A 72,089-nucleotide genomic window follows, 5' to 3' on the forward strand; every position below is an offset into this window, starting at 1 on the left:
ACATCCGAATCTGGTAAGGATTTTTCTTTGTTCTTTAATATAAGCGCATCGTGCGCAATTTTTTTAAAAAAAAATGTTATTATAATTGGATTTTAGCAATAACTTTTCAAGATAATTATAAACAAAAAAAATATTTCCTTTATTTCAAAATAATTGTTACGTTTGACCATATCATGCATGTTAAGAAAATAATTAATTTGTCTTAAATTTATGAAAAATAAAATAATATACCTTTTTATCTTTTTTATTAATAAGGATTAATTTCAAATAAATCACTGTAGTTTTATGATTTTGCAGATCTGTACATTTTTTTTTTGTTACAAACAAACTATGTGATTTATATCATTAGTCATTTTGGATTGAATGTGTTTTTTTTTGTTACAAAACAAACTATATAGTCTGTATAATTAGCCATTTTAGATTGATTTATCAAATTCGATTGATAACGATCTCAAAATGTAAATTTTTAAAAATTAAATAATATTTTAATCAACTTTAATTCTTCACTTTTTTAGGTTTGAGGTCATTTAGATATTATTTTTTAAGAGATATAAAGTGAATTTTTAGAGAAAGAAAACTACAAAAGTGATTTTGAAAAATAAAAAATGTGATTCCATAGTAAATATGATACTAATCAATTTTAATTCTTGAAAATTTTCATTTTGAGGTCGTTATCGGTCAAATTTATCAAAATCAACTCAAATTGGCTAACGCTACCAACCACATGGTTGTTTTGTAACAAAAAAAAGTTACAGATACCAATCTGCAAAAATGTGAAACCATATGGATTTTATTTGAAATTAACTCTAAAAAAATCACTTGGTATAATTTAATGAAAGACAGTATTGTAATTTCTCAGGATTTCAAAATCTTTTAGAGTACTACATTAATACTCTTAAATTACTCTTTTTGTTTCATTATAATTGTAACGGAGTAGAAAAAATTATTCATTCGTATTATTTATCCGTTTAAATTTTCAATTTATGTTTTTCCTAATTTATTCTTATTAAATAGTTGACTGGAATTCTTTCTCCTTTTGGTTGTCTAAAAAGCTGCTATTTATAGGCAATATAAAGAATTTAGGGTTAAAGCTGGAAAAAATAAAAAGGCAAGGGTTAAAAATGGTATTTCAGCAAAGAGTTTTTGGTAACCTAAATATTATGCGTGAAAAGCAACCGCCAGCCAACCAACACTAACAGGTATGTGCACACCAAGCGTGTGTAATGCACGTGCCAGCAACGTGCTGCCACATGTCAAGCGAGTGGCAACCGATAGTCCAGCGCGTGCTAAAGTATATGGGAATGCACATGCTAGCCTCGTGCAGACACGTCTTAGCGCGTGGCTTAATAGAAATGACAATAATATCCTTCATTAAATCATGACAAATGATTTTTTTTGTCCCCAACTTACATAGTTTAGCATTACTTTTTCTAAATTAATACTCTTAAATTGCTATTGTTTTTTTATTTATAATTATCCTAAAAACTTAACTTTTATTTTAAAAATCATTGATAAAATCTTATATTAACAACATAAATAATAAGTTTCGATTGGAAAAGATTTAATCAAAGAGTTTAAGTTGAAAATATATTTATTAGTCTCACAACGGTTAATTACATCAACCTTATTTTAAAAAATCCTTATTAAAGAGTTTATCAGAAATAAATAAAAAATAACAACTAGAGATAAAAGTTATTTTCTTTTTAAATAAGTTTTATGTAATTAACCGTCATGAAACTGATAAAAATATTTTCAACTTAAACTCTTATTAGTTAAAGGTTGAAAATCTTCTTCAGTAGAAACTTATTAATTATGTTGCTAATATTAGATTTCATTAATTATTTTTAAAATAAGCCTTTGGAAGGGTTTGAACATTTCCTTTTTCTATCTCTGTTGATGATGCTCGACTTTGTGATCTGACCTTAAAAAGGGAATGGATGCATCTTCCTGCATCTCAAAGGGAAAAGCAAGTACGAGTCGGTGCTATTAATGAAGAATATGTCCAATGTCTTTGAACCGGACAGAAGACTTTTGCCTGTTGGTAAGAATGAGCCTTTCGTTGACTAATGAACTAATGAAAAGTCTATCCCTTGGTACTGAAATTACCTCTTCTGTCTTTTTTAGTCCTTACTAAACGTTCTAACGAGAAGCTATTCGGTCATGACTTTCAGGTTCAATTGGTCCCGTAAAGCTGTTTCAACCATTCCTCTAAGGCGCTAGGGACTCTTGTTTGGCACGAAACTCTTATCTCTAAGCGAGACGATAATGTTATTGAATTATTATTAATTAATTAAAAATAATGTTTACTTGCTTCAAAAATAATAATTTACTTGCCTCCCTTCTCCCCAGTCAACTACCTTTTCGTTTCAGACCCTTCCAATCCGAGAACACTGTCTAAATTTGGACACCTTCCATATATATATACTTGTTATTTTCTTCACTTTAATCGTAAGATACATACTTTCATTTTTATTTATTTGCAGATCAACACCCCTTTAAAATCGCTAGAATTGTTCTTATGTAATTAACCTTTGTAAAATTAATAAATTTATTTTCAACTTAAACTCTTATTAATCAAACGTTGAAAATCTTTCTAATAGAAGGTTATCGATTATGTTGCTAATATTAGATTTTATTAATGATTTTTAAAATAAATGTTAATTTTTCAAAGATAATTATAAATAAAAAATAATAGTATTAATTTAGGAAAGAGTAGTGTTAGATGATGTAAGTTGGGAAAAAAAAAGTAATTTGTCATGATTTAATGAAGGGTAGTATTGTCATTTCCTAAGATTTCGAAATTTCTACTAAATTAATACTCTTAAATTACTATTTCTATTTCATAATAATTGTAATGAAGTAAAAAAAAATATTTCTTCGTATTATTTGTACGTTTAAATTTTCAATTTATGTTTTTCCTAATTTATCTTTATTAAAGAGTTTACCAAAAATGAAAAATATTAACAAATGCAGATAAATTATTTTTTGTTGGACACGTTTTATTTAATTAACCGTTAAGAGACTAATAAATATATTTTCAATGTAAACTCTTATTAGTCAAAGGTTGAAAATCTTTCCCAATAGAAACTGATTAATTATGTTGCTAATATTAGATTTAATTAATGATTTTTAAAATAAAAATTAATTCTTTAAAATAATTACAAATCAAAAATAAATTTAAGAGCATTAATTTAAAAACCAGTAGTGAGAAATGATAAGTTTGGGGACAAAAAAGAAGTCATTTGCCATGATTTAATGAAGGGTATTATTGTCATTTTGCATGATTTTGAGATTTCTTTGAATACTAAATTAATATTCTTAAAGTACTTTTTTATTTCATAATAATTATAGGGTGTTGCTACTTACCGCCACATTTTTCCTACTTACCGCCTCAATTTGGACAATTTTACCCTTTTAATAAAAAAAATTTTGAATTTTTAAAAAAAAAAAACGTCAATTTTAGCCTAGGCGGGTGTTTCACCCGCCCTGCCAATGGTGTGGGAGGGTGAAGCACCCGCCCATAAAATGGATTGGGCGGGTGAGACATCCGCCCGTCCAATGGCGTGGGCGGATATAGCATCCGCCCAAGCCATTGGCGGGGCGGGTGTTTGACCCGCCTAAGCCATTGGATGGGCGGGTGATTCACCCTCCCACACCATTGGCTGAGCGGGTCAGCCACCCGCCTAGGCTAAAATTGGGTCTTGACACAAATGTATTATTTTTAGTGACGGAAAATGTTAAATCGTTCAATTTTTTGTGACGAAAAATACAAAATCGTCACGGAAAATATGCATTATGTTCATGATTTTTTTTGAAAAAAAATGTAAATTTTAATGTTTCCGACTCATAGTTATCTATTTTCGGGGTTCGGGTTGTCACATATCAATTATTTTCATAATTTTAATTATTGTTGTTCGTGTTCGTGATTTTGGAGAGAGAATTTATAATTTTTAATCAAAATTGTGAAAAAGGGCAAAAAAAGTCCAAATGTAGGCGGTAAGTAGAAAAAATGGAGCGGTAAATAGCAACCCACTAATTATAATAGAGTAAAAAAAACCTTATGAATATTTGTCCATTTAAATCTTCAATTTAAATTTAATTTATTAGTCATATTTTTAATAATATTACAAGTTCTTTACTTTTTCAAAAATAAATTACACTTTCGATACTTAAACTTACAATATACACTATGATATATTATTTAGTTCCATATTTTCAATAATACATTACTAGATTTTTAACTTAAAACATTTCTTCTCAAACAAGTTTTATGTAATTAGCCGTTGTGGAATAATAAATATATTTTCAACTTAAAAACTTATTACTCAAAAGTTGAAAATATTTTTCCCAATAGAAATTTATTAATTATGTTACTACTATTAGCTTTCGGTAATAATTATTTTAAAATAAAAGTTACAGTAATTTTATAAGATAAAAAATAATAATTTAAGAGTATTAATTTAGTAAAGAGTAATGCTAAATGGTGTATTTTTTGGGACAAAAAAAAATCATTTGACATTATTTAATGAATGGTAATACTGTCATTTTGTAGGGTTTCGAATAGGTCTAGGTGTGAATTTTAAATATATTATATTAGATCGAATATTGGAGGAAAAGAATCCAAAATTAGACCAAACTGATGATATTTTTTTACCAAATTGGTCGAATTTGGTCAAAAATAGTCAAGATTTTATTCCAATTCTGAATTTTTTTCTCAGGTATATAGTCCAATCTAGTATCTCCAAGATCAGTGTCCAACCCTAGTTTTAAAATTCTATTGGAGTACTAAATTAATACTCTTAAATTACTCTATCTGTTTCATAATAATTATCACAAAGAAATTTTTTCTTATTTAATATTATTTATGAGTTTAAGTTTTGAATTTATGTTTTCGTTTGTTTTTTCTTATTAAAGAGTTTACCGGACAAAATGATCTAGTTTGGAAATTTTAATCCCAAATTACCATATCTACTCATGTAGTTACTCATTCTTCATTGATTAGTTAGAGGTTTCACTGTTCTGTTATCGAAGCTTGAACAACTCGCGCCAGCAAATGAATAGTACAAGTTTTTTTTTTTTGAAACAATGAATAGTACAAGTTAAAAACAACACATGGTGTGTTTCTCTTCAGCCAATCGAGAAATTTATGTGCTTCTTTCCATCACAAATGATAGACAACAAACTCTTTTCTTTTCTACCATTATTTTGGTGCATTTTGAACCAATGGTCCTGATTAAATTTGTGTTGATGAGATTTGATTATACGGCTGTAGACACCGAGTCGGAGGACCTGTGACGAAAACCTGAAAACCTGAAAACAAGACGGTTGAAGCGATTGATTCCGAAAGTTTCGAAAAAAATAAAATAAATAAGTTACGGTGGGTCGCTATTGTTGATCGGATGGCTCGCGAATGCTTAACGGCATGGTGCGAGTGCTTAGCGGCAGCCGGCGCGCATTCGACGACAGTCGGACGCCCGCTCAACGATGCAAAGCGCGCGCTCGACGTCCGTTGGACGCACGCATCCAACCACGAATAGCACGCGCTTGACGTCCGTTGGACGCACGCATCCAACCACGAATAGCACGCGCTCGACGTCCGAGCAATGCACGAGCTTGGCGGCACGAGGTGTGTGCTCGTCGGCCACGGGACGTGTGCGCCAGGCAATGCGGAACACATGTTCGGCGGTCACAACGCGTGGACGCCCGACAGCGCGGAGCGCGAGCTCGACGGCCGCGGGGCGTGCACGCCCGACGGTGCGAGACGTGCCCCGACGGCCGTTGGGCGGGCGCCCAACCGCGTCGGGCGGACGCCCAACGGCAGTTGGGCGGGCGCGCCCAACCTCGCGTTGGGCGCTCGCCCAACGCTGTTGGGCGACCGCCCAACAATCGTGGGCGATCGCCCAACAATCGTTGGGCGGCCGCCCAACATGCCTTGGGCGGCCGCCCAACCCCCTTGGGCGACGCCCAATTCTCTTCGGGCGTCGCCTATTCCGTCGGGGATCCGTTTGCCTATAAAAGGCACGGATCCCCATGCAAAAAAGGAGGAGGATTCTTTGGAGCTTTCTCACTCTAAATATTTTTAGAGAGAGAAAGTCAATTTTTTGGAGAAAATATTTTTTTTCCCAAAAAAATCCAAATTTTCCCAAAGTTAAATTTTTACTAAAAAAAAAACACAAAAAAAACCGGAAAATCACGACTCGTGGAATCAATCGGCTTCGACTGTCAGATACCGAACTTGAGGTATTATCCGAGGACTAGACTCGTTTTATTTTATTTAATTTATTTCTTTTCCTTTATTTATTTTTATGTTATAATTTTATTTATTTTGTCATTTATTTATTTATCACGTTTTATTTAATTTTTCGTATTTATTTAATTCTCGTCTCTTGTTAGATAAACGTTCGGTTTTGTTTTTGAAGTAAAAAACCTCGTTTTAATATCCCAATACGAACCGTGATCCGATTAAAAGGTAGTTCGGGTATTGAAAACGTTGTAATTATAAGTTTTAACTAAAGAAATTTCCAAATAATGTTTTAAAATAAAAACGTCGTTTTAGGAACTTCCGTTATTGACTATGATCCATTTTTGGTAGTTCGGAAATCCAAAACGATTGAATTAGACTTAATTTAAAGCTTTTGAATAAATCTGGAAACAATTGGAGTGCTGCTGTAATTTTCCGTTTCTGTCACTAATTGCTGTTTACCGATGGATTTTCCGTCGGTAAATCTGCTGGAATGTAAAAAATGCTGTTTTGGTCCCTGTTTCTTAACTTTTAAGCTTTTGGTCCTTTGTATATATATGTAAGGTATATTTTCAAACTATTTTTAGACATTTGGTCTATATAATTATTTGGGATGTTTATATATCTTTTTTTTTTATTTTATTTTAAATATAAGTATATGTTTATATATATATATATATGTATATATATCTTTTCTTTTCCTTTTCCTTTACTTAAATGGTAACGAATTCCATTTTAAAAGAATATTTACTTGGGTGTTTTGGGAGTGATTAATTAGTGGATGAATAGATATTATTTTGACATTTAAAATTACATTAGTTATGTATATATATATAGTTTTGGGATATTTGGGCTATATTAGTTAGTATTAAATAAAACTATTTTGGGAGATAAATGTTATTTTCTTATCTAGGAGCTTTATTTACTATTTTTACATATTTAAAGTAAAAATGTATTATACTTAGTATTTTCATTATTATTCTTTATATACGTATTATATAGTATCTTTTCACTTATTTTTATTTTCATATTCTCTTTTTGATTTGAATGTATATATATATATGCTTAAATTATTTTCTTTATTCTTTTGGACCATTTATGGGTCCATGTTTCAAATGGGTTTTATTTGAGAGTGAATCTTGGTTTAAATGGGTTTATTATTGTAATTATAATAGGTAAAGAGTCCATTAAATAAAAGGAGAAAATAAATCACAAAAAGAGAGTTTTCAATTTAATTATTTAAACTAATGAATTTTTAGAGGTTCCTAATGTAAATAAATATAGTTGTTTTGTTAATATTTCAAATCGTTTCTTAAAACACCACGTTTTAAAACCTTAGTCCGTTCCAACGAGGGATTAAGTGAACCTTGTAATTAAAATCATTTTCATTGTGAATAATCGAATATTTTGAACCATTTTCTCAAAAGAATTTGTACAAAATAAATTGACTTGTATGCTTAACCACGTTTTCTTATTAAAGGTTTTTACCTTAACGTTTTCAAACACTTGAGTCGTTCCAACGACGATTCGAGTAAACTTCACCAATCGGGGTTTTAAAACGCACCTAAATCATTCCAATGGCGATTAAGGTGCGAACCATGTAAATAAACTCGTTTTGGGGAAATAAGTTAGTGTAGAATAAACACACGACATGACATTTAAATAAAGTTGTAAATAAATCACTTCTTTCTTCCCCCTTCTCTGTGTATGTATAATATAAATGGGTGATTCTTTACTAATATGGCTTTCCAATAATATATGCTCAAAACGGTTTCTGAAAAAAGAAAGAAAAGGTTTCAAATGAATTTTAAACTTAAAGAAGTATACGATTAGTCCGTTATCGCCTAACATGCTGAGTAGGAGGCCGGTGGTTCATAACCGGGCGATGTCGGGGTGCCTAGTAGCCTTTCTCCGGAAAGGAGCTAGCCTTCTCGGCTCGTACCTAAGTTTCCCGAACCCACACCGGTCTCCCGCAAGGGATCGGTGTTCATTTTCCCATTCGTGGGTGGCGACTCTTCCATATCTCCGAGCTCCGGTCCTGCCGAGCAGCTTGATTCCACGATTGATTGCTTTCGGCGCCAATCACCGCTTACGTCGCCATGAGGTGTCCACCCCCCAGTCCGCCCGGGAGATTAGGCCGCGACACCTCGTCTAACAAGTGGCGACTCTGCTGGGGAAGCGAGAAATTTGATTCCGGAAGGCGTGTATTAAGCCCTTAACGGGGACGGATCGTTTTACTTCTTTTCGTATGCATTCATGTGCATTATTGCAAACCCTTTGGGTAATTTCCGTGAAACCTCTAGCGAGAGTCCATTCGTCGCTCGAAAGAGGCTAGTGTAAGTTCCCCCTTATAGTAAGGCGCCAAAGGGTCCCCATCCATTCGTTAGGGGCGAATTTGTGCGGTCCTGTGAGGTCCCGCGGTCAGCCGTGTCAGCATATAGTAGCCTTAGAAGTTTCCATAGGATCACCCGTTACTATTTTTGATGTGATAAATGAATCAGTTCGTGTTTTCAAACCGCCATGATACGTGTCTAATCCTAAAGTATGTAAAGAAAATGAGACGATGCGTTAATATATACTCATGAATCGACATACTAATTACCCTAAAACATCGAAATGATTTGAACTAAAGGCGACTTAGTTATCTCGTATGAATGAACATGTGCGACCCGCCTTGTCCCTTTCGGTGTCCCGACGAAGGCACGTGTTCAGGAAATGCGTTATGACGTAAGCACGTATTAGTATGAATCGGTTCGGTGTTAAGGATAGTTATATTTTGATACAAAAGACTATATTAACAGTAGCCGTTATTCACATTCTTTAGATAAATTGGGATAAAACGAGATCACGACGAAACGAAAACGAAGAACATTTCTGTCTTGAACGACCCTGTCGTAACGTGAAAAGTTTTGCACAAGTAGCCCGTCCCTTCCGAATAAAAGACGAGCTTTTACGTTATGCCCCGTGTCGTTTTTAAGAGAAATGGACGTGTCCGCGGAAGTGACTAAGAAAAGAAAAGCGAAAAATGAACTAAACGACCAAAATCATTCCGAATTTACAATATATGTCAATCCCGAGCGTAGTTAAAGAAAATAAACCAATGCCGTTGAATACGTGCCTCGAACGAGTGTATACCCCATTTAAAATCTCGAAGCCGAATCAAGCCAACCCATGTAATCGCGCCATATAGACGAGACTGCGGGTTTTGACTAACGACTCGATCATTTCGGCCGTTACCAAAACTGCAAGAAATATGGCCCGATGTACGTGTTTGCTTAAGTCGTGCCTAAAGGAAAGAGAACGGTGATATCCTCGCTTTGAATAAGCATGCAATTCAACGAAACGTTGATTTTCTATAACCACACTAAGATGATATATCCCGTGGATTGGGAAGAACAATGAACTGTTGCTAGCCGAAAGGTTACCGTGCGCTCAAAATAAGACTCGCCGTCTTTTCGTGTAGCAAAATGAGCAAACGAATCCTCGACACTAAGAACAAACACGTTACGCGATGAGTCCGTTCCCTAAAATAAAATCCAAAAGTGATTCCATCACTAAATAAGCACGTGGTTACGTCTCTCGATAGATCCAAAAGATCCCGTTGTAATCCAAAATCGAGACACGAACCCACGCGAACAAAAGGGAACGAGTCATTGTCAATAACGAACGATTGGACTGAAAGGATAACTCGTACCACGTCTGAAAAACCGAGATGCACTCAAAGGGAGTCAAAACCCAAACTAATGCGTCTCGCAAAATGACAAAAGATGAGTTATCCCGAAAGGACAATCCAACTTGGTCGATTTCTTAGTCACTGAACGTGGATACGTCAAAAACGAATTGTATTGTCTGATGGGTGATTTACTTTTCCGCAATAATCGACGGCATCACGCGTCCCCTGGACCGCAATGTGAGCCAAAAACCAAAATCCTAGGAAAGAGACCTGGACCGACGAGTGTGTGGAGGAATAAGGGTGGAAGAGAGATGTTGTGATACGTGTAAAAAGAACTAACGTTTGTTCTTCTTATCTTATAATCGTAAATAAATAAACGCACACACCACGAATCATGCATATAAAATCATGCATACATACTAATGGATACCGTTCGCGCAGACGTCATCATTAAGCGGTTGTGGTTTCACGAGAGTAATCGGCTTGTCAGACAGTTTGATCAGCTACGAGTAGACAGTTCCGAATCAGTAGTTGTGGCTTCTGAATCATCTTCATCCGGGTATACTCAGTCTTCCGTCAATATATCTGCGACCGACGAGAAAGTGGCTGAATTGGAAAATTCTGTGAACAATATCAATGATCAGCTGGCCGCAATCTTGGCCCAGCTAGCTGAGTTAGCACTGAAGGACAATAAGAGTGGTAGCAAGCGTGCTGAGAATGAGGTGAACGATGGCCCTCGCTTTAGGAATGAGGAGGATTATCAGGATTATATCCGAAAACAGTTAGAGAAAGAGAAAGCTAAGGAAGAGGAGTGGAAGCAACACATCACACAAGAAGTGCAGGACTTGCGCGGAGGAAGCTCCGGAAGTCAGGATTTCTATAACTTGAAGAATTTTTTGTCGGCAACAGCTTTGCCTTTGAAATTTCGGCTCCCTGACATGAAAAAGTTCGATGGAACGGGAGATCCCACCGCTCACATAAATCAGTATGTTGCGGTGATGAAGCACACGATCCTGACGGAGGATCAGGTCCTAGGGCTGTTTAACACCTACCTAGAGGGGGCTGCCCTCACATGGTTTCATGCGTTACCAATGGTGACAAAGAAGGATTGGAAGGAATTAGCGAAGTCATTCATCGCTCAGTATAGCTTTAACACCATGCTGGAGGTCACTTTGAAAGAGTTAGAGAGCACTAAGCAACAGGCTGGGGAATCCTTTTCCGATTTTGTGAAAAGATAGAGGGCTAAGGCCATAGTGATGAAACAAAAGCCGCTCGAGCAGGATCAGATTTGAATGGTGGTTGGCAACACGTTGTCGTATATCAAAAATGAGTTACGGTATATGCCATTTACGGATTTCAATCAGATGTATAGTTGTGCCTTGACTGTTGAAGGGGATGGAGAGCCGAAGAAAGCTTATACCAAGTGGACGAAGTCTGGATATAGTGCCGGAGGGCCTAGCGCGAGTACGGAATCCGCAGCAGTGAAAGTGGTTGATCTTAATGCTATTGAAAAGAGGCGGTTCGCCAAGTTCGATCAGACCTACGCGAAAGTTTTCGAGCGTCTGTAGAAAAAGGGATTGTTGAAAGCCCTTACCCCGTATAACAAAGCTCAACCTACTCCGCAGATACAGGCTAGAGGGTATTGTGAATTCCATAGCAGTTATGGGCATACAATTGAGAATTGTGAGAGGCTGAAACATGAAATCCAAGATTTAATTGAGGAGAAGAAGATAGCTGATCCTTCGTCAGCGAACCCTTCCACTAGGCGTAATCCATTGCCTAATCATAGGGTAAGCATGATCGGAATTGGTCTGACAGAACGTGTAGTGATGAAATCCTTCGAAGAGAATGTAGAGGAGTTGTTGGACTCCGATGAGAAGAATAATGTGGGAAATGGTTTGCATGTGTCGGCTTTGGAAGAGGAGCCAACGGAAGGAGTGATGGATGATAGAACTGAAACTGAGGAGACCGAGGAAGTCTCATCTCGGAAGATCATGCCTGTGTTGAAATTGTTTAGTGGGGTAGAAGACCCCGAAGCTCATTTGTATGGATACGTGTGTGCTATGTTTGGAGAGCCATACAAAGTGGAAGAAGTCACTCCATGGTTCCATCTTTCGCTGGTGGGCGAACCTTTGAAGTGGTTTCAATCGCTACCTGACGTGACTAAGCATGATTGGTCACTGATGTCAAGCTTGTTTTTGATGAAGTATCGAAGAGACAAAATACGGGCAGGGGAATATAGCGCGATGCAAATTGGGCCTATCAAACGTCCGTTTCCAACTGTCAACAAGTATAATGAAGGGAAGGACCCCATGGAGCACTTGCATTTTTATCTGTCGGCTATGGGTCCTCTAGGTTTCAAAGAGGAGGAGATCACGGGCTTGTTTTGCAACTCATTGGCAGGAGATTCACTAGTGTGGTACATGTCTCTTCCAATGCACGTTAAAGCAGATTGGGCAAAAATGACTAAGAGATTCATCAAGAAATACGCCGCACGGGAATGTCCAGAGGAAATGCCTGCATTACCCGAAGAGGAGACACCTGAAGCAGTAACAGCCATGTCTAAGTATAAGGGAGATGAGAACCCCATTGATCACATAAACCGTTTCCGTGCCTACATGTTTGACGCGGGACTCTACCGAAGTGAGTTAGTCCAGCATTTTCCAAAGACACTCGTAGGAGAAGCTTTGATGTGGCACCAAATGCTCGCGGCAAAGACAAAGGGGACTGGGGATCCCTCATGGAGGCCTTTGTGCAGAAGTATGAGAGGTACATTCCGTGGACAGGGTCGTTGGAAGATTTAAAAAGGATCAGGCAATTCCCCGAGGAACCATTTGTGGATTATGCTAGAAGATGGAGGTTCAAGTATGCCTCGTGTCGGGTCACCTTGAGTGATCAGGAGCAACTCATGTGCATCCGGAAGGGTGCTATTCCACTCGTGGCTAGAAGAATGAATGGAGTGTTCCTCAAGGACTATGAAGAACTGATAGGCTGGGCTCGGTATGGATCGTCGGACCCTTCCTACATAAATCCGAATGTCCCTCACATAATGGATCTGATGGTCGTGGACGTTTGGGGAAGTTCCTCCGACGAGGAAGGTATCAATCAGAGGGTTCCGATCAACATCTGGGATGAGTCTGATGATGAGTCGGAAGTGGCTGTTAGCGCCGAAGGAAAGATTCTGCCAGGATTTGAGATCTTTGATGATGTTGCCGACTGGGGCAGTGGAAAAGCGAGCTGCTTTGTCGAGGAGATTATGATGTTAGACTTGAATGCCGAGGAGCAGGTCGTTACTATTGAAGCAACTGCGGGAGCGGTGGACGAGCCTAGTACCTCCAAAGTTCATGAGAAACCCGAGGACCTCGATGATGAAAATTGTATTACTGCTTTATTTGAATCAGATGATGTACTCGCCAATGCTATCAATGAAATGAATTCTGATTTTGCTTACTTGCTTGATGTCGATCATGATCATTCCATGCATTCTCATTCATATAACATGCCTACATTTGAAATCAATACAATAGAAATGTCAACTTTCAATCTTGGCACGGATGAAAATCCTAAACTTATACAAATTGCTCAAGAATTAACTATTGAAGAGAGGAAAGAATTCGAGAGAATAATTAAAAAATACGAAATGGTGTTTGCTTGGACATACGAAGACATGCCAGGAATTGATCAATCAATCGTAACTCACCGCATTCCAACATATCCCGAGGCGAGGCCCGTAAAACAGAAGCTCCGACGCATGAGACCGGAATGGGCAGATAAGATCAGAGAAGAAGCAGTTAGAAGCAGGGTTCATCGAAGTAATCGACTATCCCCCTTGGGTCGCAAATGTGGTGCCCATCACAAAGAAGGATGGCAAAGTAAGAATGTGCGTCGATTATTGAGACCTTAACAAGGCATGCCCGAAAAATGAGTTCGCATTGCCCCATATTGACGTATTGATCGATAGTGCAGCATCGAGCGTCTTACACACGAATGTGGACGGTTTCATGGGCTACATGCAAGTTCAGATGGCCGAAAAACACAAAGCAAAAACCTCGTTCACAACTGAGTGGGGAACATACTGCTACAGGGTAATGCCGTTTGGTTTGAAGAATGCCGGGCAACTTACCAGTGAATGGCTACAGCACTGTTCCATGATATGATACACAAGGAGGTGGAAGTTTATGTGGATGACATGATGGTCAAATCAGAGACGAGAGAGGGGCACTTTGCTGCACTCGAGAAGTTTTTGGCCCGAATTGCAGAATTCAAACTAAGGTTAAACCCGAAGAAGTGCTTCTTCGGCGTTTCATTGGGGAAAATCTTAGGCTATATAATCGGAAACGAGGGAATTAAGGTAGATCCCGACAAAGTGAAGGCCATACGAGAAATGCCGGCACCAAAGAATGAGAAAGAAGTGAGAGGGTTTTTAGGGCAGGTTCAATATATCAGTCGATTCATAGCAAGACTCACCGCAATCTGCGAGCCCATCTTTAAGTTGCTACGGAAAGATCAACCCACGATTTGGAATGATAAGTGTCAGCAAGCCTTAGGGAAGATCCGGGACTACTTGTCTAAACCACCAGTGCTGAAACCGCCTAAATTGGGAAAACCTCTTCTCCTCTACGTAGCGATTGAAGAGCGATCCATTGGGGCAATGCTGGCCCAAGAGGGAGACACCGGTGTTGAGCACGCGGTGTATTATCTGAGTAAGAAGTTCCTGGAGTACGAGCTCAGGTACAACATGATCGAAAAGACGTGTGTGGCAGTAGTATGGCTAACAAAGAAACTACGGCACTATTTTCAATCATATAAAGTGATTATTATTTCTCGGATGGACCCCGTAAAGTATCTGTACCGAACTCCATCTTTGACAGGGAAACTAGCCCGATGGTTACTACTTTTATCCGAGTTTGACATTGAATATGTAATGAAGAAGGTTATCAAAGGGAGGGACGTGGCAGAGTTTCTGGCCAACCAACCTCTGAATGCAGAAGAAGAAGAGATAAATTATGATTTCCCCGATGAGCACTTAAACGCAATTGAAGTTATACCATGGAAAATGTTCTTCGACGGAGCAGTTAATTCGAATGGAGCCGGAGTAGGGGTATTACTTATCTCACCAGAGGGAGAAAGGATCCCGATGGCCAAGAAGTTGTCATTCCCTCTTACCAATAATATGGCCGAATATGAAGCGTGCATTTATGGCTTAGAGTCATTAGCAGCACTAGGAGCATCGTACGTCGAAATTTGGGGTGACTCCAAGTTGATCATCGAACAGGCACAAGGAAACTGGGAGGTAAGAGAAGAAAGACTACGTCCGTACCTCGATCAGCTAGAAGGGTTGGCACAAATATTCAAAGAATGCCGTTTCTATCATATTCCTCTAGCACAGAACCAGGCGGCGGATGCCTTGGCCACTTTGGTGTCAGTTTGGGACAACCCCCGGAACCTTGCCTCGAAACCGTTGGTATTGAGGAGATCTCACAAACCATGCTACGAGGACATAATGCTGTTAGAGGCAGATGAAAAACCGTGGTATTTCGATATCGTGAACTTCATGAAAAATGGAACATATCCGGCAGAGTCAGAACCTAGGGATCAAGCTGTGATTAGAAGGCTAGCTCGTCAGTTCGTCATCCATAACGACTTGCTTTACAAAAGGCACATTGATGGGTTACAACTAAGATGCTTGGATGCGGGAGAAGCCCGCGAGGCAATTGAATCAGTACATTCAGGAATTTGTGGAGCCCATATGGGAGGAGCAGTACTAGCTAAGAAAATTATTAGGCAAGGCTTCTATTGGCTCACCATGGAAAGAGATTGTAATGAGTATGCGAAGAAATGTCACGATTGTCAAATCCACGGCGATTGTAATCATCTTCCGGCCATGGAATTACATGTGTTAGCACCTATTTGGCCATTCGCTGCTTGGGGCATTGACATCATCGGCGAAGTAAGGCCTAACGCTTCAAATGGACATAAGTTTATTGCTGTCGCCATCGATTATTTCACCAAGTGGGTAGAAGCAGAGTCGTTTAGCAAACTGGGATCCAAGCAGATGAGAAAGTTCATTGAAAAACACTTGATCACCAGGTTTGGAGTGCCTCATCACATGATTACGGATAACGGGGTCCAGTTTCAGGGGGAAGTAAGAAATCTTTTCCGAGAATATGGCATTGAACATCACAGGTCTTCTCCGTACCGTCCACAGGCTAATGGAGCAGTAGAAGCAGTTAATAAGAACCTTAAGAGGATTGTCGTAAAAACGGTGGAATCACATCGGAACTGGCATGGGCACCTCCCACTCGCGTTATGGGCTTATCGCACGACAATCAGAACCTCGACTGGGGCAACGCCATTCTCCTTGGTATACGGAACAGAAGCAGTCCTGCCAATTGAGATCGAAAAGCGATCGTTGAGAATCGCAGTGGAAGCAGAAATCCCCGAGACGGAATGGGTGAAGAGGCGATATGAGCAGCTGGCTTTAGTTGACGAGAAAAGGATGGAAGCCCTTTACCATGTACAGTTATATCAAAGAAGGATGGCTCGGGCTTTCAATAAAAAGGTCAAGACAAGTCCTATCAAAGAAGGAGATTTGGTGCTGAAACAGATTTGTGTGACGCACACCGACCCTAGGGGCAAGTTTAAACCTAACTGGGAAGGGCCATTCATCGTGAAGAAGATACTAAGCAAAGGAGCGGTGAAGTTAACTACAATGGACGGCATGGAATTCTCCGAACCTACCAACCTAGATAGGCTTAAGAAATACTTTTCGTAAAAAAAAAAAAAAAAAAAGAAAAATTCCCGATAGGTTGAAAACCCGCAAAGGGCGACCTATGCAACAATAAGGGAAATCCCAATGGGTGAAAACCCGAAAGGGCACTCATTTAAAAATTCCGGGATAGTAAAAGGAGAGGAGAAAAATCGTCGGGATCCGAAAACCGAAAGGCGGGTCCTGGTAACAATAGTTATGACTTGAGCAATTACAAAAACAATGTATAAGAGACTAAGTATTTCTGTTGTTTGTAAATAAATAAAGGCATGAATATATTTGACGAGAATGATTGGAATCATCATAATCTACTGAATGCATGGTAATATGAATCACGAGTTATACATTTCCTATCCTACTTTTTCACAAAAAGCCTACCTACTATCCACCCCACTCCCTATACATCAGCTATACAGCGGGGAAACTCCAATAAAAGCTACAAAGCAATAATGAAAGCTACAAAGCAATACATAACGGGCCTAATACGGAGGGAAATCCCAATAGTCCTCAAAATCTCTCAAGTGGGATGCCCGCTCCGCAGATAGTGCCTCCTCGGCAGCTCGCGCTCGCTCATCAGCAACTCGTGCTCTCTCATCGGCGACCCGTGCTCTCTCCTCGGCAGCGAGGCGTCCGATTGACTCATCGCGTGCCCTCTCCTCGACGGCAAGGCGACCCTCAGTCTCCCGTCGCATCATCCCTGACCAGTGGTCATTTCTCTCCTGATACACCTGACCTATCCGGGCGTCAGCCTCCCGCACCAACTCGCTCTGCCTCCGTTCGTGGGCATGCAGATCGCTCTAAAGCAAAAGAAAGGAAAAACAGATAAAAATAAGAAGCAGCATAAGCAAGAACATAAATCATACATACATGCATACATTCCACTACACTAAAGTAAAGTAATGATACATACCAGGTGATCGGTGCAGCGCAAGCTGAGGCGGTCTCGGAGATAACCAGACAGCCCCACGTAATCCATACAAGTCTCCCTCGTAGTCAGCGAAGCGTCTGAGGGATCAAATGGGACCCTCGAGGAGAAGATGGGAGGAGCCGCCTCGAATCCCGCATAAGCTGCCCTGAACTCGTCATAAAAAATCGTGGCGAAGTCTCTCCCATAGTCTGGTAGGGGCACACCTAGGGATGAGCTCTCTGGTCGGGCCGCGCTGGAGGACTCACCGACATAGTAAGGCTGCTCGCACACGGGTGTCTGAGCTCGAGTGCCGTCAAAGAAATCAGATAAATGGGCACTCCTCCAGGATCCTTCCTGCAAAAAAAAAAAAACACACAATAAATACCGCTAACCATCTCATGAATAAAGGGTAAAAAAGCGTAACCACTCACCGGGACCTCCTCCTGACCAAAGACTGCCGCAACAGCCTCCCTCGAAAATACATCTGCCACTGGATCCACCTCTATCGCTGCCGCCGGGGCATCCCTCGCGCTCAGCAGAGTAGACAAGTAAAGCTCACGGCCCCCGGCGTGAACCCACACCGCTCTACCAACGAACCAACGAGACCAGTCCCGACGAACGACCGATAGGGGCATGGTCCGCACCGCAAATATAGAGACGGGGATCTCACCCGGTGTCCAATGTGCGTCACTAACTCCGGTGATGCCTCGGTCCCCCAAATACCACGCCCGCACGCAGGGGCCGGTGAGCACACACTGCTGCTCCTGGATCATAGATACATACGTATAATCGGGACCGAAGTCTAGGTCGTCCCACCTGAACTTAATCTAAAAAATGCACAAAGAGAAAGTCAGAAAGACTCAAACAAAAATCTAGCACGACTAGGCGAAATCTACCTATCTGAGGGTCAGCGAGTCTATCCAATCTAGAAGTCGCGGCACCGTCCGTGTCCTCTCGGCACCCAAGTCGAAATCTCTCCACCGGGTCATGAGAGGCGGCCTCGGTACTCTCGGTCGAGGTCGAGACCGACTGGAAAGGATGTGCCTCTCATACGCCCACACCTGCGGTAAAAACAAGGACTAGGAGGGTGAAAGACGCAAAGAAGATAAGACGGGCAAGTCAAAAAGGCGTCGCGTACCAGCAAAGCGAAGGTGTAACCACCGAAATCCTTGCGCTTCCGGCAAGTCAGATCTAAAAACTTGTAGAGAAAGGCTAAGCCTGCCCCCGCCCAATCATAGGAAGCCGCCGTATCCAGATCGCTGAGTGCCTGAATGAGACCCGCGTGTACCTTCCCGCCCTTCGTGCGGAAAATCGTCTCACTCAGAGTATATACCAAGAAACTACGAACCGCCAAGTCGGTATCGTCAGTCTTGCAAAAATCTCGCCGACTCAAAAGGCTCGCGGTGGAAATAAACTTCACCGGAGTAGATTTGGCACATGGGCGAACTCCCGGTCCAATCAAAGCAGCGAGCCTAGCGAGGTCGACCCGCGGTCGCGTCATGTCGAAATAAAGAGGAACGGGAGTGCTGCTCCCTCGCAATCCTGTCAACAGTGAAAAATCTCTGGGCGAGATGGTCATCTCCCCGAAAGAAAGGTGAAAAGTGTGGGTCGAGTCAACCCACCGCTCACATAAGGCGCGTAGGCCAAAACGGTCACATACCCCGTTGGTACGGGGCAACACTGCAATGAAAGGCTCGAAGCCCAACTCGCGCACGCGGGCTCTCGCCGCGGCGCCCAGCCTAGCATGCCACGAGTGAATCTCGGCGGTGGTCCCAGAAATCTCAATAAACTAGAAAGAACAAGACAAGAAAATTTAAATACGGTTCCTAAATCATGCGATTAATGAGAACGCGTTAAGACTAGGTATTCTTTCATTATCTAACCTAGAGACATCCGGTCAGTTAGGACCAACTTGCTGTAAAAGTCCCTCCTTTAGGGTCGCTCATGTAAGGTTTAGTTAATTCTTTAATCCACTTTCGTCCGCATTGACAAGGAGCATAGGTTAAGTTTACTATTCATGTGCATTAGTTAAGTTTTCACTATTCACGTTTTTTTACTATTCACGTGCACTATTCACGTGCATTAGTTAAGTTTTCGCTATTCACGTTTTTTTTACTATTCACGTTTTTACTATTCACGTGCATTAGTTAAGTTTTTACTATTCACGTGCACTATTCACGTTTTCACTATTCACGTGCATTAGTTAAGTTTTACTATTCACATGCATTAGTTAAGTTTTCACTATTCACGTGCATTAGTCAAGTTTTTACTATTCACGTACACTATTCACGTTGTTTTTACTGTTAGCGTGCATAAATTCGTAGTGTCACTATTCACATGCATATAGCGCGCATTCTCACACAGAAATAAACAAGTGTTACTTGTAAGTGAAGAAATTCATGTTTTCTAGCTAAAGTCCTCTAAGGCAATCTAAAAGTTAGCATGCAAATCATGTTCGGATAGGAATGCTAAAGCCTAGAGTTTGAATCAAATAAAAGTGAGAAATTACTTACCTCGTTGCAGCGTGTCCGGCTCAGATGCGTTGTAGGGTCGTGGAAGGGATCCACTCTATCTAGGTTTACGTAAACCTCGTCCATGCCTCTAGTGCCATCCCATTCATCTAAATCCATCCCGAGAATAATCCAAAATCAAAGTCTAGAGAGAGAAAGAAGGGAGAGAAGGTGTGGGGTTGAAATGAAACCCCACCACCTTATATAGTAAGAGGGAATGGCATTCCCGTAAATAGTGAAAAAGGTACGATCATAAAGGTAAAAAGTAAATAATTAATTACTAGGCGCACAGACCTCCGATTCGCAGTCCGTTTCAGCCTGCGTTTCTCCCAGACAGCAGCCAATATTGTCAAGATATGAACTCCAGACGACAACCAATTTTTACAAAACAGTGACACCAGTCAAAATACAGACGACAGTCAACAGAAAAATAATCAACAATGTGAATCATTCCGAACCAAAAAGACATTCCTACCAAACCATTCGAACCTCCAGGACACTAGCTCCAGTGAGAAAATACAGACAACGGTGTGAATCGTTAGAAAGAACCCTTTGCCCTTGAGCCACCTTACCTATGGTTTACGACCGAGGTAGCTTTTTAGCCATCTTACCTACGGTTCACGACCGAGGTAGCTCTTTAGCCATCTTACCTACGGTTCACGACCGAGGTAGCTTTTTAGCCATCTTACCTACGGTTCACGATCGAGGTAGCTTTTTAGCCATCTTACCTACGGTTCACGACCGAGGTAGCTTTTTGGCCATCTTACCTACGGTCCACGACCGAGGTAGCTTTTTAGCCATCTTACCTACGGTTCACGACCGAGGTAGCTTTTTAGCCATCTTACCTACGGTCCACGACCGAGATTGTTTTCGAGCCATTCTTACCCATAACCAACGTACGCAAGATTCCGAGAAAAGAGCATTCATCGACGGCCACTCCAGAGGCGACGATGGAAGGAATCAGAGAACGACACCAGAGCGCGCAGCGCGAAGGTCAGGTATGCTCCTTCCTACTCTTTACGTGTCTCTTACTTTTATATATTTTATATTGCATGTGTTACGTTAGCAAAAAAACGTTTTAAAACACACACATCACTGTCAAAATAGAAAAGTAGGGGCAATTGTAGACACCGAGTCGGAGGACCTGTGACGAAAACCTCAAAACCTGAAAACAAGACGGTTGAAGCGATTGATTCCGAAAGTTTCGAAAAAAATAAAATAAATAAGTTACGGTGGGTCGCTATTATTGATCGGATGGCTCGCGAATGCTTAACGGCATGGTGCGAGTGCTTAGCGGCAGCCGGCGCGCATTCGATGACAGTCGGACGTCCGCTCAGCGACGCAAAGCGCGCGCTCGACGTCCGTTGGACGCACGCATCCAACCATGAATAGCACGCACTCGATGTCCGAGCAATGCACGAGCTTGGCGGCGCGAGGCGTGTGCTCGTCGGCCACGGGACGTGTGCGCCAGGTAATGCGGAACACACGTTCGGCGGTCATAACGCGTGGACGCCCGACAGCGCGGAGCGCGAGCTCGACGGCCGCGGGACGTGCACGCCCGACGGTGCGAGTCGCGCCCCGACGGCTGTTGGGCGGCGCCCAACCGCGTCGGGCGAACGCCTAACGGCAGTTGGGCGCGCGCGTCCAACCTCGCGTTGGGCGCTCGCCCAACGCTGTTGGGCGACCGCCCAACAATCGTTGGGCGATCGCCCAACAATTGTTGGGCGGCCGCCCAACGCAAGGTTGGGCGGCCGCCCAACATGCCTTGGGCGGCCGCCCAACCCCCTTGGGCGACGCCCAATTCTCTTCGGGAAACAATTGGAGTGCTACTGTAATTTTCCGTTTCTGTCACTAATTGCTGTTTACCGACGGATTTTCCGTCGGTAAATCTGCTGGAATGTAAAAAATGCTGTTTTGGTCCCTGTTTCTTAACTTTTAAGCTTTTGGTCCTTTGTATATATATGTATATTTATGTAAGGTATATTTTCAAACTATTTTTAGACATTTGGTCTATATAATTATTTGGGATGTTTATATATCATTTTTTATTATTTTATTTTAAATATAAGTATATGTATATATATCTTTTCTTTTCCTTTTCCTTTACTTAAATGGTAACGAATTCCATTTTAAAAGAATATTTACTTAAGTGTTTTGGGAGTGATTAATTAGTGGATGAATAGATATTATTTTGACATTTAAAATTACATTAGTTATGTATATATATAGTTTTGGGATATTTGGGCTATATTAGTTAGTATTAAATAAAACTATTTTGGGAGATAAATGTTATTTTCTTATCTAGGAGCTTTATTTACTATTTTTACATATTTGAAGTAAAAATGTATTATACTTAGTATTTTCATTATTATTCTTTATATACGTATTATATAGTATCTTTTCACTTATTTTTATTTTCATATTCTCTTTTTGATTTGAATGTATATATATATGCTGAAATTATTTTCTTTATTCTTTTGGACCATTTATGGGTCCATGTTTCAAATGGGTTTTATTTGGGAGTGAATCTTGGTTTAAATGGGTTTATTATTGTAATTATAATAGGTAAAGAGTCCATTAAATAAAAGGAGAAAATAAATCACAAAAAGAGAGTTTTCAATTTAATTATTTAAACTAATGAATTTTTAGAGGTTCCTAATGTAAATAAATATAGTTGTTTTGTTAATATTTCAAATCGTTTCTTAAAACACCACGTTTTAAAACCTTAGTCCGTTCCAACGATGGATTAAGTGAACCTTGTAATTAAAATCATTTTCATTGTGAATAATCGAATATTTTGAACCATTTTCTCAAAAGAATTTGTACAAAATAAATTGACTTGTATGCTTAACCACGTTTTCTTATTAAAGGTTTTTACCTTAACGTTTTCAAACACTTGAGTCGTTCCAACGGCGATTCGAGTAAACTTCACCAATCGGGGTTTTAAAACGCACCTAAATCGTTCCAACGGCGATTAAGGTGCGAACCATGTAAATAAACTCGTTTTGGGGAAATAAGTTAGTGTAGAATAAACACACGACATGACATTTAAATAAGGTTGTAAATAAATCACTTCTTTCTTCCCCCTTCTCTGTGTATGTATAATATAAATGGGTGATTCTTTACTAATATGGCTTTCCAATAATATATGCTCAAAACGGTTTCTGAAAAAAGAAAGAAAAGGTTTCAAATGAATTTTAAACTTAAAGAAGTATACGATTAGTCCGTTATCGCCTAACATGCTGAGTAGGAGGCCGATGGTTCATAACCGGGCGATGTCGGGGTGCCTAGTAGCCTTTCTCCGGAAAGGAGCTAGCCTTCTCGGCTCGTACCTAAGTTTCCCGAACCCACACCGGTCTCCCGCAAGGGATCGGTGTTCATTTTCCCATTCGTGGGTGACGACTCTTCCATATCTCCGAGCTCCGGTCCTGCCGAGCAGCTTGATTCCACGATTGGTTGCTTTCGGCGCCAATCACCGCTTACGTCGCCATGAGGTGTCCACCCCCCGATCCGCCCGGGAGATTAGGCCGCGGCACCTCGTCTAACAACGGCTTCTGAAGGAGAGATGTGGATTGAGCTTGTATGGTTCAGATTGCGCACATCATTTTATATTTATGTTTAAACTTAAAATATTATCCTTCTTCTTGGCAGGGGAGTAGGAGAAGGGTGTGCAAGGAGTTCTTCCGCACAGGTCCCAAATTTAAGAGGGCCTAGTTTTTTTTTTATTATACAAATCTAAATAAATTATTATTATTAATTATTATGTGAAAAATTAAGTGAATGTTAACGTATCTAGAAAATTAACGTTCTAAGAGTCTTAAGGGGCCCAGTTATTATTATTATTATTATTATACAATATCTAATTTATTAGTATGTTAAAAATCAAGTTAAAAGTATTTTGGTGTTTCATTTTGTAGAAACGTTATTATTATTATTATATGAAAGTATTAATTTTTTTAATAAATAAGGCCTAATTTTTTTTTCATTTAGCATAGGGCCCCAAAAATGTTTAAGACGGCCCTGCTTCTTGGACAAGTGTTTTGTAACGGAGTAAAAAAAATTCTTCCTTCATATTATTTCTCAATTTATGTTTTTCCTAGTTTATCCTTATTAAAGAGTTTATCGGAAATTAAAAATATCAATAACAAATAGAGATAAAAAGTTATTTTAGTCGATTTTCTATAAATTTAAGGATAAATAATTTATTAATCTCAATATTGTCACCGCACACATTTTTTAGTCCTTATATTAAAGGTAAATTGCATTTCTTCCACATTTCTCTTTTCTTACATCAAATTAATATTTTCCAGCTGTCTTTCTCAACTCTGCAATCTACCAATTTTCTGCAACATTATAGGCGTTCTAAATTCTACTAATCTATATTATTTCTACTTGTACATGACAATATAAAGACTAATAAACTATTTATGGATCTTGGAGCAGTCGTAAAGAAGTAGGGTATTGTCAATACATTTAGGGAATTTTTCAGCAGACATACCAGCTAAATGGAATTTGAGAACTGGAATACGAGTCTATTGATTATGAAAACTGTGCGATAAAATGTTTTAATCCGCTTGAGCAGAAATCCTCTTGACTCTTCTTTAATCCGCTATATGCTCTCTCAAACTTCTTACCATACAAGAAATGCAAGCTACGATTAATAAACAAAAGTTATTGAGAGTTGCTTTTGGATTACTGCCAGATAAAACAAAATTAACCTAATCGGAAATTGCAAAAGAAATTATCAGCGGTGTCGTTAGAAGTTTGCGTTTCTTTAAATTGAGAAATTAGAAAACAAAACAAGAAATTAGAAAAGGAAGAGAGATTGAATACCTGGATCTGAAGTAGGTTATGGATTTGGTTGAGTATATCGTAATGAACTGTGTTGAGTCGTTCTTGGGGGGAAGATGATGACTGCGTCATATGTGTTGAGTTTTTAGGCGGGAAAGATGACGACTCCTTTGTTTTACTAGGTTAATTGATTTAAAATGGGTGTGGGTTTGACCAAAAATTATTAGGGTCGGTTTTTTTTGAAAACCGACCATAATAATAATAGAATTTTCACCCAAAAATAATATTATTAGTATCGATTTTTATTAAAATCGATGTCAAAACTCGTTGGTATCGATTTGTTAAACAACCGATGCCAATAATTTTTTTAGGGTCGGTTTATATAAAAACCGATATAAACCGACCCAAAGATAATATTATTAGTATTGTTTTTTTTAAACCGATACCAACGCTCATTGTCATTGGTTTTTTAAACAACCGATGCCAATAATATTTTTTTGGATTGGTTTATTAAAAAAATCGACCCCAATAATAATATTATTCACAACGGTTCCTAATAAAACCGATGTCAAAAGTCTTTCGCATCGGTTTTTTAAATAAACTGTTGCCAATAAAGTATTTTTAGGGTCGATTTTAAAAAAAAACCGACCCTAAAGACTTTTGGTATCGGGTTTGTTTACAAACCGTTGTCAATGAGGCGTCACCAAAGGCCATTTCTGTACTAGTGAACACTAGTTCGAATATCTTCATTTGTTGATGGCAAAAAGTAGAGGATATGTTAAATGAGAGAGTCTTGGAAAACACTAATGTGATCTTCTTTCGACATTATTTTGGAGAAAAGAATAGCAGAGCAATTCACAAAAATATCAAAGAAAGAGCAGTCAAAACTAGGTATAGTTTTTTTTTATAATTTATAGTTAGATAATAGTGTGAATGAATTAGAATTATGGTATAACTTTTATAATACACGATCAGTAGTGTGCACATGGACCCTGATGACCACGTGAATTTGGTTATTCACTATTAGATCTAGACTTATTAAATCCAATCCTAAGGTGGAGATTTAAAGCATCCTAAGGATTAGATTTAATTAGTCTAGATTTGACGGTGAATGACCAAATTCACGTGGTCATCGGGGTCCATGTGAACACTACTGTTGCTTGTCTTGAGGTATCCTTCCATCTTTTTTCAATATTATAAGACTGAAAGACTACTTGGAGTTAGTCCTAAGCCCAAACCTCTTACCCGACCATTATGCTCTTTTCCCATTACTTCTTGAAACATGTGTTCGTTGATTTCTTTCATATTAGAATTAGAAACTTTACTTCTTTCACTTTGGAGAGAAAATGCTTTTTCCTACACATTTAAAGATGAAAAAGTTCAATATACTCATAATATTCACATATTACAATATTTATAATTTTACAATTCAAATAGCTGAAATTACCATCAACTCCTTAGTAGTTTCATCCATATAAGTGTCATCTTTTCTCTCATGTGTAGCATCATAAAATGAAAGTCTATCCGGAGAATAACCCAATTCTTTCTCCTACAAAACCAAATTTTAGAAATTAAGCACTAAATAAATTAAGAAATTAAGTACTCATTATAAAAATTACTACAATCTCTTTTCGAAGTCTTCCAAAACTCTTTCTTCCACATGTATGAGCGTTTTTGTTCTGTTTAGCATTAATTGCATTCATTTGGCTCATTTTCTAGAGAGACAGAATGACAATAATTAAGATGGTATGTACTAAACAAAAATGAAAGAAAAAAAAAATCTAACTGTATAAAACAAAAGATATATGTATGATAATACATAACCTGATTTTTCTCACTATACCAAGATTTGACTAGTGTAAGCCATTGGCTTAAAATAACATTTTCTGGTGCATTTGCCTCCATTTCTTCCATTTTTTTGGTTGTGTCATAGTACCGTGATTTCAATTCACTTTTATAGCTCCTCCACTTTCAGGAGGAAACATAAAACGCTTCTATTCGATGACATATAAATAAAAAATATATGTTAATTTTTACAATCGTAATAAGTGGAAAATAACATAAAAAGAAAGAAATTTCTAAAAATACCTGAAAAACATTTAACATTCTTCGATGAAATGACTCAAACTCTTTATCATTCCATTTAGGAATATTCAAAGGTGCAAGAGTTCCATTTGTTGCAATCTTCCCTAGAAAATGATGCTAATGTAGCCCCCTCTTTTGAACAAGGGACTCACCACTTATCTACTTTAACAAAAATCTTTCCACCACCACTTAGGTTCCAAACACATGCCATTGAAGTCCTTCCACGCTTTTTATATCGTCTCTCATTCGTATCTATAAAATTATATGTTAGTAAATTTGAGTAACATTAGCTCTAGTACAAATAAATCTTCAACATAACATTTTCAAATAAATTCGAGTATAGTCCTAAGACATCAAATAAAAGAAAAACTTACTTGTTTGTTGTGATTGCTGATTAAGTCCATTTTCTTCTTGTGGCTCAACTTCAACATCAGGTGACACAATTCTTAAACCCCTTAATGATTTGAAGCTACTAAACATCTTTTATGATGGAAAAATATCGTTAGTATACACAATATTGAAAGATATAAATGAAATTAATCGAGTATCTAATAAAATCAATTAAATATCTAGTAGAATTTAGCATACACAACTTTCATCAAGTAAAATCAATAAAATCAATCGAGTATCTAGTAAAATTAATTCAATTAATTTTCATCAAGTACATCAGTTCGCACCCAACCAGGATGTTCATCCTCACTCACACAATGACCGGTAATATCAAACATCCCAGTACAAGCATTTATCTCTCCCTCACTACCCATATCAAACACATCCCTTGAAGTAACTCTCCTAACTACATTCCAATTTACAAATGAGAGAATATGCTTGTTGTTCAGGATCAATGTACCTTTCATCTTTATATTGAAAAAATCAACAAAAGATCATAATAAGCTGAACAATCTCAATATGGAAGCAGAAATAAAAAAAAATGATATGAACTGAACAATTTTAAAGGAGGATCGATATGAACTGAACAATGATAATATGGAAGCATAAATAAAAAATTGAGCATACCTAGAGTTTACTCCTTAGAAATCCAGATTTGTGAGAATGTAGAAAAAGAAAGTAAACCTCAAGCCATCAACAAAGCTATTCATTATTCATAGTTAGGACTGAAAGTGAGAGGTGAACTCAAACTAGTGGATCTATCCAAAGGCACATCCTTCCCCTTTCTTGTCTGCTAACTCACCCCACGTTCCCCCTTCATGTCTACAGCTCGATCGCAAGATTAGATTTGGTTTCTAAGGTGGATTGATTGAGGCTATTTCATGGCACTGAAGTTTAGTGGATTCGATAGGTGGATTGAAAGAGGAAAACAACTATTTCATCGCATAGAAGAATGTTTAGTGTGATATCTAGGGTGGAAGGATATATTTGGGCTGTTAACATTCTTTATATTGACTTTTGGGTTTTTTTGTTATAGCCTATGAGACACTTTTAAAAAGTGTTATAAAAAAGTGTTGGCAAAGGCCCATTTTTTTTATAATGAAACCATAGGTACCGATATGCAAAAACATGAAACCACATGATTTTTTTAAATTAATCTTATTTTTAATAATATACTATAAGTGCTTTATTTATTAAAGGTAAATTGCATTTTTTATGTTTAAACTTTACCATTTTTACAATGTGATACATCGTTTAGTTCTCATATTTTCAATAATTAACTTAAAATATTTCTTCTTGAACAAGTTTTATATAGTTGAATAAATATATTTTCAACTTAAAATTTTATTAGTAAAAAATTAAAAAATATTTTCCCAATATAAACTTATTAACTATGTTGTTAATATTAGCTTTCAGTAATAAATATTTTAAAATACAAGTTAATTTTTAAGATAATTATATATGAAAAAAATAATAATTTAAATGTTATTTAGTAAAGAATAGTGCTAAATGATGCATTTTTAGGACCAAAAATTCATTTGCCATTATTTAATTAAAGGTAGTACTGTCATTTTATAGATTTCGAAATTCTATTAGAGTACTAAATTAATGCTCTTAAATTATTTTTTCCAATTTTATAATAATTACCGTAGAGAGAAAATATTTATTATTTTATATTATTTGTTAATTTAATTTTTTAATTTAATTTTTGCCTACTTTATCCTTATTAAAGAGTAGAGTTGTTAAGAGGCTAAATGATGCAAGTTGGGATAAAAAAAGTCATTTGACATGATTTAATGAAGGGTAGTATTGTCATTTTGTAAGGTTTTAAATAGGGTTAGGTGCGGATTTTAAAGATATTATATTAGATTGAATACCCGAGGAAAAGAATCCAAAATTGGATAAAACTATTGACATTTTTTGACCTAACTGGTCGAATTTGGTCAAAAATAATCAAAATTTCATTCCAATTCTGAATCCCTTTTCTCAGATATTCGGTCTAATATAGTATCTCCAAGATCCATGTACAACTCCAGTTTCAAAATTCTCTTAGACTACTAAATTAATGCTCTTGGATTACTCTTTTCGTTTCATAATAGTTGTCACAAAGAAATAAATTATTTTTGATATTATTTATAAGTTCAAGTTTTCAATTTATATTTTCCTACTTTATTCTTATTACAGAGTTTACCAGATAAAATGATATAGTTTGAAAATTTTAATCTGAAATTGCCATATCTACTCATGTGTTAACTCATTCTTCAATGATTAGTTGAGGTTTCATTGTCCTGTTATCGAAGCTTGGATGACTCGCGCCAACAAGTGGATAGTATAAGTTAAAAACAACACATGGTGTATTTCTCTTCAACCAATCAGAGAAATATGTGTGCTTCTTTCCATCACGTCCAAGTAACTGGATAAGGGCCCCGAGCAATAGTAGTTGGTGTTTATCGGATCGCGAAAAGAAAATGTGAGAATGTTCATTGGGCAATAATGTAAATTAATAGATCGGTCATGGAAAACTTTAATTGAAAGTTGTACGATTTTTATTGTGATATTATTTGTTTTTAAGGGGAGTGGCATGGGGTACAAATATGAAAATAAGGTTTGTTTTATCCTCTAACAAGTTTCGTTTGTTTTGTCGTTTGACAAGTTTCTTATTTTCTTTTAATTCTTGCGTCAATTTTTTTTCAATCCATAACATCATCATGTAATCTTGAATTGCGTATGTTGATCTTTCGTTAGAAGATGAGGGTAATGATAAAGTTATTATTTCCGATGAAGATCTCAGTGTTAATCATCTTAGTCTTTAATGGTCCTTTGTTGGAATGATTGTTCAGGTTGGATGGAAACCTTAGAGTAGAGGTGCTTGCTGGCTTATCAATGGTGCGGGTGTTAAAAGTGGTGGTGGTACTTTCCGATGGTGGTGGATGGCTCTGGTCCAACCGAGATAGTCCAAATAAGCGATAATTATACTGGTAGTAACTCCTCAATTAAAAGAGTACTAGATAATTATGATGACAATAATTGCTCAATTAAAAACGTAACTAGTAGTTATGATTAGGTGAAGTTTTGGGATGCAATTCGACAATAACCTCAAATAAGGTCATTTTTAGCCATAGACCGTAAACACACAAATAACTATCTCGTCAAAACGAGTCCAATAGATCAAGCACCGTTGAGATCGGAGGTCAGAAAAGACATTTTTTAACCTTAAAACTGCTGAAAAGACATCTAAGAAGAGAAGGGGACACATGTCATAGCATGTAATGCACACGCCTTATGATGTGCTGACACATGTCAACCCACACTGTTCAAAATCAAGTCGATCTGGACCGCCTAGGCCCCACCTAGGCTCTCAAAATCGAGAATCCATCCTGATTTTCTCCGATTACCCTCCAGTCGTTTTTTGGGTCCCTAGATGAATTTTAGCCACATGGGCTCCGCCTAGGCCGCATCCACACCGTCTAGACCTCCTAGACGCCGACTAAGCAACGATGAACAAAAATATTTTTTTTATTATGAATTTATTTTTTGCTTTATTATAATTTACTTTTGAGTTGTTTCAATGATATAGTTGTTGAAATATTGATGTTTGGACATTTTTAAAGATATATGTTACAAAATATATGTATTTTTCTATATTAAATAATTCTTATATCTTCGATTTTAGATAGTATAATATATATTTTAATTGAATTATATAACAATGTGTAGATTAACAAATAAAAAATACAAAAATACAAATCCGATTAATTCCTGATTAATCATCGATTAATCATCGAGAGCCCTATCCACCAGACTAGCGCCTAATGTTTTTTACAATCTGTGTTTTACACGCGCTGACATGTGCCGGACACACGCTAATACTACGGCCCCACTCACTGATACGTGGCCGCACGCTACTGATATCGATTATTAATCCTTTTTTCTATTTTAATTCTAGTTTTGATTTTTATTATCAAATATGTTATCAAATATATCATTGTATATAGCTAATCTCTAAATTGATTTAAATTAACCCTAAAGCATTGATTTACTATTTTTTTAAATAATGTCAAGTTTTATTAACTTAAATCAGATGAAAGAATATTGATAAGAAATGGTGGTGGACATGTCCACTCACCCCGAACAAACACAAAATTGACCGCTTTTGCTAGAGCATGGGCAGCCGAATTTGTTGGACGCTTAATAAAGGAGATAAAGCACAACTTTAAATCTCGTAATAAATGAATATAATCAGAAATAATGTCAACTAAATATGAAGGAACTTCTAAACTCATTTGAATTGGAGTTGATTATGATGAGACAATTCGACTGAATTTGAATTTTCTTATTGGGGCGATGCATCTTAATCCAATTTAAAGCTTCTTTGATAGCCATGGTCTTGGTTAGCTGAGGACTGAGATTTCTTTGTAAAGCTCCCTTCTTAGCTAGAATGCATTCTCCAGAGTGATACTTGATGATGCCATAGATGAAAAAAGAACTTTTGATGCAAGAATTGAAAAGAAAATAACTTGTCAAAGGACTAGACAAAACCAAACTTGTCAGATGACAATATCCATATCCGTTGAACAGCAACAGAGATGAAAGAACTCTAAATTTCCCTTTAATCAACATTGTTTAACTCATCTTCTTCTTTATTGAGTATTCCTCTGTTTTTCTCCCATCTTTATACTGCTTTTTAGAGCTCTCAAGTTTTTAGTTTGTGAGGATCACTTCGTTTTGAGTCTTTTTATTTATTCCAACTAATCCGTTTTTTTGTACTTTTATATTCGAATATAATATTAATAGTATTACAAGTTAATATTATTGACTTAATCGGTTCATTTTGTTTATAACGATAATTTTGGATAAACGAATCAATTCGAGATAAATTTTATGTCATGATTGTTTCGGTGTCGATAGTTATCAAAAACTTTATTTTGATTCATTTTAATCCTTAATCTAAAAACTTTATTTTTTATTCACTTTATTAAACTTTATTTTTATTCATTTTAATGCCTAATCCTAACTTTATTTTTGTTCAATTTAATCCGAAGTCTAATAACTTTATTTTTGTTCTTTTTAATCCTTAATTTAATAACTTTCTTGTTTTTTATCCACTTTAGTCCTTAATTTGAATTATTTCTCTTTCTTTCAATTTGTCCCGAATAAAATTTTCAATTTAGTCCTTAGTCAATTTTTACACCATAATTCTTTGTATAGTTATGTTATATGTTTCTATCCTTTTATTTTAGTTGGTAGAAAATATGAGAGAACATTGTTTTGGTGCCGATTGAAGTTCCGGAAACACCTGAATGTAATTGTATTTATAATTTATACTCATTTAATTGCTTTTGGGGTTGTAATGTTTTATTGTTTATTTATTTTTGTGTATTTTAATGTGCAGTATGACATAAAACATGATTTTTTCTAAACAAAGCAACCATTCAAAACGAATTTAGAGTGTATGTAGAAATGCAAACTAGGAGGCTAGTGGATTCGCCAAGCACTTTTAGGGGTGCTTAATATTTCTTTCCGATGGGATATTAACCTTCTTCAAGCGTACTTAACTTCTCGAACCCCTTGCTTCCCATAAGGAGCCTCAATAACATTATCGAACCTAAAATTCGGATGGCGACTCGTTCTCCGACATTGGCTCTACCGAGCTTGTCATTTTTTCAATTGGACTTTGAGTTCAAATAGTACTGTAACATCATGACGGACCTCCCGGGAGTGAAAGCCTATCGAGGTAAGTTTCGTCCACAAGGATAGTTCTTAAAGATCTTGGTACATCATAGTTAAATGCTTCAGTTTTCACAAATTGATAGGCATACTACTCTATTTATAGTTTACAAGACTTAACATCACATTTGTGACACAACAACTCAGTCAATATACGCAACAAACTTATGATCATCATTAGAAGGAAGCTTTACATGTGTTTCGCTATCTTAACCAAATAGGTTCTCATGGATTGTTTTATCCTAGTTCTACAAACATTTCATAGATTACAACTTACTATCATGCAGATTGGGGGAAATGTTTAACTACGAGAAGATCTCTCATAGATTATTGCATCTCCTTGAGGACTTCTCTCATCTTATGGAAAACAAAAATTAAGTTACTATTAGCAAATTTTCCACAAAAGTTGAGTATAATAGTATGTCTATTACAAGGAATTTTCACATGCACTTTAATGAGTAAGTGAATTTTCTCACTCACCGTTAGATATAGGCTTATTAAATCTAAGCCTCTAGATGCTTTGGATCTCCACCTTAGGATTCTAATAAGCCTAGATCTAACAGTGAATGAACAAATTCTACATGCTCATTAAGGTGCATGTGATCAAGACTGGTCTATTACATGTTGTGAACTTAGATGGATTACTCATCTTCTCACCGCTTTTGGGATTCAAATTAGTTTACCAATCACAACGATGCATATGTTAACATAGATTACCATATCATCCGAAAGCGAGTGGAGACATATTCTGTGCACACTCTATACATTTCCACTAAAGCTCAACTTGCAGATTTGTTTGTTCAATTTCTTAGCCTTGAAATCATGCTTCCTGCTTTGTCCAAGATATGCATGCTTGATACCTCTACTGCTCCATCTTAAAGGGAGAGGGGTGTTGGTCCCTTGTGAGATAGAATCTAGTTCCGGGGGATGAATGGAACTATAGAAAAATTTAAGGCTTTATAAATTTTCTCACAAAAACTTCTTTGACAGAGGCAGTCTGTTTGTCTAACTAAATTAGGCAAAGTTCCCAAGTTGACCAGGAGACACAACATCTGGAGCATCTGAAACTTTCCTTATTTAGTTGCACAATGTCAGTTGTACAAAGTCAAAGCCTGAGATTGTCTCTTGCGTCTTGTTTTTCTATCTTTCGAGTGATACTTATCTTGAGGCATGGCATGGTGCTTCTAGATCCTTCTTGCTATGAGGCTTAAAATGATTTATCGACCTTGATCCATATTTGAAGGGCCTTTTTCTTTTCAACAGGGGAGACCGTGAAGTTACTATTCTACCCTTACCGTTGGTACCAACGGTAGGCGGGAATTTAACAATTTCCTCAACTAACTCTACTCTCTCACTTAATCTTTCTCACTTTTTATCACTTGTACTATCTCTAGCTAGATTTTCATACTCTTATTTTCATCTCTAGTACATAAACAAGTACATGTAATCTTTGTTGCTAAATTTGATAAATAAAGGGTGTTGTTAAACATAGCCTCCATTTTCCACCCCTAGTCCTGTGAAAGGACGAAAATACCCTTAGAGCTTTTGGGGTGGGAAATAGAGGTTTTTTCCCTTTCCCGACACTCGGACGTGAGGTAATCACGCCTCACCGTGTGGCTATCACGCCTCACCACAACGTGAGGCGTGAGGCTATCACGCCTCACCATAGGTGCGGACGTGATAGCCTCACGCCCGCGTGGCTGGGTGGGGGGAATTTTTTTTTATGGAACTGATGGTTTATTGCGGATTACTCGGCTTTCTCAAAATTCCTCACAGATTCAAAAACGAAGCACAAATCGACAAAAAAACCGTAAATTGTACCATTATTGCTTTTCCTTTACCGCCCCTATCACGATCGATGCTTTGGTTCAGAAATTAGTCCGGATTTGATCGAATAGAGTTTAAGGTGTTTGAGAGGTTTTGGAATTTTTGAAAAATTAGCCAAAGGGTATTTCGGTCTATTCACGGGGCTATGGGTGGGAAAGTGTGGCTATGTATAGTAATTCACTAAATAAATCATTCTCAATTAGTTTCATAATTTGCATAAGCCATGAAGCAAAATTTGAATCATTGGCAACAATATAATGATAGTAATATATGATACACAATTTCATTTTTTTTGGCTTGTTTTTAGTGGGGAAGCCAGGACTTTGAATTAAGGAGGCAAAATTATACGCGATCTGATACGAAATTGACACGTAAATTTTTGGTTCAATGGAGTTGAAAGAGAAACTACCGTGTCATCGATATATTAAAAAATAAAAATCCAATAATATAATCTTGTAAACATTTTACATTTCTAAAAATTATGAAAGAAAAATCTAAAATATGTCCAAACACAAAAAAAGTGTTAATTACATATATTTATATATATATATATTTATATGGAAAATTAATCTAATTAAGATGATGTGTAATTAGAGAGAGTAACCAATAATTTGTCTACAGTTTCTGGGAAAAACTTTCTTGCAAATAAGAAGCATGGTCTCTTCAATCCATTCCATACACATGTTTTTGGAGGTGTTTGTCTCTGCAATTAAATTATTAAATAATAATTAATAATTAAACAAAATAAATCAATTTAAAAATTCAATAATATTATGGATTAATTTATATTTATAATTTTCTAATTATAAAAAAATGGAATGAAAGTATTATAAAATTTAGATTTTAAACGAGAAAGTTATCGCGGTTTGTATTTGGTTTCGGGTATTGTTCTTTTGTCTGGAAATCGGTAAATGCATTTTGGAGATTAGGGTTGTAATTGAACCAAGCCGAAACCGGGTTTTGGGTTGTTCATGCTCTCGGTAGAAAATTGATAAGCTCGAGCTCAAACTCGCATTTTGTTTATGAATTGCTTATGAGGAGCTCGTTAATCATGAACGTCAATCATGAACAATTTATTAATTATATTTATTTGTAATTTCTTTAATACAAAACTATAGAGTTTTGAAACTTATAAAACTAAATTTAACACAAAACGAGTTAAACCCCCCAAAAGGGGCATTTTAAGAGAATTATTCTTAATCTGGTAATTGTTGGAAAATAATTCTCTTAGAGGGGTTGCTTTTCACTCTATGATTAATAACAATCTCATTACGACGGTGGATCTGCCATAATGGTACAAAAATAAACAACTATGCTTTTGTTTATTGTGCCATTACAACAAATAAGACGATGTAATGGAGATGTTTTAATTACAAAGTTAAAAACAATTCCGCCATGGAAAGTATTTCAACCATTACCATGTTGGAAAAAATTCCCTTAAAAAGGCTCCTTTTTGGTGTCTAACTCAGACAAAACTACGGTTTTTTACATTCTCCCTTATAGAAATATTATTATTAAAAAAATAATCGAACCAAACTTGCTCACAAACTTGTTCATGAACATTATAATTGAGTCTATTCAAGAGTTTTTGAGCCAAGTTTCATCGTGTTCAAGCTCGGGTTGTTTATAAATCGACCCGAATATACTCGAACTTTTATCGAATAGAATGCCGAGCTGCTCATAAATGGCCCGGCGCATTTACAACCCTACCGGAGATTTCACGTGGCAAAATTTTGAAAAAGTATATAATTTTTTACTTTTCATGTGGCCAAATTTTGATGACATATCATTCACGTGACACCTCTTATAAATATATTTAACGGGTTTTAGGCATAAAGATGGAGCAAAATCAAAGTTAAATCACAATAATTTTAGGGTAAATAATTTATTAATTCCTATGTTTTTATCTAATACATTGTTTAGTCTCTAACTTTTGTTCTATTCAATATTTTAATCCTTTAAATATTTAAATTATTAAACAGTTTAGTCCCTTTATAAGGGATTAAACTGTTGAATAAAACAAAAGTTAAAAACTAAATAGTGTACTATTCAAATACGATGACTAAACAGTGTTATATAAAAATGTAGGGACTAATAAATCATTTTATAGTTTTTTTAAGAACATAATTTTATTGTTAAGAATTTAAAATTTATGATATGTTTGTTATATATTGTTTGTATAATGGAAGGATAATATTGCTAAAAAAGAAGTACAAACTTCATACCTTTTTATCACTTGTATAATGGATGACCACATTTTTTGACTGTAATTAATTAAGAAAATTCATTAGCATAAACAATGTGAAAATGGAAAAAGATTAATATAATGAGAAATTAAATTATAAACATACAGAAAATTAAATTTGAATTTTTTTTTGGTAACATAAATTTGAATTTTCTAATATTTACCTCAACATGAGAAATAATATTTTATAATTTAATTACTCAATTTTAAAATTAATATTTTATGTTAAAAAAATACTACTTATTTTATCATATTTTAATTATGACTAATTGTTATTTAATTAAATGATTGAAATTGTAAGTAAAAAAAAAAAAAACTCACACTTGTATCTCAATTTATGACACGAAAATATTATTTCTATGCTATTTAGATCACATGATACGATTATAGTGCGAAAATACTTTTTGACACATTTACATACCGTAACGTTTTTAACGAAGTTAGCAGTAATATCTTTGGCCCGATATGTTTTCGGGTGCCACTTTCTTTCGGACCAATCCACATATGTTATTGACCATTTCGAGATGCCGCCCGGATCAATCATCTAGTTAGAAAAATACGAATAACGTTAACAAAAATCATTAAAAAATGTTTTTTTTTTATCAATATTCAAAATTAAATTACATAATTATGAGTTAATTACAATTAGTATAATAGAGATTATTGAACTCACAGTGAAAAGGGTTGGTAAGTAATGCTCATCAGCATAGCAATTGCGTCCATTCATATTTGGCTGATGAGAAAACCAAAAATATAATTAGAGCATGAAAATTTAGGGTCAATCACAGGCTCGGGTGGGAATGTAAATGGAGCGGGGATTCTTCTTTCTTGTTAAGGATTTGCCCGATGGGAACGGGGAATTTCTGATTAGAATCATCATTGGGTGGGATAGTGATTGTTTTGTACATGGATATAAGTTGTTAGAGATTAATATAAGATCTATGATTGGGCATTAACTATCAGTTCGAGCTTTTAGTTAAATCGGTTCCATGACATGGTATCAGAACCTCTAGGACCAAACGGTCGAGGGTTCGAGTCCCGACAACCTCATTAATGTGTGGAATTAAAAACACATGGCGGAATGGGCCTGTGTTGTGCACGCTACAAGCCCAATGAACATTTGCGTGTGGGTGTGTGTCAGAGATTAATATAAGATCTATGATTGGAATTAACTATCAGTTCGAGCTTTTAGTTCAATTGGTTCCATGACATAGGTATCTCTACCTCGTGGAGATCCCCTGTATCCGTTCCTGATAATGCCCCCACGGGGACCCTTGCGAAACCCCTAATTAATTCCCTGAAACATGGAATAAGGATCCCCATGGAGCGGGGACTGGGCCCCGGCCCACAATATAGTGTGGATTTGGATCCTTTCGTTGAACATCGTTTCTTTTAGATAGAAAGGTGATCTGACTCTATTGGATAGTTATAACCTATACCTCCCTTTTTGATCCCCGATTAGATTTCAAGGACAGGGACGGGGAAATCCGTGATAGATCGGAGAGCAGGGATGGGGAATGTAATCCCCAACCATCTCCCTGTTTACATCCCTATGCTCAGCTCCGTGTCCAATGGATTGATCTTGGACAAGAAAAAGACAATTTTAGGCCCGAGAAGGCATAGTCCCGTTAAATGCTTTCTATATTTAGGTCGGGTTTTTTAGTGCTATAAAAATAGCACGGGCCACCTAGCTTGACCCACCTTATAATATTAATTATTAAATTTATTTATTTATATATATTTTTAGATAAACTTATTTGGACTGAGATTGATATTTAATTTTTAAGTTGAGCTCAACCCAGGTCAAGACCGTCTAAAATAGTAGCTAGTCTAGGTTTTTTGTTTTTGTGGCAAAAGCCTATTGGACCCATTCCGATCTACGAACATGTCTAGTGAAGTATTATAAATTTTGAGTTTATTCAGTGGCGGAGGAGGGGATGCATGGATATGTTGCATCTCCAGCCGTCGAAATTTATTTCGGTAAAAGTAATTTCAGACGACTTTCTATCTGAAAAAAGGTTTAGAGATACTGTAATGGCACCCGCAAACTCTTTTCTCTGACTCCGCCACTGTTTAAAATTTTCTCAATTTTTTTAATACAATTTTCATTTTATAAATTATTGAGAATAAGTTTAATTACCCTGCAGAATCGCCTAAATTTGGAGTAGTACAAGAAATCTGATAAAACGACAATGGCATGCTGCCGTTTCATCGAGAACCACTGAAATATATAAATAATTGAGTTAGGATAATCTTTTCTTAATGAATAATCATCACCTTATATTTATGCTAACCACAAAACTATTGGATGATAGAAATAAAAATATGACAAAAATAAAATATAAATAAATTAAAATGATCATAAAAAGCATATATAGTAAATTATACATTAATTATTTAATATTAATGTTATTTAGATATTGAATTTTTTTTTTTTTTTTTTTGTAGTTTGTCCGCTTTCTCGGGTTCAAGGTGCGTCAGATACTTTTAAATAGATCATTTTTCAATTAAAGTTCTATGCATAGATTTTTTTTAAAAATGAAAAAATATTGATTTAATTCATGCTAAAATATTATATATATAAATTATAAATTAATATTTAATATTAATCCCGACTCATGTAACAAAAAAAATATTAATTATATTTTTTTAAGAGAAATATTAATTATATATATAATTTGCAAATATTTAACGTTAAACAAGTCATTAAAATACATAGGATGAAGAATATATATATAGAATAAATAATTTATTAATTCTTATATTTTTACCTAACGTACTAGTCATCATATTTTAATAAAAATTGTTTAGTCCTAAATCTTTAATTCTATTCAACAATATTAAACAGTTTAGTGTCTCTATAAAGAACTGAACTGTTGAATAGAACAAAATTTAAGAACTACGATATATTATAACAAATACGAGACTAAAATGTGTATGAAATAAAAAATATATGGATTAATAAATTATTTACTCAAATACATAATTATCGGAACTGAATCGACCCAACCAAGTCAATGCAATTCAATCGAAACTAATTACTATTCTGATCACATTGAATCATGTCAAACTAACATATTTAATTATTTGCACATGTATCTCGTGTGAAGTCGTGTTTATATAGCATGTCGTGTAAACATTTGATTTTTGTATACGAGTAAGTTTTCTTATAATTTCCCATCAAAATTGATACGAGACAGTGAAATGAATTGTCACCTCTATTCAATGAATCAGGTCCTTAAAATTGACAAACATGGTTAGTTTAGTTCAAATCGAAGTTTAGATATCAACTAAGTTCCGATGTTGATAATATTTGACAAATTAACCTAAATTTGATAAATTTTTAAGTATTAAAATTGATTGTATTTGCAGCGAATTGTCAGAAATTGCCAATTTCGAGATTAAATTGATACTTGAACTTCGATTTGGACTAAATCGATTATGTCTACTAACTTCAGGTACTATTTTGAAATGATTGCATACCTGTGAACCTTTCCGAAAATCTTTCTTTTCAACTTCAGGCATCATATGGTCTGAATATCTACCAACACCATCTGGACCAAAGTCTTCGTAACTAAGAAAATTAGGAATTAAAAATTAAAAAAGAAAATTCAATTTTCCTAGATTTAATTTTATCAGTAAAAAAATAGATTTAATTTTACATAAATGAATTAAAATAAAATGAAAATTAAATAGGATAAATAATTTATTAGTTTTTATACTGTTCAATTTTCGTATTTTAATAATATAATATTTAATTTTTAATTTAATAATTTAGTCCCTTTAAAGAGACTAAATTATTAAATAAATTAAAAATGAAACAACATATTATTAAAATATAAAAACTAAACAATGTAAAAATATAAGGACTAATAAATTAATTTCTCGATTAAATATTATACCTGTCGATGTAGCTAACGTTGCTGTATATCAAATAACTATATACATAATCAAAGGGGCGCAATGGTACACAACTGAAAAGAAAAAATAGTTATACATAAATTAATAGATTTAATTTCAAATTTTAATAAAAAAATATTATATCAAATAACTTTTATTGTTATTTCTGATAAATATAATCAATCATGTTTAGATTTGTTCACAAGTTCGGGTATCTGCTTGGCTCGACCCACATCTACTAGGTCGAACTTGGATAAGGAGAAATGACTTTAAGTCCGAACTGACACAGACCTGCTAAAGCCTACCTATATCTAGGGGGATTGGGATTTCATAAAAATAGCACGGGTCAGCCCGGCTCAGCCTAGCCCGACCTATTAATATTAATTATTAAATTTATATATTTATTTTCAAGTATAACTTTTGATTTTATCATTAGAAACTATAGGTGGACTTATTTTGACCGGGCTTGAGATTTGATTTTTAAGTCCGAGACCAATTCGATTTGATCCTTCTAAAATACAGTGGGCTGCACTGAGTCTAGGTTATTATTTTTTTTTTTTTTTGTAAAAACCTGTTGAACCCAGTTCGAGCCCGACCTAGCCCAACCCGACCCGATCCATGAAGAAATTAAAAATATTTATATAAAATGAATTAATTTAAATAAATTGTACCTATCAGAAAGCAAAACAAAATGTTGATTATCAGTTTCCAATAGAGCATGAGCCAATAATCTCTTTTCAGCATCCACCATTGAAACTTTTCCCCACTCCACCTTCAAATTAATAATTTAAAATATAAATATAATAATTTTTATAATTATTAATTAAATTCAGTGGCGTAGGGACGGGATGCACGGGGTCCGTTACATCCCCCGATCACCGTAATTCACCCTTCGAAGCAACATTTTTTTGGAAAATAAGATCTAGAAGTGTTACGGGTGCATTTTCATATTCAGTATTATAGCTCCGCCATTGATTAAAATTATTATAAAATTTAACTATTGTAATATACATGTATATACCGTCTTGCTAGGAATGTCCCGGCCAACGAAATAACTACTGACATGAACTGGAGTTTCTCGAGATGAATGAACGTATACTGTGAATTTACCTTCGTGTCCCTGTCTCATAGCATGCATATATATTAGTTAGAAAGATAGATAAGTAGTGATGATTATGTCAGAAGCCAGTTTCTAGCCCTCCGCTTTCAATTAAAAAAGTAGTGATGATTAATTTTTTCTTTAAATACAGGCCTGAGATTTCATCTGTAGATTTTTTTCACTAAATAATGTAAACTTTACAAATGTCAGGCGTGTCAGTGAAAATGTTTATTTGAAATATATACCACGTATGTACATTGGACGATTTTAGTGAAAAAAATTATTCTTGCAAATGGAGGAAACCTCAAATATATAGACGTCTGAAATTTTTTAAATTACGTCCAAATCTTTACAAATGCGCAAAACAAAAAAAAAATATATTTTTGTAATTTACCCTATAAAATATATAAAATAACTGATAAAGTTGTAACAACTGTTTAATCAACTGATATCGGTGTTCAGTGTTTGGCATGTCAGATGGTGACATCTGATATCTATCATTTAACTCGGTAATACAATTACTGTATTCTGTGCTTTTGAAACTAGTACTCAACACTGATATCAAATTTCAAACGTGTCAGATGTTGACATCTGACACTGCATTCGATAATAGATTTATCAGATTCCCTGCTTTCAAAACCGGTGTTTTGAACACCGACTTTGAACATCATCTAACGACTCAAAGCACATTTATAACTCAAAAAAATAAAAAACAATTTACCAGGAAGAAAGCATGCCATAATCTCTCAAACGGCAAAGGTCCGGGAGTCAAGAACATGAAAGCAATCTTAGGATTATTCGAAGGCATAGATGGTCTATTAAGTATTTCATGAATAACAATTCGAGCTGAATGCTCTGCATCAGTTAATTCTCTCACCGGAATAATCTCTGTTTCATTCTTACCACCGCAAGCCGCACTATCCGGGAAAAAGTAGCACGCGGCCCCTCCTCCTCCCCCTCCGTCTCCGTCAGACCCCATACTCAAGAAAATAGTAACCATTAACATCACGAGCACAAATATCCATATTGCCCTCTTCTTCTGTTGTTGTCTGTCAGAGATTATAATAAAAATTACTATTATCGTACCTTAATTATCAATTTAATCTTTCAGTTAGTTTATTGACACGGTATCAGAACACTTCCAGTAGTGCTCACCTAGACCCTCATCGTTAGATCCAAGCTTATTAGATCTAAGCCTTAGGATAGTTTGAATCTCCACCACATGATTCTAATAAGCTTGGATCTAACGGTAAATGACCAAATTTTGGTCATTCAGGGATTGGTCATTCAGGGTCCAGGTGAGCACTACTGCAGAACTTCTTACCTGTGTCTGTATCCGGCCATTGCTACTACGTTTTCTTTCAAGCCTTTCTGCCATGCATTCCCCTTCTTCATGCTTCGTACATAATTCGGGTTTTTGTATCTATAGTCGATCTATCTATCTATCTGTCGATCTACCAATTCGTTGTGGTAGATCATCGACGAAGATAACGATATGGAAATTGATGATTTTAATATGAATGAATCAAAATATACAAAAATGAAACAAGGCAATGGAAAGAGATGATAAATATATATGATCAAAATGTACGGATCACCACAAATATTTATGTAAATATTAAATAATGATTAATGTGTTAATTACAATTAGTAAATTAAGTGTTTGATTAATTAATTAATTAATACGTGTTTGGTTCTCTCCTTTTTTTATGTTTAATTAATAAAATTTTATTTATTTTTTGCCTTAATTTGGTAGTGAATTTTTTCATCCTCAAATATTAATATATACATCTTTGACTCTTTTTATTAAGTTCTTTGAAGGGTTTCTATTTTAATACATGTGTTAGGTAGAACATGTTTTTAATTTATTGATTAGGTAGACATGTTAAATAGTTAAGTTAATGGTTAATTACACGTAGATGTATGTGGTTTCGCCCATTTGTAGATTGGTACCTATGGTATTTTTTTTACGTAACCCTGTGGTGTATAAAATTTTGCATTTGGGTTCACGATATTAGAATTTGGCCGATAACGACTTCAAAATGAAAATTTTCAAGAGTTAAATGATATTTTAAGCAACTTTAATTCTTCAACTTTTTAGGTTTGACGTCATTTAGGTTTTGTTTTTTTATGAGAGAGAAAGTTAATGTTTAAAGTGAGAAAACTCTAAAAATGATGATTTTGAAAAATTAAAAATATGGTTCCATAGTAAATATGATACTAAACAACTTTAATTCCTGAAAATTTGCATTTTGAAGTCGTTACCGACCAAATTTGGCAAAATAAAAAATGCAAGATTTTGTAACCACATGGTTGAGTTTGCAAAAAAAAAAAAAAACTACAAATGCAAATCGATGAAACCATAAAGCATCTACTTGTAATTAACCCTTAAGTTAATACTAAAATTAGAGAAATAAATTTGTGGTTTGACCAATTTGCAAAGATAGTCCATGTGGTTTTAAAATTTGCAAGCATGAGTTTTGTGCTTTGTGTAGTTCACAAATTCAGTCATTCAATCAAAAATTATTGTCATGACTATTTACCCCCAAAAGGGTGCGATTTAGATCAATTAAAAATACTAACTTTGTAAATTACTCAAAATATAAGATCTTACTTTGTAGATTAACTAAACCACAATTATTGTTTGATTGAAAAATTGAGTCACATATCATGTAACTGCAAATTTTACAAAACACATAATCCTTGTTTGCAAACTTTTAAACTATAAGATTTGTCTTTGCAAATCAATCAAACTATAAGGTTTATTTTTGATAACTTGCTGGATCCGATTTGATGATCCCCGTCGTAGTTACCTGCAAAACAGAACCGGAGACAGGATCTCCGGGAAAACTCTCTGACGATCAAGTCAGTTTTTGTAGGAGGGTTGGTAAATTGACAATAGTGTTGTGGGAAAAATGTGAATGTACCTTTCCCCCTTTGGCCTTAGGGCTTTTTATAAGTGTTCTTAACTAACCGCCGAGGGCGGTTACCCCTTCCAGGCCATGTTCCGAGGGCAGTTACTCCTTTTTAGGTCATGCCCCCTCTCGTGGCTTTCGTGGCAACAAACGTGGTATCGTTTGTCCTGAGTGGGAGTTTTAATGCTCCATTTAGGAATTCGGGGCGGTTACTCACTTCACCCGCTTCCTCTATTCGGGTCCCATCCCATCTTAGACCATGGATCTAAGTATGGGCTGGGCCCGTGTAATGAATTCGGCCCGGTTTGGCTTCGCGGGTCATCACATGCCTCCCCCTTAGTTTGGCAAGAGCCCTTTAGGGTCTTTTTTATAGGAGACTCTTCGTTTTTGTCTGGATTTTCAAAATTCAAAAATTGTGACTTTCCCTTTCCCGTCATTTCTTTTCCGGCATCCACCTTTTGCGTCGTTTCTCTTCCGGCGTCAACCTTTTTACATCCGTTCTTCTCTGTGTCGTCTTTCATATGTAAGTGTTCCTTTCTAGAATTTGTACCTCGCTCGATTCTTTACTTCTGTTCATTTTCCTTCCTCAATATGTCGAACCCTGACCTCGACTTTGCACCATTCGACGAAAATTACGTCCGCGAGGTCTCCCATGAGGTTAAGGAGATGGTTGATGAAGCTTCAACCAGCTCTCCTGGGTCTGATTCTCATCCCGCCGACTTCCTCTACCTGGCGAATACAACCGATGAGGGCCTAGGTTTTGACCCTAAAAAGTTGATTCCGCCACCTGTCCCAACCCCCCGTTTATTACCAAAGAAGGACAGGTCGGGAAGTCTAGTTTGTCAAGAGACAATTGACGATTTGCGGGAGCAGTATCCTTGGCTCCAAGGCCTCGAAACCCTTATTCCCGGGGAGGATAAAGGACCGGGCGACTACCCAAAGGGGTATTTCACCATTTTCGTCGCCCAGATCATCTGCGGCTTCACGTATCCGCTGGCGGATGAGGTTGCCTCCGTCCTTGGCGGTTACGGAATCGCACCCGGTCAGTTGCATCCCAATGGATGGGCCGATTTAACTCTGGACAAATTTCTGGCGGATTGTCTGGAGGTTCCCTTCTCGCTCAAAATTTTCTCCAAGCTTCATCATTTCAAAAGTTCGGCGGGGTATTTTACTTTCATCCGTGAGAGCGGTTACTATGGTTTTGACGAGAAGCTGAACAAAATCCGCGAGTGGGACCGATCTTATTTCTTCATCAAGTTTCACGAAGGGAATCCGAACTTCCTTCGCCGTTGGGGCCGACCAAATGTAAAGAGTTTGAACTTCGGTTACCCCAGCGAGGAAGAATCCGCTGTGATCAAGTTTTTGAAGGGTACTCCTCCCTTTGTATGGACATATGATCAGGCTTTCCACATGCTAAGGAGCCGAGTGGCGATTGCCTATCGCGAGGGGGATCACGTTGTTTATATCCCTTATCGCGTTTTTGTACAAAGTACTTTTTATTTCCAAGTTGATGATTTCTTTTAACCCTTTGCAGGGGTGATCCTTTATCTCAACTCGCTGCAGATCGGGAGGCTAAAGCCCTAGCGAGAAGGAAGAGGCAAATAGAGGGAAACACTTCAGTCGCAGGGGCGAATTCTCCTGGAGGGGCGATTACTTCTATCGAGGCGGCTTCTCCCGCAAGGGCCTCCGTTTCACAAGGTCCAGCTTCTGCTTCCGAGGACCTTCCCTTAACTAGGAAACGAAAGAATACTGCGGATACAGAGTCTTCTCGTCCCAGAAAGAAAAACGCTTCCGTGTCCCTCACTATTGGCGGTACACCTGTATCCGCCTCGTCCAAAGGAAAAAGCAGTACACCATTCCATGAGGTATATTGATCTATTCCCCTTTTTTATGTTGTTAATTTTTCCTTATGAGTTATCTGCTGTTCTCCTGATCTTTCTCCTTATGCATTCGCAGCCAATTCCCGATATCAGCGGGTGGTGGACTAGGACCTTTGGCATGGCTGTGAGCTTCTCGTGTAGGGACATTGTTTCTTCCATATGCAATGTCCTTGGGTGACTCCCCTCTCCTTCCCGCGTGCGAGAGCAAGTGCCGCTTCCTACTTCTATGGAGGGGATTGAGAAGCGGGCCATAGAGGTATATTGTTACTTGTGATATTCTCTTTCAAGGATCTTGCATTTGTAGTAACCGCACATTTCTATCCGCTCTTATTATCTGCGAATCATCTTTTATGCAGATTATTAACTTCGCGGAGGGTGCTCTCCTAAGGGACGCTGAACGCGCTAAAGAGTTGGAGAACCTTGGTACTGAATTGGCGACTCAGAAGCCGCTTTATGATGATGTCCAAGGGAAGGTAAAGGCTCTTGAAGGCGCTTGTCAGAAGGTTATGAGCGAGAAGGAGGAAGCTCTCAGATCCCTCCAGGCTAAGTCCGACGAGCTGCAAAAGGTCCTTGATGATCTAAATTCATCCAAGGAGGCTCTGGAGATGCAAAAGAAGAAAGCTGAGGAGATTCTAGCCGAAGATGGTGCTCGCATCTATTGGTATGGGGAGCGAATTCATGCTGCTTATGAGCATGGGCATCCAGATCGAGTACTTAGCCGCCCCAAGGTTCCCATCCCCGAAAAGGATCTAACTGAGAAGTGGGACAAGCTGGAAGCCGAGGATGCTGATATGGATGAGGTACTCTTCTTAGATTGGCAGAGTTTTCAGAACCCTCCAATTAGCTGCGAGATCCCTACTCAGAACGCGGAAAAAGAGGCACCACAAGACCTTTCTCAGCCTGAGCAAGAGGTACCATCCTCTGAAGCGGTTACTGATTCAAGGGTTGAGGATTCGCTTGAAGCAGATCCGCCCACTGGAGGAGATGAGGGAGCCGCTGAAGGCGAGGAGGGCCATAGGGGTGAAGGAGAGGAAGCTGTAGCATAGTTTGATTTATATCTGGACTGTTGTATGTAACAAACTGCCCGTATATGTATATTTTCTTTTGCTTGCCACTTTACTTATACGTGCGATTGTTGCTTTATTCCTTATTGCCCTTTGTTTTCATACGTGACCCTTGCCCTTTTGCCGACTCCATATTTGTATTTCCTCGTAGTTTAGTTTCGTTTCCGCTAGGGTGGCCAGACCCTTTTTGCAATTTTTTGAGTACTCGTTAATTCGCTTAATTTTATGCCTTATCTTATAATTTTTCTTTCGAAAATAATATAATCATAAGGTTAATCATAAGGTTTTGCGAGTGATGCGTAATCATGCATCCGCCTTTCTTTAATAGGCAACACATTTATGTGCTTTTAAGTTCAACCATAAGGTTTTTGCGAGTGATGCGTAATCATGCATCCGCCTTTCTTAATAGGCAACACATTTATGTGTTTTTAAGTTTAACCATAAGGTTTTTGCGAGTGATGCGTAATCATGCATCCGCCTTTCTTAATAGGCAACACATTTATGTGTTTTTAAGTTTAACCATAAGGTTTTTGTGCGATTTACCCGCCTTTTGTTTGTAGATAACACACTGAAGTGGTTGTCCTAAAAAGGATCCGCACTCAAACGCCGTATGCAACAATTGAATATCTTTATTGATAAAAGAAAAGACTTTTTGTTACATTGGTATATGAAATGTGCGGGATCAAAGCCTCATTAAAACCTTTTATCAGAAAACCCAGTGGGAAAAAACTCATAAAAGGAAAAAGAGTACTCGTCATTTCCCTGAACTACCCGGCCCGTTTATATAGGCGCAGATTTTCTAGATTCCAGGTGCGCGGGAGCTTTTTTCCGCTCATTTCTTCTATTTCAAAAGTTGATGGTCCCAGCTTCTTGGATACTCTATATGGTCCGATCCAGTTGACGCCTAATTTGCCTTTGCCATCTCTGGATTGTATTTTGTCCGCTTTTTTCAAGACCAAGTCGTTCTCGTTGATTATCACTTTTCGCACCCTTCTGTCATGATATTTCTTGATTCTATTGCGGTACACTGCCATTCGCATGTAAGCTTTTTCTCTTCGTTCTTCAACAGAATCCAATGCATCTCTAATGTTGATAGGATTTTGTGTGTCGCAATAATAAATTATTCGATCTGTAGGCGACTTGATTTCAACAGGTAGGACTGCTTCGGCTCCATAAACCAGCGAGAAAGGTGTTTCGCCAGTTGCTGCTTTTACAGAAGTTCTGTATGCCCATAACATATGGGGTATCTCATCCGCCCAACCTGTTTTTTTATCACCTAGCCGCTTCTTGATACCTTGAATCATGGCCCTGTTGGTAACCTCTGTCATACCATTCGATTGGGGATGGTTTACGGAAGAAAAATGATTCTTGATCCCCATGCTTTCGCACTATGCTTTGAACTTGACACAGTTGAACTGGGTGCCGTTGTCAGTTATAAGCTTTTGCGGGATTCCAAATCGCATGATAATGTTCTCTCGTAAGAACTCGATCATTCGTTCAGGTGTTTGAGCGGTTATTGCCTCCGCTTCTACCCATTTGCTGAAGTGGTCAACTGCGACTACCAAGTACTTCCTTTTCTTTGTCGTTTCTGGGAATGGACCCACTATATCGATTCCCCCATGTTGCGAATGGCCATGCCGTCATTATAGAGATTTGTTCGGCTCCGGGAACGTGCTTTTCATTCGCATGGATTTGACAGCTGTGACATTCCGCTACCATCTTCTGGGAATCCTCCATCACCTTTGGCCAATAGTATCCCATTAACTTGACCTTTCTTTCCAACGCCGCGGATGCTTCATGTGTGCCGCACATTCCTTCATGGAGTTCTCGCAGTACGTAGTCTCCTTCATTGCGGCTAACACATTTCAACCATGGACATGTATATGATTTTCGATACAAAGTTCCATCTCGAATTGAGTATCTCGCTGATTGTCCAATTAGCTTTCTGGCTAGGCTTTTGTCATCTGGCAAATCTCCCTGCTCCAGATATTGGCGGATAGGTATCCGCCAATCTTCATCATCTTCCAGCTCTTCAATGACCATAATCTGATCGACTTCAAATGCCGGTGCGGATCTTATCTCCAAATTGCATGCTTTTTGATTCCATGGTTCTCTACTCGCCGCTGCTTTTGCCAGTTCATCAGCCTTTGTGTTTTGGCCTCTTGGAACATGCACCATTTCCCAGACGACTCCCTTGTGTGTTAACTCCTGCGTCAATCTGCCGACTATCTGATGGTATTTGACCAGATCTTCTTGTTTCACCAGATAGTTTTTTGTGATCTGATTTATCATGAGTTTAGAATCGCTGTAGATCACCACTCTTTCTGGCGTAAGTTCATTAAGCAGCTTCAATCCGCATATCATTGCTTCATACTCTGTAGCATTATTGGTAGTTTTGAAAGTTAACTTTGCCGCATAGTACATGCGAATAACCTCCGGGCCTTTGATGATGACTCCCAGTCCAGCCCCATCTGTGGATAATGCCCCATCTGTGAACATGCTCCACTCTTCTTTTTGTGCCTTTGGACGTTCATCTTCATCCCACGTGAATTCATTCACGAAATCGGCAAGTACTTGGCCCTTTAGTGCTGGTCTTCCTTCGTAGCGAATATCGAATTCCCCCAGGCGAATTGACCATTCCATTAATCGGCCGGATGCGTCAGGTTTCTGCAGTACCTTCCGCATTGGAATTCCGGTTCTCACAATGATAGTATGCTCCTGAAAGTATGGTTTTAGCCTAGCCGCCGTGGTTATCACCGCGAGAGCCATTTTGTCCAACTTCGAATACCGAAGTTCTGCATCCTTCAAGACCTTGCTCACATAGTACACTGGATATTGTTGGCCCTCTTCTTCTCGCACCATTACAGTGCATATCGCCATACTGGTGACGGATACGTAAAGAAATAAATCTTCTCCGTCCTCCGGCCTGCTCATTAAGGGCGGATAGCATAGCAGTCGCTTTATACCCTCAAATGCCTCTTGACAATCCGGCGTCCATTCAAAGGACTTAGATTTTTTGATGGCATTGTAGAAAGGTAGACATCTTCTAGCCGAGCATGATATGAATCGCCCTAATGCCACCAACCGCCCATTTAGTCTTTGTACTTCTCTTACGTTCCTCGGAGTTTTCATCTCCATTACTGCTTTAACCTTCTCAGGATTTGCCTCAACTCCCTTGCCACTAACAATGAAACCCAGGAATTTTCCTGCCCTTGCTCCGAACGTGCATTTTTCTGGGTTCAACTTGAGGCCATATTTGATTAGCACTTCCAGGATTTCTTTGATATCATGCGGGTGGTCTCGCATCTTCTTGCTTTTGATGATCATGTCATCTACGTAGATTGAGAAGTTCTCGCCTGACTTGTCTGAAAATATCTTGTTCATCATCCTCTGGTATGTTGCTCCTGCGTTTTTCAATCCGAAGGGCATCACCTTGAAGCAATAAGTCGCCTGATGAGTTATGAATGATGTTTTGATTTCATCCGCTTTCTCCATGGGTATCTGGTGGTAACTGGATTTCACGTCGGTGAACGATAAAGCTTCAAATCTTGCAGTTCCATCTACCAATATATCAATGTTAGGTAGCGGATACATATCCTTCGGACAAGCTTTATTCAGATCCTTGAAGTCGACACACATTCTGTACGTTTCATTTGGCTTTTTGACTAGCACCACATTGGCTAGCCACTCCGGATAGGTGACTTCTCGAATTGCATCTGATTTTAGCAAATCCGCCACAGCTTTTTCAATCGCCTTCTGCCGCTCTGGAGCGTGTCCTCTCTTTTTCTGTCGCACTGGGGTTGCACCTTTGTCCACATTCAAACGATGGGTTGCTATATCTGGACTTATTCCTTTCAGCACTTCATTCGGAGCGGCGAATGCCGACTCGTATTGGATCAACACCTCGGTAATGGCTTTCTTCATTTCCTCGGGGAGTCCTGCCGCTATTCGTACATTCTTGTCATTTGAGATGGCGAATAGTTCTGTTTCTCCTAATGCTTCTGCCGGCAACTTCTCATCAACTTTATCCTCTTCACCTGGCTTTGGTTCAAGTGACAATGTATAGGCTTGTTGAGATACAAGTTGATCACCTTCAACTATGACTCGCCCTTGGTGTGTTGGCAAATGTAATGTCAAGTGCTTCATTGAGATGAGCGATTCCGTTTCCGATAGGAACGGACGCCCCAGAATTATGTTGTAGGCCAACGGGAGATCAACAATTGCGAATTCTAGATCACCTCGCCATTTTAGATTCTTATCGCCCATTTCTGCTTCCAACACCACTTGTCCACTTGTTTGAGACGATTGACCTCCAAAACCAGTTACATCCATGAATGTATGTTCCACTCGCTCGTCATTAATTCCCAACTTGTTGAATGCAGTCCGAGTAATAACATTACAAGAACTGCCAGTATCAATAAGGACCCGCTTGACGTCCCATCCTTCTACAGCCATCGTAATCACCAAAGCATCCGCATGCGGCTCCGTGATTCACGCGAATGAGTAATTGAGGGCATCCCCCCCGTGCGTGTTGCTTTTTCGCTGTTCACGGCGAGCCCTTTTTGTTGGCGGCTCATAGATCCCGCCAGCTATCATGTTTATCACCCCTTTCTTCTGTTTCTTTTCGGGCCTTGCTTCTCCCTCATGCGGGAGCGTTGTTTTCTCATCAATCGTTTCTTTTCTTACGAATTGGCTTAGCTTGCCCCTATCAATCAGCTTTTCTATTTCCTTCTTCAGTTCATAGCAATCGTTCGTGTCATGGCCGTTCAATCTGTGGAACCTGCAATATTTGTTAGGATATCGCCCTAAACTAGTTCGGCCTTTCGCCTCGGGGAACCGCACATCCTTCTTCAGGGGGTTCTTTTCGATCCAAAGTAACACCTCCTGGAGAGTCGTATTCAATGGTGTTTGATATCCTCCCTCTTGAAAGGAGTGGTCGCCTCTGCGAACAAAATTACCCTTGGACTGGGTCTGGCGTCGATTGTCCGAAGTGGATCTAGCAGCATCTCTCTCTCTCCGGGTTTGAGCTCTATGTTCTCTGTTGACATCGTCCACTTCCATGAATTCCTTTGCTATCTTCATGAGTTCGGCCACTGTGCGTGGCTTGTTGCGGATGATTTCCTCCCGCATGCTCCAATCCGTGGTTCCATCCGCCATGATGTTGCGGATGCTCACGATATCCGGGTTCTGCAACCGCACCAGAATATCGTTGAATGCGACAACAAATTCCCTTAGGGAATTATAGTTCCTCTGTTTGATCTCCTTCAGCTGCCTATCCATCACATCTGCCGCTTTACAGCCCACGAACTTGGCACAGAAATCACGACTGTATTGATTCCAGTTGTGAATAGATTCAGCAGGTAAAGACCGAAACCAATCAGATGCCGCTCCGCCCAAATGGTCGAGAATAATCTGCAAATTATACTTTCACTCGCTCCCGCAACATCCATTAATTCTCTGTAGTTCCTGACATGAGCCTCAGGATCAGAATTAGGATCCCCATAGTATTTAGGTATCGCCGGGGCCTTTATCCTGTGATCTGGTATAAATTCTCGCAACGACGGAGCAAAAGGCGAATCACTCTGCACCTTTGCTCTCGCCCTAGGCGTGTACCCCATTCGCTCCATCATGTTCCGTAGTTGATCTTCCAACTCAAGATTGGGTATTCGTCGAACCTCTTCCATCCGCTGCTGGTGAACTCTAGGTGGCATCCACCCGCCAATTGATGTTGAGATTTGTTCTCGCCGTGGTTCTAGCCATCGTCCGGTTATAGGATCAAAGTTCCAGGTGTGCTCCTGCCCAAACGTATTCGCCCCAGACGCCATTAATTCTGAATGCCCATCAACCAAGGGTTCCGTGTGTTGTAGTGGAAGGATTCCTGGTATTCCCGATGTCGGTTGGGATGTTTGCCAGGTCGGATGGATCATCATACTAGGATCGTGGTACGAGTAGTTGCTTGGATGGCTGCGTGGGTTCATGCGACTACTCTGACCTATCTGGGTTAGCTCTCGAGATGGCTGCGGAAGCGCAGATATGGCGGCAGTAGTCGATGGTTGTGTGGAGACAACAACAGGTTGTTGAGGAGCATCTGCCACGGCGGTATTATGATCGGCCATTGCGGTTAACAAACTAATCATTCGATCCCCCGCCGCTTGGCTCATATTTGAAGCCAAGACTTGTCCTGCCATTTGTACGAAATCGCTATTGGACATCTCCATTTCATTTTGCACTTGAACCTCCAATAAGGGACTCAATTGTCCCGAAGGGCTTGACGAGCTAGGCACGACAGGCTGCGTACTTGCAGGTTGCGAATTCGCAATCCGTGGACCCCTTGAGTTCATACTAGTGGATCTGGTTGTAACGCCGGTCGTTCGTGATGGTTCTGACATGTTCTTTGTGTACCTTTAACCAAATGTTGGTAAAAAAAAGGTCCACGCTCACCGCACCAATGATAACTTGCTGGATCCGATTTGATGATCCCCGCCGTAGTTACCTGCAAAACAGAACCGGAGACAGAATCTCCGGGAAAACTCTCCGACGATCAAGTCAGTTTTTGTAGGAGGGTTGGTAAATTGACAATAGTGTTGTGGGAAAAATGTGAATGTACCTTTCCCCCTTTGGCCTTAGGGCTTTTTATAAGTGTTCTTAACTAACCGCCGAGGGCGGTTACCCCTTCCAGGCCATGTTCCGAGGGCGGTTACTCCTTTTTAGGTCATGCCCCCTCTCGTGGCTTTCGTGGCAACAAACGTGGTATCGTTTGTCCTGAGTGGGAGTTTTAATGCTCCATTTAGGAATTCGGGGCGGTTACTCACTTCACCCGCTTCCTCTATTCGGGTCCCATCCCATCTTAGACCATGGATCTAAGTATGGGCTGGGCCCGTGTAATGAATTCGGCCCGGTTTGGCTTCGCGGGTCATCAATTTTGGTACTTTTCTCCAAAAATTAGGTCACTTCAATTTTTTTAAAATATATATATTTGATTGAAAAATTATAATTGTAATTGTGGGTTGTGAAATATGAATTTTAGGACAAGTGCATCTCATCACTACCAATTAATATAATGAAAATATGAGTCAATCCATAAAGACTTGATTATTTGTTTTTATGAAAATCGGGACTTGATATTAATTAAGCCTTGCGGCATCGTTAATTAAGCCTTGCGGCATTGTTACAAACAGCCTCTCAGATATAAGACGGACAATCTTTTATGAAGATTAACGAGGAGCTGATTATTCCTTACTTATTCAAGACAACTTATTCCTTACTTATCATCATAGGTCATGTTCAAATAAAAAGGAGTATGGTGATATATCTTATCATTTGCAAGCCATATCAGTACATGCAATTAGCCTAAATTTACCCTTTAATACATGCTTCATACATGCTCAATGACCCTTTTATAATGTTCCTCTAATACTTGATCCATGATTAATAAGCTACAAGCCATATCAAATGAACAATCATACACATACTCATACAGAATATCAAACATAAACATCAACAGAACATCAAACATAAACATGTTTCATACACATACACATACACATACTCAATCACTTCTAGCAGTATAACTCATAGGTGTAAGAGTATTGCCAATCACAATGAACATTCAAAGCTTTAGAGTATGCCTAATTAGTCACATGCTTAATGATCATTCATACATAAACTCTATGAGTCCTAGCTTTCTAAACAGTTATATCTAACCAATCAGTTCATACCAATCATTCCATCATCACCCACAACATCATACATATATGTAATCGTTCAGTTCAAACCCACATAACAATATATATACTAAATCAGGCTAGTTTCCTAAATCAATGAGTTCTAGGTTACTGAACAGTACATCAAACATACTCAATCACTTTTAAAGGTATGACCAATCAGTTCAAACCAACATAACATTAATATATATTCATTAAGTTAAAGAAATCTTCCCATATGCTAAGGCATGGACCGATTGACAATCTCTTCAGTCAGCCTTCCCATGTACTGAAGCGTTCTTATACTATCCCTGCAAATATTATGTTCAAATAAAAAGGAATCAGATGAGTTCATACCATCTACTGTATCAGGCACTGTATTGCCCTAGGTTAAAAAAGATAAAGACTCAAGATTTTCAGCAGTGAATCTAAATACTATAAAATCAGTGTAGCGAAGCGAGAGATCTAAACCTTTCAACGATAGGTCTGAAAATCACAAGATCCTTATTCCAGCTGCTGAAATCGACATACACAAAAGTAAATCAGATGAAGAAAAGATAAAGTAAAGAACAATGATACTCTAATAAATCTAGGAACGAAGAAAATATGGCTTACCAGTACCGTGTTTCGAGCTCACACAGTGATTGCATGTTCAAATCAACCATGGAGATAGAGAGGGATGAGAGGGATGCAGCTCTTGCGTAACCTAAACTGGGGTTTGGGATTAGAGAGGGTTTATATATCAGCTGAAATTTTAGTCAAACAATAGAGCGCCTAAAATTTGGTATGGCCGCGTAAGTGAAATTTCATTTGCCGCTTTTTATTTTCGGCATACAATGACATTCATTTATTAGAGGTGTCATCTGTTGAGCGCATCAAATTTAACAAAAACGTGCATTTTCTTTGGATGACAGGATTCTGTAATCGTAATGTCATCTGAGAATCGAGCGCTTTTTTATTTCGCCTTCAGATGACATACTGTTAAAATACTGTCACGAAAAATATTTAGACGACACAAAAACAAATGTATGTCATGTATCTTGTGTCATGTGAAAGGAAAATGGCATAGTGATGTCCCTAGCCCACGCAACTAGTTTATGGGTAGGTACAATTCCCTTCCTGTGAACAAAACTAAAATTACAATTTGCAAAACCTGAACTGAGTGTACCAACATCTTCATAAAGGAATTGTAATGCTGCTTGGGGTATCCGTTTGCCAGACAGAGTGTTGATAACAACTTGTGCATCAGATTCGATACAAATATGAGGAAAAAAAATGATCCCGCGTAAGTTGGAGGCCTGCCAAGATCGCTGATAGTTCCGCCGCTTCTGCTGTTTCGCACGGATTGAGTGGTATTCCTACCGACGCAAGCACCTTACCCTCCCCATCCCGATCTATCAGTCCAGCCCTAGCGACAAGGCCGTTTTCTCCTAAAGAGGCATCACATTTAATGTTTATGACGCCCCGCGGAGGTGGATGCTAAGTCTTTTTAGGGTATAGGATTAACAACTCAGAGGTTCAGGTTGTACTACCTGCAGTACTCACATGCCATTCGGAAATAAAATCCCGTGCTTTGGTTATTATAATCTCATCGTCCATCCATTCCTCACCATGTACAAATCTGTTATGTCTATACCATAGCCACCACATAACACATACTGCCCGGCCAACGTCTTCCGCCATTAGTCGATCTAAACACATCTGAACCCAGGAGAATATATCAGTTGTTTCAATTTTGTCTAAGCGTAGAGGGAAACCAAAGTTCTTCCAAACCTGCTTGTTTACTATGCAAGATTTAATCGCGTGGAGGCTGTCTTCTCACGGCGATAAGCATTTTGCACAAAAACTTGAGCATTTGATCCCTCGCTTCGATATGGCTTCATTCGTTGGAAATATGTTTATGCTTAATCTCCAAAGGAAATGTCGGATCTTCAATGGGACATTTTAGCCCCAAATCTTCTTCCATAACACATTCAGACCAGACGACGTTGATGCACGATTATCTTCTTCGGCTCGGACCTGTTCTGCTAAGTGGTATGCTGATTTAACTGAAAATTCACCGGTTCGAGTGAGCCTATAGTATCTTTTATCCCTAGGTCGGCGGATGCTCAACGGGATTTTCAGAATCTCCTCTTGATCGGAAAAAGGGAAGTGTTTTGATAGCATTTTCTGATTCCAAAACGATGTACCAGGAATGATTAGTTCACTTACCCATGTCGGCTTTGGATTTTGTAGATTAATTAGAGGTCTTCATGAGTTCAGCCCTGGCACCTAACCATCTTCCAATATGTTAATATCAGTACCAGTACCCACTCTCCATATTAATCCTTTCTGCATTAGCACACGTGCCTTGTTAATTCCACGCCAGAAAAAACTTGGTCTAGAGCAGCCAGGGGCTTCTAGTAGCAATGAGTTAGGGAAATATTTCTCTTTCAACACTCGTGCATATAGTGATTCTGGTGTCTGCAATAGGCACCAACATTGTTCGGTGACCAGTGCTTGGTTGAAAGATTTCAGCCAACGGAATCCCAGGCCGCCCTCTTTTTTTGACTGGCACATTGCTTCCCATGAGAGCCAATACATTGGTCATTTCTCTTCACTACCTCCCCACCAGAAACGACTAATAAGGCATTGGATATCCATACAGAAGGAATCAGGAAGAATAAAACAGGACATGACTGATAGGGGTATTTTACCCCTATCTTTTAGCGTGATTTACGGGTTATTTTAGAAGAAATAAATAAGTTTAATTACAAAAATAGAGTGTTTTGAATAAAATAACGAAATAATAATAAACCTCGTACTTTCGGTTAATTTCCTTATTTTTGATTAGTTTAAGAAATAAAAACGTCAAGCTAACTCGGCCCTCAAGAATTGTATTTCAGGTACAAGGAAGAAGCAAAATCCATACCTATACGCGGGGCGTATCATCCCATACACGGGGCGTGAAACATGGTGTCAGACATAATTGCCTTATCCGCGGACACCACATAGAATTGACTCAGCATACGCGAGGCGTATGCCATCTCACACAAGGCGTATGACACATGTCGGAAATGATTGGCCTAATCCTGAAAAGTCAAACTGCATGGTCTCCCTGCGTCAACGGTCTATACGCAGGGCGTACCACCTTACACGCAAGGCGTGTAAGGGAGTTCTTCAATGAAAAAAGTCCAGAGCCTCATTTACGCGGGGCGTACTTCAAGATACGCACGGCGTATAGAGACCAAATGAAGCAATAAAAGATCAGAGCCTCAAACACGCCACGTGCATCCCAGCCTACGCGGGACGTGTTTGAGACAACAAGACATGAAATTGGTCCACATGCAGAAGATTTCTGACGGAATGGGCATTTACGCGAGGCATACCACACCATACGCGGGGCGTATTATGGGATTTCTGCACAAATAATGTTGCTCTATGCTTGTACCTTGCAAAATTACAATTTTGCCCTAGCTTGATGTGTATAAATAGGCATCTCTTGATCCACAACACATATACCATATTGTAGAGAGAGCAAAAACTATACTTGTTTTGAGTATTGTAGTTTAGATTTGTGTTTAGGCTTTGTGTAACTAAACTCTTCCATCTTGAGAGCTTGTCCGTTGCTCCCGACATTTCATCAAAGTCCCGCTCCGTCTCCGCACACCAAGCTCGAGAGCTCCACCATTCAAGTCCTTAGAGACGGCTTTTGAGTCCGGTTAGCTAGTTCCGAGGGTGGATTCTTCCCTTTATACTTGCTAATTAGCTTGATCTCATCCTATGTACTAGGCTTGTTTGTAATCCATATTTACACTTTCCATATTTATAATTTATGATTCATAATCTTCTTTTCTATATATGTGTTGATGTTTGTTACTTGTTTTGATATTTATAATTGATTGTTGTGTAGGAGAACGCGACTACCGACGCCATTCGGGCTATTTTTAGGGATTCATATAGGTGTTGCCTTACCAGAAGTGACAAACCAGAAACCGTAGGAATTGACAAGCCACGGAACTTACGAGCCCTAATTTCTGGTCCCAAGCATTAGACACGCCTTGACTAGGAACCACGTAGTCTAAATACTTCACGGGTCGGTTACTCTACACGTAGTCGTCTTTGCAAGAGCAAACCATTAACCGTATAAACATTAGAAGTCATTATTTATCATAATTATAACTTATCGCATCCATCTCACTTCATAGAGTTTTGTTACATAAATTCGCCTCACACGTAGTTAGGAATAGTTTGTAGTTGGTTACCACATCAACCCCAAAGTATTCACCGCTTAAATAACTTATAAAACCGAGTCGTTTAATACTTGCAGTTATAAATCCCGTGGATTCGATACGCGGTCTTAACCGGATTATTACTTGATACGACGGGGTACACTTGCCCCTAAGTAGTGACATCTAGTAGATACAAAGCACTTAGAAAGACCACATCCATAGTCATAGCGCAATCATCGTAATATATATTTTGCCGTAGAAAACACTACTAGGTGTCGCCCATCAATGACATACTGAGGAATTGCTTGTATTACTGTTTTAATCAATATCTCCTTACCCCCAACAGACAGGAGCCGTTCTTTCTACCCCACTAGCCGTCTTGCAATTCTCTCTTTTATTACTGAAAATATCGCCTTTTTTATCTCCCAATTAACGTTGGGAGGCCAAGGTAATGAAGTAGCCCGCTGGTTTCTTTCACTCCTAGAACCACCAGTAGTTGAGCTCTCTTATTCTCTAGAACTCCACTAACCGTGCGACTGTTGATTCCACTGCAGGTGGGGATCTATTTCGGAAGTCAGCTAGTGAGGTCTACGAGCTCATTCATGAGCTCGCGAGGAAAAGCGTGCAATGGCAAGAGGATCGGCTTGCCGGCCCATCACGACACTAAATGTTCGCTGTGGAGAAAGAGGCTCCGAAAAGCTCCATAGCAGAAATGCATAGGAAACTTGACTCATTAATTGCCCAGCTAAGCCTCAACAAAAGTGCACAGGTCCTGATGTGCAATCACTGTGGTGGAGACCACGACGGATTCAACTGCCAAGCTGGTAGCCCTTTCGCCGGCGACATCGAGAGTGTAAGTTACGTAGGAGGAAATCCAAGGTATAATCCTAATCCGAACTCCTATCACCACCACAGTAATAATAACAACGGTTGGCGGCCTCGATACCAACACCCGAACTTGTCATATGGTAATAATAATAACGTGTTGAGGCCCCCATCCGGCTTTGAGCAAGAATATCAGCAAAACGGGTTCGGGCAATCACAAGCCGCGCCAGGTAATCGGAATGCTCCACCTCTCAACAATGTACACGACCAATCGGTCACGTCTTTGTTGAAGGATATATTAACCCATCTTTCCGATAGCGAGGTGTTTTGCAGGGATCTTAGCCGCCAAGTAGCCCATCTGAACCGTCAACAACAAGAAAGGCCACTAGGAACCCTACCGGCGAACACCGAACAAAATCCGCGGGGCAAAAATCGGGAATCCGGACAGGCGATAACGCTCATGAATAATGGAGGTTCGGACCCGTCAAGTTCCAACTTGGGCAACTTACATTGAGCCGCCGCACGAGAAATTCGAGCTGCTTCGACTCTAAACGTAGCATCGGTTTGAATTTCTCGAACCACTTGTTTATATGTACTATAAATATTTTTCAACTTATTTTCATCTTTGTTTGTCCCTACTTCTAGTTATTTTTTTTTCGTATGCTATTGTTAGTTTCCATCATCTCGTCATTTTCCTTTTTAGCTATCATTTTATTTTTACTCTCATTTTTATTTTTATTTTTATTTTCATTTTATTTTTATCCTTTTTCATAAATAAAAAGAAAACCAAATCCCATTTTTATCCAAAAATTTGAGGACATGCGGGGCGTACACACTTTTACGCCCCGCGCATTCGTATATCTGTCCATTTTTCGCAATAAAAGACACACTACGCAGGGCGTACCCACGTGCACGCCCCGCGTACCCCTCCCCCTTCGTCTAAATAACGCCACGTGGGGATACGCGGGACGTACCCTAGGGCACGCCTCGCGTACCCTCGGGGAGTTGTGAATCATAACTCCCCATGACAGCTTTTTCTTCCAACTCCCCATCACTCCTCTTCCCCAAAAATCTCTTCCACTTCTCCACTCCACCTCTTATTCCCTCCAATCAACCTCCATCTTTTTAAAATTCAAATTTTCAACCTCCCTCCACAATAAATTTTGCATTAACTACCATCTTAATTCCAATTTAAAACACATAAAAATATTAATTAAACATAAAAACCATAAAAACATTAATACCTCATTAATAACATCATACCTTAAAACTTAAAAAAAAAATTTAAATACCCTCACAAAACCGAAAAGATGTGTCAAACTCTGCCTTTTTCCGCGCGGCGTACCCCACCGTACGCCCCGCGTCTCTACCCTTTTCTTCATAAAAAACGGGCAGGAGGAGCATTACGCGAGGCGTACTTCTCCACACGCCCTGCGTATCGTGCCAATTTTGCGATAAATAAAGTTCAGGAGAGGGGATACGCGTGGCGTGGCCCCTTCACGCCGCGCGTACTCCCCCTGGGGATCCGAGTTTCGTTTGGATCCCCCCTCATTTCCTATATATAATCACCCTTCTCTTCTCCTTCTTCCTCACAACTATCTCAACTTTCTCACAACCTTCTTCCACCCTCTCTCAATCCCTCACATCACACCATGGTTAGGCGAAAGAACACCGCCGATATGCATCCCCCTCGGGCCACTCGTGCCCGTACCGGCCGCACCCAAAACCGATCATCTCCACCTCCCGAACGGGAGGGAACACCCCCACTCACACGGCAATACCGGGCCCCTTTTCATCTCCTAACCGAGGAGGAGGCCAAAAGGTACGAAGACCTTGGTGCGGCCACGGTCCAAGAGCTTCCATTCATCCCGGATAGCATGCTTGATCAACATGATCTCGGCACCCCCTTTGAAGCTCGCCTCCGCGCCCTCGGGTGGCACGACATCTATAATAAGCAATACCATGTGTACCCGTCCTTGGTAATTGAATTCTTCACCACCCTCACCTCCAACGGGGTGCCCGGTGCCGCACTTTTCAACTTCCGCCTCCTAAACCGCCCTTTCACCATTGACATCCAATGGCTTCGCACCCACTTCACTCACCAAACGGAGCCTAGTGTTGCCCATTGGCCCGAGGGTGTCTCCGCTCACACGTTTTGGACCTCCATCACCGGGTCCGATGACTGCCACATATCCAACCTCCGCCCGGCTTGTATTCATGACCCCATTCTCCAGCTCCTTCACCGATTCATCTCCTTCTACTTCACGGGGAAATCCGAGTCCACCAAGGTTAACAAGCATGAACTGTTGGCTCTCTACTATTGTGTCAACGGGCTCACTTATGACCTCGCCCACCATGTGGCCGTCCACCTCCACGCCACACCCATCCGGAAACGGGCTAAGCTCAGGTTTGGCCACCTCATCACCATCTTCGCCCTCGTCACTTTTGGCACCGGCGCCATTGAGCACCTCCCACGCCTTATGCCTCGGCCATTGGACAAGAACGCCTTTCAATCTTTAAACCGTTCTACCTCCGGTCTGGGTGAGACTTCGGGGGCGGCCCACTCCAACGAGGGAGGTTCGGACTCGGTTATGGGTCTCAATTTCAGTCCTCCACCCCTCCACGACTTCAACATTCTTTATGCTCGGTTGGATATTTTGGAGGATAACCAACATCGTGATCGGGCCCATTTCGACTCCCGCTTCGACGCCCTAGATGCTCGCCTCGATGCCTCCAAGGCTCAAAGGCAAGCGGATAGGGCTAACTTTGATGCATTCACCAACGCCTTCTACACCCACTTCAACATCCATGGCAATCCGCCTCCACCACAACCATAATCCCCTTCTTCTTTATTTTGTATTTTCTTCTTTGTGTTTATTTTAGTTTATGTCGTCAGCTATTTCTTGTTTTCGTCGGTTTATTTTCATGGTTGTTTTTGCACATTTAATAACACTCACGCAGGGCGTACCCCCTGGTACGCCCCGCGTGCCCTTTATTTTCTTGCACAAAATACTCAGAAACTCCAATACGCAGGGCGTCCCTCATCCTGCGCCCCGCGTATTTGAGCCTCTGCCCAAAAATAACATACAACGCAACGTCTACGCAAGGCGCCCCTTTGGGCACGCCTCGCGTAGCAACTGACCCCCAAGGGTCTCACTTTTAATTCACCATTTGTTTTTGTTTTTGTTTTTGTTTTTCTTTTTGCGACGTCCTTGGAATAGACATCATTTTAATAACGCGGAGGGCCGTGCAACCCCGCACTTTTAGTTTGTTTTGCACTAACAAAAACAAAAATAAAAATCAAATAAACAAACAAATAATTAAACTAAGTTATCGATTCTTAAATTTTTCCCAACACACTAACCTCCTTCGGAACTAATCTAAATGTTCAGTTATTTGTCCTTAAATGTAAATACCGTCGGTACACAAAGGATCAGTTTTAGTAAGAAATTTTAGTCCTAGTTTTGAAGTTGTAGAATTTATGTAAAGACTAGGTGATACTAAACAAAAGCATTGAGTCCTAACCCACATGTCATCTCCATAATGAAACTTAAAAAGAATAAAGACAGGATGTTCGAGAATCTAGCAAAGACTCGATAGTACACAATTTAAACCCAAATCCTTGTGAGATATTTTTGAGCCTAAAAGAGTTCGTACGAGAACTCTATTTCTTTCACAATTTTCGAGAGCTTTGACTTCACTCGACTCATAGAGTTTGCACCTAATGTCGGGTTTAGTACACCTATCTTGGTTTAAATGGCGATAGATGATAAAACGGATCCACTTAGTCTAATTCTTTTCCTAATTTATTTTTCTCGTTTTTATCAACCTATAGGAAACCTCTTTTGAGCCTATTAACCGACTTTTTGTTGTTAACACCCCTTTTAACATTTGCCCTTTTTCCTCTAGATTAAATACCAATAAAATCAATTCGCACCCGAAACAAGCCAAGGCCGTGACAAATAAAGCACCAAAAGTCCCCGAAGTCGTTTTTGTGCCGCTCTCAAAGCAAAAAGAAAAAGAAAAATAATAAAGAGCAAAAAGGCATTTTCAAGATCCACCCGAGCAATTTCGGATATATTTTAAAAACTCGCTAAGGCCCAAAATAAGAATACGGTGCGATCATTAAAACGGTATTTAAACTTGAGTTTCCAAAAAACTAACCACCAAAAATCCACCCACATTACAACCCCCCTCCGGGTTCGTTTTTAATATTGCCAAAACCATAACATAGGAGGAAAAATCCGGATAAAAATGCAAACTCAACGTGATCTCGAGTAAGTGCAAAGAAGAGTGCTAAAACACCGACCCACCAAAATTTTGAGCGTAAGAGTGAAATCCTTTGGTGAGGTACTATGAGGTTCTCAAAAGATAATCAACCCCCGTTATTATTGCCTATTAATTTTAATTATGGAGGTTTCAAACAAGTTTTGGTCGCTCGATTGTTTGCGTAGGTACTCGCCGAAAACTTTGCATAAAACTTTAACTTTGAAATCATGCACTTGGTAAAACCAACCGTCGGTTTGTTTCTTAATAATCTCAATCCTTTGTCTTTCGATTTCTTTTACTTGAGGACAAGTAAAACTTTAAGGTCCGAGGAGGTTTGATAGGGGTATTTTATCCCTATCTTTTAGCGTGATTTACGGGTTAGTTTTAGAAGAAATAAATAAGTTTAATTACAAAAATAGAGTGTTTTGAATAAAATAATGAAATAATAATAAACCCCGTACTTTCGGTTAATTTCCTTGTTTTTGATTAGTTTAAGAAATAAAAACGTCAAGCTAACTCGGCCCTCAAGAATTGTATTTCAGGTATAAGGAAGAAGCAAAATCCATACCTATACGCGGGGCGTATCATCCCATACGCGGGGCGTGAAACATGGTGTCAGACATAATTGCCTTATCCGCGGACACCACGTAGAATTGACTCAGCATACGCGAGGCGTATGCCATCTCACGCAAGGCGTATGATTGGCCTAATCCTGAAAAGTCAGACTGCATGGTCTCCCTGAGTCAACGGTCTATACGCAGGGCGTACCACCTTACACGCGAGGCGTGTAAGGGAGTTCTTCAATGAAAAAAGTCCAGAGACTCATTTACGCAGGGCGTACTTCAAGCTACGCACGGCGTATAGAGACCAAATGAAGCAATAAAAGATCAGAGCCTCAAACACGCCACGCGCATCCCAGCCTATGCGGGACGTGTTTGAGACAATAAGACATGAAATTGGTCCACATACAGAAGATTTCTGACGGAATGGGTATTTACGCGAGGCGTACCACACCATACGCGGGGCGTATTATGGGATTTCTGCACAAATAATGTTGCTCCATGCTTGTACCTTGCAAAATTACAATTTTGCCCTAGCTTGATGTGTATAAATAGGCAGCTCTTGATCCACAACACATATACCATATTGTAGAGAGAGCAAAAACTATACTTGTTTTGAGTATTGTAGTTTAGATTTGTGTTTAGGCTTTGTGTAACTAAACTCTTCCATCTCGAGAGCTTGTCCGTTGCTCCCGACATTTCATCAAAGTCTCGCTCCGTCTCCGAACACCAAGCTCTAGTGCTCCACCATTCAAGTCCTTAGAGACGGCTTTTGAGTCCGGTTAGCTAGTTCCGAGGGTGGATTCTTCCCTTTATACTTGCTAATTAGCTTGATCTCATCCTATGTACTAGGCTTGTTTGTAATCCATATTTACACTTTCCATATTTATAATTTATGATTCATAATCTTCTTTTCTATATATGTGTTGATGTTTGTTACTTGTTTTGATATTTATAATTGATTGTTGTGTAGGAGAACGCGACTACCGACGCCATTCGGGCTATTTTTAGGGATTCATATAGGTGTTGCCTTACCGGAAGTGACAAACCGGAAACCGTAGGAATTGACAAGCCACGGAACTTACGATCCCTAATTTCTGGTCCCAAGTATTAGACACGCCTTGACTAGGAACCACGTAGTCTAAATACTTCACGGGTCGGTTACTCTACATGTAGTCGTCTTTGCAAGAGCAAACCATTAACCGTATAAACATTAGAAGTCATTATTTATCATAATTATAACTTATCGCATCCATCTCGCTTCATAGAGTTTTGTTACATAAATTCGCCTCACACGTAGTTAGGAATAGTTTGTAGTTGGTTACCACATCAACCCCAAAGTATTCACCGCTTAAATAACGTATAAAACCGAGTCGTTTAATACTTGCAGTTATAAATCCCGTGGATTCGATACCCGGTCTTAACCGGATTATTACTTGATACGACGGGGTACACTTGCCCCTAAGTAGTGACATCTAGTAGATACAAAGCACTTAGAAAGACCACATCCATAGTCATAGCGCAATCATCGTAATATATATTTTGCCGTAGAAAACACTACTAGGTGTCGCCCATCAATGACATACTGAGGAATTGCTTGTATTACTGTTTTAATCAATATCTCCTTACCCCCAACAGACAGGAGCCGTTCTTTCCACCCCACTAGCCGTCTTGCAATTCTCTCTTTTATTACTGAAAATATCGCCTTTTTTTATCTCCCAATTAACGTTGGGAGGCCAAGGTAATGAAGTAGCCCGCTGGTTTCTTTCACTCCTAGAACCACCAGTAGTTGAGCTCTCTTATTCTCTAGAACTCCACTACTAAAAAACAGTTCTGATTTATCAAAATTGACCATTTGACCCGATGCTTTTTCATAGTTACTGAGAATTGTAGACAATGTCATAATTTCCTCCAAATTTGCTTTGCCAAAAATAAGGGAATCATCAGCAAAAAATAAATGGGATATACTTGGGCCATTGCGACTTAGCTTAATTCCATTTAAGGATCATTGAGACTCCGCTTGTTGAAGCGCCACGGAGAGGCCTTCTACATAGATTAGAAATAAGTATGGGGAGATGGGTCTCCCTGTTTTAGGCCCCATGTTGGCTATAAAAAACCCTCAAGTGCACCATTAATGCGAACAGACATAGTTACAGAAGATACGCATAACATGATCAGATCAATGAATTTGGTTGGGAAATTCATTTTAACCATTATCAATTTTAGAAACCTCCATTCTACCCTGTCATATGCCTTGCTCATATCCAGTTTAAGCGCAAAGTTCCCCTTCTTACTCTTTTGCCCCTTCATACTATGAAACGCCTCAAATGCAATAATTACATTATCAGTAATGAGTCTTCCTAGTACAAAGGCTGCTTGAGAGGCATGAATTATGTTTGATAGGACCTTATTTAGACGGTTTGACAAGGTCTTGGAAACCATTTTGTAAATAACGTTGCATAACGCTATTGGCCGGAGGTCTTTCATCGCCTCAGGATTCCTAACCTTCGGAATTAGAGCAATTGTTGTATGGTTTACTGTTTTTGGCATTACTCCCGAGTTAAGGAAGTTGAGCACAACCTGTGTAACATCATCACCAATAATATCCCAATAGGATTGATAAAAGCAAGAGGACATACCGTCAGGCCCAGGGGCTTTTGTAGGGTTAATTTGATGCATTGCTCGGGTCGCCTCCTCTTTAGAAAATGGTTCACATGGGAACTGATGCTGCTCCATGCTGATATGAGAGTCCACCACCTGAAGGAATTCGACCTCCCTAGATGGTGCTTTTGAAGTGAAAATATCAGCAAAATAGGTTGTGATAACCTCTGCAATTTTCCCTTGCCCTAAAACCCAATTACTGCTAGTGTTCTTAATCCTGTGGATTGTGTTTGTGCGTCTTCGTGCTGATGCCTTTGCATGAAAATAGGTTGTGTTCTGGTCACCCGATTTAAGCCATTCGGTTCTCGCTCTTTGTTTCCATATGATCTCTTCTTTCTCTTGCAATCTGTTCAACTGTATCCCCAATTCTGATTCATGATTTCGCTGATTCGGGTCAGCCTGTTAATGTACATCTTCAAGCTGTCTAGTGATGGTACGAATCTGTTGTCCGAGAGACCCAAATTCAACTCGGTTCTAATTTGCTAAGTCCCGAGGTACCATTTTCTGTCTATCGCTGAAGGAGGTGTTGCTCGCTGCTGACAGGTTCCAAATTGCTGCAATAATACCTTTACATCGAGGGTCTCTAACCCACATGTTTTCAAAGCGGAAGTGTGCTTGTCGCTTTGGTATCCCACTAGGCATGATTGTTGAATCAATTACAATTGGATTGTGATCGGAGCATACTCGAGGAAGTGTGCTTATTTTTGCGTTGGGGAAGCGCTGGTACCATGATGGGCTTGCAACGAATCTGTTTAACACTTCCCAAATAGCCTCATCTCTTACCCGACGGTTGTGCCAAATGAATGGCTGATTTGCGTGATCGAAGGAGAGAAGGTTATTATCCACCAGGCACTCACGAAAGGCTTCCATTGAACTGTTATCACGAGGTCTGCCCTTTTTCTTCTCGGAATTCCAGAGTATTTTGTTGAAATCCCTAAAGTTCAGCAGAGGTTGTTCATCAAGGTTACATAAGAAGCTAATGAGATCCCATGTATCTTTTTTATTTTGTGTTTCAGGCCAACCATATACTCCTAATCCCCTCCACACAGTTTCTTGTTGCTTAATATGGAAGTAGATGTTGAAACACCGTTCCACAAGATTTTGATTTGACAAAATCATCCATGATTAAGGGACAATTAAATTTAAGTGCTTTGATTTAATTGTACTAATCTGTTTGTTCAATGTTGAAGTATAAACGTAAATACAAAAGATATAAAAAGTAAGACAGGACAAAATCAGCATGAGGTCAAAGGACAAACTGCGTAGAATTGAACTCAGTACCAAAGAATAGAAGCTTGAAGTTCAACAAAGCTAAGTGGAATGGAACTCAGCATCAAAAGCTCCCTTACTAGTTGTCGTGCAAAACAAAACTGACAAAAAAGGGAACTCAGCATAAGAGTTAACAACAAACGAAGACAATGAATAAAGTAGAGGACGAGTAAATCCTTAGGACAGCATGAGAGATCCGTTCACTAGAAGACAAGTTTTGCAAACCTTCTGCACCAATAATTGAATCCTCGAAAATACGTAATAGACACATTCCAAGATGTATGGGTCAATGGATTATTAACTGCCGTAAAAAGACAACGTCTGCAGGAACAAGACAAGCCTGACGCCTGAAGAATTCAGAGGATAGGATTGGCCTGCAATATCTGAAGCTGACCAGAATCTGTCTCCCAAAAGAGCCGTTTTGGAATCAACGGCTAAATCATTTCAAATGATCCTCCTACAGGTCTTCATCTATATAAAGACAATCAAACCTCTTGGATCATTGCCGAAGTACAAAAAGAAAAATACAAGAGAGAAAATTACAAGTTCAAAGCACTTCAAAACAAGAAAAAGATCTTACACCCATTTTCTATTCCTGTGTAAATGTTAGATTGATTGTCTGTAATCATCTAAGGTGTTCTTCTTTTGAAAGAGAACAAACTGTATCAATTGAGATATTGAGAGTGTTGTGCTGAGTGTTTGGTTGTAAACATTCAGTGGTAGAGAAATCTAAGTACCGGGTTGTGGTGCTTAGTAGGAGTTGAGTAGAAGAATAGAGGACGGTACTCTTGCATATTCAACTGCCTTGTAAACGGTTTGTGCTCTACCTTTAAAGAGCTCAGTATTGGATTCCAAAAGCCCGGAGGGATTCTGGGGACTGGACGTAGGCAGAGAGGCCGAACCAGGATAAGTGATACTGAGTAATTTCTAACTCTCTCTATACATATATGTGCTTGTGTTGTCTGTCATACTTACTCAGCATATAAACTGTTAAACGCTGACTCTGAGTAAATAGGAAGTGCTGAGGTGGAAACTGACCACGCAAGTGTCAATTCCCATCTCTCAAAGTAAAACAGTCTTAGTCAGCATCTGACTAAAGCTGTCTTACGCTAAGCTCGCCCGAGCTGACCAAAGCTGAGTTGATCAACTTATTGAAATAACTAAGTCAGCAAGATTAATTAGCGAAAAAGTTATATCAGTTCCTAACCCCCCCCTTGAGTGGTCAGAAGATGACCTCAGAAAACTTCAAAATAATGCTTCGGCTATCAATATGCTTCACTGTGCTTTAGATGCTGCAGAATACAATAAAATATCAGGTTGTGAGTCAGCACAGGAGATATGGAAAAAGCTTGAGGTGACCTACAAAGGTACAAGCAAGGTCAAAGAGTCAAAGGTGAATCAACACATGAGATTGTATGAGCTATTCGAGATGAACGACAACGAGGACATTTCCAGCATGAATGCTAGATTCACTAATATTATAAATGAACTAAAAAGACTCGGCAAGAACTTCACCGAAGAAGAACAAGTGAAGAAAATCTTGAGAAGCTTACCTAAAAGCTGGCAAGCTAAGAAAACTGCAGTAGAAGAAGCTCAGGACCTGACTACATATAAGTATGACGAGCTAATCGGATCCCTGCTGACTCATGAGATCTCAATGCAAAACATTGAAGCTAAAGAGAAAGAAAAGTCAGAAGACAAGAAACAAAAGTCACTGGTCATGAAAGCTGACTCGACCAAAGCTGACTCAACTGATGATGAGGAAATGGCTATGTTCACTAGAAAGATGAAGAAGCTGTTCAGAAGAAATGACAGAAACAGCAAACGGCCATACAAAAGAGGTGACAGGTACAAAGCTGAATCAAGTGACAAATACAAGAAGGACAGTTCCAAGTCTGTCACATGTTTTGAGTGCCACCAAACTGCGCATATCAAGTCAAGCTGTCCAAATCTCAAAAGAGATAAGAAGGGAAACAAGAAAGCAATGGTAGCAACATGGAGCGACAGTGATAAGTCAACCTCATCTGAAGCTGAGCAAAATGAAACTGCCAATATATGTTTCATGGCAGATGATGGAGCTGACCATTCTCAATCTGAGCAAGCTGACCTCTCTGATGAAACTGACCAGGAGGTACACAATAATGAGGTAACACCCTTACTCTTGTTTAGAAATGAGATGGTAAATGCCCTGAGTGATTTATACAAGCTAACTAAGAAATGCAATAAGAAAATAAAATCACTCAGCAGGCGATGTGACGAGATTGAAGAGATCAAGCTGAGTGACCTCTGATTTCTCCTCCAAGACAATTCAGACTTACATACCAACATGCAAATAATGCATAAGTTTGTCACGGAGGTCCAATCTGAGTCAAAAAAACTAAGAAAGGACGTTACAACCTTACAGAGTCAAGTAAAAGGCTCAAACAGAAATAAACCCCACACTGAGTACGCTAGTACTAATCAGCATAAACAGTTCACTCAGTGTGACTGTTGTGGAAAAAGGGGACACACGAAAGATGTGTGTTGGTTCAACAAGCGGATTGTCCAATGTGATTTTTGCGGAAGAAA

The 72,089-nt window shown here is 38.7% G+C and overlaps 1 protein-coding gene across 1 annotated transcript; it reads right to left on the bottom strand.

Moving 5' to 3' along the window:
* Positions 1-35,494: 35,494 nt before the first annotated feature.
* On the bottom strand, positions 35,495-43,559 carry LOC136203824 (glycosyltransferase BC10). The gene is made up of 11 exons (XM_065995063.1): positions 43,489-43,559; positions 42,886-43,213; positions 42,087-42,185; positions 41,737-41,837; positions 41,068-41,139; positions 40,649-40,739; positions 39,306-39,386; positions 37,839-37,898; positions 37,587-37,709; positions 37,146-37,184; positions 35,495-35,623 (listed from the first exon to the last, which is right to left on the bottom strand). The coding sequence occupies exons 1-11, from the start codon at positions 43,557-43,559 to the stop codon at positions 35,495-35,497; spliced, it is 1,194 nt and encodes a 397-aa protein (XP_065851135.1).
* Positions 43,560-72,089: the final 28,530 nt, after the last annotated feature.

Source organism: Euphorbia lathyris, chromosome 8, assembly GCF_963576675.1.
Source record: "Euphorbia lathyris chromosome 8, ddEupLath1.1, whole genome shotgun sequence".
NCBI lineage: Eukaryota > Viridiplantae > Streptophyta > Magnoliopsida > Malpighiales > Euphorbiaceae > Euphorbia > Euphorbia lathyris.

Excerpts from the sequence above, each read along its gene's own strand:
- LOC136203824 (XM_065995063.1), bottom strand. The coding sequence starts at position 43,559 with ATGAAGAAGGGGAATGCATGGCAGAAAGGCTTGAAAGAAAACGTAGTA. Across the intron at positions 43,214-43,488 it reads ATGGCCGGATACAGACACAG|ACAACAACAGAAGAAGAGGG; the intron begins GTAAGAAGTTCT and ends AATCTCTGACAG. Across the intron at positions 41,838-42,086 it reads GGGACATTCCTAGCAAGACG|GTGGAGTGGGGAAAAGTTTC; the intron begins GTATATACATGT and ends ATTAATTTGAAG.